Genomic DNA, 72089 nt, shown 5'->3' with positions numbered 1-72089 from the left:
GAACCCAACCCCGATGAGTGATCATCAATAAGTGGCATCTTTTGAATCTTAAAATTAAACTGACCCACCTTACACCCACCCTCATTACTACCTCCACCCACTCCATTTACTACAAGAGGTAAAGTTTAATGCCAGGTATCCCACCAGTCTTCAAGACCCTCCCTGCCATCCTCCCATTCATAGTAAACAACCCCCACTGACATTCCCATTACCATGCATAGTAACTTCTCCCACCCCCTTACTCTGGCTTTCCCTGTTTAGAAACAGGCTGCCTTTCCTTGTATGCTAACTTGCCTACTTGTCCCCTTACTCTGGTGCAATGTCGGATTCCCACAAAGAGCATACCATGCAACTCTAAAAGCAAGTTTCACATTGCATGTCTTTTACAGGAGGCTTCTAGGAAATAGAAGTCCCTCCCTGTAGAGAGGCACTGAACATCTCACAACACTTAGTACGTGCAAGAATATTCCCGCGCACTCAGGCTTCTGTTCAGCAAGTTGAAGCTTTTGCAAAGACCTCCTAGAATCTTAAGAACCCTCTTAAGGTTAGTACAGTTGAAGGAGGCAGTTGGGAACTACAGTTTGATGACCTGAATGAGAGGGACCGTGTTCTTCAAGGAGGTCCCAGGTTTTTCCAATCCAGCTGGTTTATGGTCGAACCACGAGAAGATAGTTCCAACGGAGAGATACACCAAGTATGGCATCAAAATGTCTGACTTCAAATCCATCATATTCTGAGAGCCTACGTCGAGCATTCCATTTGCTAAATGTTTGCCATTGTTGCCAGAGAAGTGCTGCCGCGAAAAGATAAGATCCCCACTGGCAACCAATGCGAAGCTTGTTCATCCAACTCCGTGTGAGATTGGATATCTGAAAATCTCTTTTTACCAACATTTTCCTAAACGACAACGGCAAGCGTGTATGGATTCATTTTTGTTACAAAATCCTCATGAAGATGTGTGCCTATTGTGGCCTTTTAGGGCACGCTTGGAAGAAATGCTAGTGGCTACCGGAGGATCTAAGCCATGAACAACATCGAGAGTTGATAGACAATCGCACCATTTCTCCCAGGTGAATGGATACCTACGGACTTCCGATCTGATAAACAACTCAAATTTCCCATCTACAAGGAAGATGCTCCTCCCAACCCTTGTGCTGCCATCAGATTCAGAGAGGAAGATGAAGATTCGGAGGATGACATCAGACCAGAGAAATGGCGTCAGGTTGAAGGGATGGCATCAGACCACCCCTCTGTTTCAAACACAGCCTAGTCGTCGAGTCAGTAGCCCCCTAATCCTGACCCTGAACCCAAATCCGAACCCGAATCCGAATAACCAACAGACCACATTAACTCCCTCCCCACAGCCATTCAATGAGAGTGCCTCAGTCAAATCCACTTTGGATGGACATCCGATCTAACTATACCCCCCCCCCCCATTGCTCCATGCATTAATGTTCCGGCCACTTTCCTTGGGAAAAAACGTCAAGCACCAACAACTCTCAATGGCAAGAAATCTAAAAAAAGCAAGCCCCCAAATAGAACCAATTGGAACTAGTCCCCCCAAACCCAGCCATCTCAAATAATGGATACCGTGTTGCCCCATTGACTGCCATGACCATAGACTACTCACAAAATTTCAACCTGCCACCCACTTCCCTTGTTTGCACCGATGGTGACTTTAGCTGGGTTGATCTCAGTTCTTCTGACTGGTGGGACCAACGGCTCGAAACAGCTCCACCTCAGCAGCAAATGAAGATCCTCACAAACTTGCTACTTCAGGTAGATTTTATGAAACTCCTCTCCTCCTTTTACATTCAATACCATATATTCATGATCCCTTTGATTACTGTAAATATGAAAATTCTAGCTCGGAATATTTGGGGTTGTAGTTCAAAAGAAAAAATCATAGAGTTAAAACATAAATGTAAAACTCACAGACCGGATATTCTATTCCTTATGGAAACTAAACTTGATGATTTAGTAGCCAAAAAATTGATCAAATGGCAGCCTAGGTTAAGGACCTCCCTATTAAACTACTTAATAGTTATAAAAACTCCATCAACCTCCTCATTGAAGATCAACCCTTGAATCAACTGTGGCTTCTTACCCTCCTCTACGGTCTCCCTAGGAAAGAAGAAAGAGAAATTTTTTGGACCAACCTAGAGGGATCCAACATCTTTGCAAACCAGCCATGGGTCATCATGGGAGACCTAAACACCCTTGATAACCCCCATGACTACAAAGGATTACTCCCTCCTCACAAAAACTTTCCCCTGCTCTCAAACATTTCATGGCCTCTCATAGTATGATTGATATCCCATTCAATGGCCCAGCTTTCACTTGGTCTAATCAGCAACAAGGTCGAGCCAATGTGCAAGAACGCCTAGACCAAACCATCTCAAACCTACAATGGTCCCAAGTCTTCCCAGAATCAAGAATCGATCACCTAACAATAATAAACCCGGACCATAAGACAATTCTATTAGAACCTAATCCTCCACAAATCCATAAAAAAGAAGATTCCACTTCCAACCCTTTTGGGCTGAAAGTGAGGATTGTCACCATATCATAAATAGCTCTTGGAATACTATCTCTAATGACTTTGCATATGTTTATTTGGTATCTAAGTTATGGTCTCTAAGGAGATCTCTGTCCATTTAGAACAAGGAAGTCTTCAGGAATATTTTGGAAACACCCAGGTGTTTAGAGAAAAGACTTGACTCCCTTAGGCTTCAGGAAGAGGACCCGACAAATCATAGGCAAATACAGGAATTTGAGGTTGAATACAACAGATGGTTAGATTGAGAGGAGCAACTCTGGTGGTTGTGTTCCCGAGAAAATTGGTTAACACAAGGAGATAGAAACACAAAATTTTTTCATATGACCACCAAGCTAAGGTGAAGGAAAAACACAATCCATTGGTTGCAATCATCACAAGGTGAAGAACTGACAATAGAGAACCAAATTGCAGAAGAATTACAGAAAGAATTTCTCAAAGCTAGTGGAGTATCTAAATGTTCACCATCTCCACTGGAACACTTACACTTGCCACAATTAACACAAGAGGAGGCAGAAGAACTCATGAGGCTCCCATCCTTAGAAGAAGCCCAAAATGCAACTTTTCAGATGCACCCCCACAAAAGCCCCAGGTAGAGACGGTTTTACCAACTTCTTCTATCAGAAATATTGGAAAATAGTGGGCCCCAACATTCACAGACTAGTCCAAGAACTCTTTAACCTGAACATTGATCTCAAGTCCCTAAATGAGACATCTCTAGTCTTCATACCCAAAACCCCTAGACCTAAAATCGCAGCCCATTATAGGCCCATCAACCTTTGCAATGTGGCTTACAAGATTCTTACTAAAGTGTTGGCCAATCGGGTGCAACCCCTCATGGGAAAACTGATTGCGTCTAATCAGGCAAGCTTAATCAGAGAGCGGAAAATCACGGATAACATCATTTTGGCCAAAGAAATTATAGATTATATGCGTAAGAAAAGAAAGGGTTGGGCAGCAATTAAAGTGGATATGTCCATGGCCTTCGACAGAATGGGATGGAAATTCCTCACTACAGTCATGCAGAAGATGAACTTTCCAGACACCTGGTGCAAGATGATTTATAACTGCCTCTCCTCCACTACATACTCAATAAAACTAAACGGAGGGCATTTTGGTCATTTCCCCCTTGCTGAGGATTAAGACAACGAGATCCAATGTCACGTTACTTGTTCATCATAGGGATGCAAGTGTTATCCCAACTACTCGGTGATGAACTCCAGAGATGAACTCTTCGAGGAATTCGGATAGCAAGGAGGTCTCCCCCAATCTCCCATCTACTATTCGTGGATGATTGCTTCATATTCTGTCAAGAGGGAGCTAAACAACTAAGGAAACTATGGGAGGTATTGCAATCATTTGAGGAATACTCATGCCAAATAATCAACTCCTAGAAATTGAGCATTTCCATCAGCCCAAACATCCTTCACAGACACCAAAGATGTCTCAGACACATTTTAGGTATGAGGCATATGAATCTCCATGAGAATTACCTAGGAACAAGGCTTTGGGCAGGTCGATGCAAGACCACCTCAACCCAAGGGATAGAAGAGCTGATCAAAGTCAGATTGTCAAGTTGGAAAGCACAGGTCCTCTCCCAAGCTGGGAGAATCACCCTAATCCAATCGGTCATTTATGTGATACCCATATATCAAATGAGCACTTAAGTCCAACCAACTAAACAACTAGCAGAAATCGAAAAATCTATAAGGCAGTTCATATGGGCCCATGGAAACCAAGCCCATCAACCGAGCCAGGTTGCATGGACGAGAGTCACGAGGCCCAAAGACAATGGGGGTCTAGGACTATGCAAGTTTAAGGAAATGAATCAAGCTCTATTCGCCAAACAAATTTGGAGGCTTCTCATAGAATGCACTTCTCTATGGACTCGAGTCATACAAGCCAAGTACTTCCACAACAAGAGCATCTGGCGTGCAAGAGAATCAAGAGGAGCATCCTATTTGTGGAAACAGACCCTGAAGCTAAGGGAAAAGATCAAACCTGAGCTCATATGGTTAACGAAAAATGGAAGAGAAATCTTTGTCTTTCATGATCCCTGGCTACCAACACTAAGAGGAGGTACTCACATTGGGCGAGACATACCAACATGCGACAAGGACAATCTCAAAGTGGTTGACCTAATGAACCCGGATGGGTCATGGAACAACAATCTTATAAGCTCTCTATTCCCCGCTAATGAAATTGCATGCATTCTCCAAATAAACCCCAATCAATCTCTATCGACAGGCACCCTCTTTCGGAAACATACCAAATCTGGCACCTACTCAGTGAAATCTGCCTATAAAACATTCACCAACCTCTCTCCCTCTAGCTCCAACATGCACAAACTCTGGAGTGACATTTGGAAGATGTAGCCACCTCAGAGGATTCGATTATTTATGTGGAAACTCTTATGGGAATGCCTCCCAACAAGAGTTGATCTTCACAATAAAGGAATCCTACAAGAAAAAACATGCCCCTTCTGCTCTAGATATGATGAAACACTCCAACACATGTTCTTTGAATGTGATCTTGCTCGCACTATTTGGCTCCATGCGCAAGTCGGCATCAACCCAGATAGGATGAAGGATAATTGCATGGGGTCCGGATGTAGTAGGGACGTTAGGAAAGCACATTAAGTAAGCACCTAATAGCTGTATGACACCTGTCCCAGCTATTAGGTGCCTTACGTTCAAACATTTTTGTTCCGTTAGGTGCTTATCTATTATTTTATTATGTGTAAAAAAATAAAAAAGGAAAACCTATCCTAGTTAATGCGCCTTTCTCTCCATCTCCAACCTTTCGTCGTTTAGGGTTCTCCCACCTCTGGACCTTCAGCCGTTGCAACTGGTTGGTTGGGGCAGCAGTTCTTGAAGCTCTCACTATTTCTACTTAGAAGTGTAAATCGGGTCGTACCGCCCACAGCCCAATGCATGAATTTGGACCGGCCTGGCATGGCCCAATACAACGATCTGCGAGTCGTGCCAGGCCCGGCACGACCATATGAGCAGTGTTGGGCCTATGGTTTTAGGTCCATGGGCCGGCACGACACGGCACGACTAAGTGAGTTGTGCCGCCCATGGCCCGTGGGCTGGTGTTACCCATATATTTTATATATATTTATATATTTTACATATATCTTTATATAGTTATATAATATTATATAAATTATAATTATATAATAATATATAGTATTTAATATATTAATAAAATAAATATTTTTTTTAATTTTATTATACTAATTTATTTGATTATTGGCTTAATGCATATATAAGCAATTTTATACACAAAATTCATATAAAATTAAAATTTTAAGCTTTTTGTCAAATTTTTTTAAAATAAATAGCTTTGGCTCGATGCATGGCTCGACTTGGCCCAAGGCTCAGCCCACGGGTCAGCTTGGCCTGCAGCATGGCACAGCATGGGCCCGCATGAACCCGGACCGTAGGCCGTGCCAACCCCCAAATTTTTCACTAGGGAGGGCGGCACAACCCGTGACAGCCCACGGGCCAACACGGCACGACCCACACTTTGCACGAACTGCCCACGGGCCGTGCCATGCCGGCCCGGCATGACCCACTTTACACCTCTATTTCTACTTACAAATTTATGATAATCGTGTAGTTCTCTTTCCCTTTTGCACCCTAAAAAGCAATGACCATAGGAGAAGTTTAGAACCCGCGAATGAGGAATACGATGGCTAGAGATTGGATGAATGGGTTTCTTGAGATGAAATCACAAGTGAGGGCTTGAAGAATTGTTGTCGCAACCAACCAATTGCAACGGCTGAAGGTCTAGAGGTGGGAGAACCCTAAACGACAAAAGGTTGGAGAAGGAGAGAAAGGTGCATTAACTGGGATAGGTTTTCCTTTTTTATTTGTTTTACACAAATAATAAAATAATAGATAAACACCTAACGGAACAAAAACGTTTGAACGCAAGTCACCTAATAGTTGGGACAGGTGTCAGACAACTATTAGATGCTTACTTAATGCGCTTTCCTAACACTAGGCGTGGACAATTGCATGATCCACCAGCTAAGCAATGCGCTTTCCTAACACTACATCCGGGCCCAATTGCATGATCCACCAGCTGACGGAATGGAAACAACAGCTAGGCGTGGACAAAGCCACCCAAACTCAATTACTTGCAAAACTAGCCACTATTCTCTTCTGCATTTGGGAGGGAAGATGCAAGTTGGTGTTTGGACAAGGATACCCCGGCCTTCAGCAACTCCTCCGAATTAAGTCACTAACTCCATCACCCTCTCAGACTCTATTGGCTCAGCTTCTGAACTTAAACCCTCATTACAATGTTTCACACTCGAATCCTCCTGCATTGCCAAACACAGGTACGCCATAGGTACGCCATGCAAGCTGTGAAAGCCGATACAAGCAGAATGGAGAGCAATGTATGAAGCTTTAACCTACCTCACCTCCCTCAACATCCAAAGGGTTCGAGTTTTTTGTGATGATGTAGCTATAGTAGCTCAACTCAATAGCAAAGAAGCTCCTCGGTCCAGCTGGGAAAACAATGGTTATTTTGCTCTAATTGAAAAGTTGGTAGAAAACCATCTCATCCAATCCGAGTCTCACAACCCTGGTTTTCTAAGCCTACCTTCGCAATGTTTGGTTGGTTGAATGAAGTTATCTATCAAAAAAAAAAAAAGAAAAAATAAATAAAGTTCTTCTCTTGCATGACAAAAAAATAAAAAACAAAATGTTAGCTATGGCTCATAAATGGTTCAGCCTTGGGGCAAACCCTTTTTCCCCAACATGTTTACATGTTACCATCTAATTCCCTATTTTGTTTTTGTTCAAACAGCCAAAGCTTTCCCCATATTAATTAAACTTTTGGCTGTTTGGAATAAACGACGTAGGCTGCTTTGGCGGTACTATTTTGGCTCCTGCCTAGTTGGATGTTTCCCACAATTGCTACGATAGTATTGTAGTCTAACGATTAAATCAAAGCCTTTCATTTATCATCATCATCATTGATTTTTTGGTGGGGCCACGGTAACTTTAATTCTGCGTTGCAATCGACGTTGTCCTCATAAAAATGAAGGGTAAATTATAAACACCCCCCTGTATTTTAATTTGTAACAAAGACCACCCCCCTGTAATTTTACTTTGTGAAAAGGTGTTAAATTACCAAAATACCTTATTAAACTTTTTCTATTTTCTTTTTTTTTTTTTTGCCATTTTTTTCTTAAAACCTAATTACCCAATCATTTGATCGTCACCGGAAAAGGAACAAAAAAATCTAACTTTAAGACCGTTGATAGGAAAACAAAAGAGAATCCATAATGTATCTTCAATCTCTCCATATTCTCTAGCACAGGAAGCAATACTCCCTCTCTGCCTCTCACTCTCTCTCTCTCTCTCTAGTATTGTTGTTTTTGTATCAGAACACATCTCCAAATTCTCATTTTCTTCATTTGGGTGCTTGTCTGTAATGAGAGATAGCTTCTTGTGTCAGCAAATACGCCATACACGTGAACGACTCTTTTTGCAGAGGTAGTTCAACACAGGGTTGTCGTCCTCTAGTATCATTGATCCCTTTGATCCAAAATGCAGATGCAGTCACTTGTATCGACAACAAGTTCAAATCGGGTATCCTGCCAGCTGCCTAGTTCTCTCTAGTATCACGAATAGAACATTTCTCAGGCAACCCACTGTATTCAACCAAAGAGCAATTCTACAACAATGAAATGTCTCACGACATTTTGATCAGATGTAGCGGAGAAGAAAGGTTGAAGCATCCGGTGCTATTGGTTTGTATCGATAAGAAGAAGGTCATTCGAGTGAAGAGGTTACAATGGAATTTCAGGGGAAACCAAACCATTTTCATTGTAATGGAATGTCAGCAAAGAAGGTTCCTCTTCTTGCAACTTTGGACAAATTGATCCAAGATATAAACTCAATGTGCATGTGTGTTTCTTAAGCATAATTCTCAGTTGAGATTATGCATGTGGCTTCTGTGTTACTAGTTTAGATCATGAGTGTGGCTTCTGTGTTTTGGTTGATTTCTAGTCATTTGCATCTCAAATTTAGTTAGTGTTTTTCAAAACTATTGAAGGGCGGAAAGAGCATAGTTGGACATTAATTTATGATAAGTTTAAGCTCAAAAGTCCAATATCAGTAGTAGGGAATACACTCTTCTAACTTTTTTTGTTGTAGAATTTGGAGCGCATGATTATTTTTTATGTCGTCAAAGGCATCAGTGCAGAGTCACTTCTTGGATCCTATGTGTTGTCCTCTTTCTATTCTCAGTACGTTTATGAACCGGGTTACTAATGGTTCTTGCTTTACGTTTTATTTAGTGTGGTGATGGGTATCTATGGCGGTTTGGTCGAAGATATCTTTCTCACCATTCAAATAAATAAGAAAAGGGTAATTTGAGGATTTAAAAAATAAAATAATTAAATAAAAATATTTTTTTAAAGATAACGGAGGGGGGTCTTTCTCTAACGGCTAAAGTTTAGGGGGGCCTTTATCACTAACCCCATAGTACAGGGGGTGTCTTTGTAATTTACCCAAAAATAAATTATATTTATTCAACAATTGTAATTTTAGGGTTTAGGATTAAAGGTTAGGGGTAGGTTTAAAATTTAAGGTTTTGTACGTAAAATTAAGAAGTGGTTGGATACTTGGATGCTTTAGTCCCACCATGGTAGGATCCAAATAAAGTCGGGCTGTTTGATTCCTCGCCTACGCCACTGTTCTTTACTGTAGAAACTCATAAAAATTTGGCAAATCCCAATTAGTATCTTGTACTTTGGGTCTAGTGCCACTTTGGTCTTCGTACTTTAAAATATGACAATTCAGTACTCGAACTTCAAAACATGATAATCCAATACAGCCATTAAGTGGTATTTGAAAAAGACACAAATGGCCTTCAAGTGTCATCTAATTTTCTTTATCAACCATTCAAACATTGACAAAAAATTAATAGTCTCAAATCCTTGTCTCTTTTATTCAAGAAAGTTGGGATCACCGGAACGTCCATTCAAATATGACCTCAACTTTCTTGAATAGAAAAGACAAGGATTTAGGACCGTTAATTTCTTATCAACGTTTAGATGGTTAATAAAGAAATTTAGATAACACTTGAAGAGCATTTATATCTTTTTCAAATGCTATTTAATGGTTGATTATCAACTACTTAATGATAGATACTGGATTATCACAATTTAAAAGTTTGAGTATTGAATTGTGGTATTTTAAAGTTTAAGAACCAAAGTGACATTAAACCCAAAATATAGGATACTAATCAGAAATTTTCCTTACAAATTTTATAAAATGTACCAAACAAAAAAAAAAACTATATATCTTTTTAACCATACATGGAGAAAAGGAAAAAGAAGGGGGAGGCATCCCAGCCAACGTTTCCCCTGGGAGAGGTATCCGTATCCATTTATAACCAGTACTGCTGAGGTAGTTGGCACACTCCGTACTAATGAGTCTTCGTTGCTGTCTTAAATGCCCCAAGGTGTGAATAAATCGATAGACAGGATATAGGTAGGGGGGAAGTCGCACCAAAATATTTGAAAGTACCGATATGGATGCATTATTATGTTTTTTTTTTTCGTACATGCTTTATTGCTTTAATTGGAGCAAGGTGTTGTACTGTAGATCTAGTTGGCAAGTTAATGGGTTAGTGGTGGCAAGATACATGCATGTACCATCACAATGGCATTCACTATATTGAGAGCTTATCCTTCAACTGTTCAAACCCACTTCCTCCTGTTTTTTTTTTTATTATTTTCAAATTTTGGTTTCAATAGCCATTGCAGTCCAGAAGGCTACAATGACTTTTGGCACCATGTGTTGGGCCTAGATAGAGACTCTTCTTTATATTTTATATTATATATGGAGGGATGCCAAATGATATCTCAACAGTTGGATCATCAACAACTCACACCTCCTCATTCCTGTAAGGATGGGATATAAATCATGATTTTCAAAATCGGACTAGACCAGACCATCAGACTGGAAAAACCGAGAATCAATCAGATGACCGGTTCCATTTTCTCCAAAAATCAGATTTCCTCTCAAAATTGTTGATTTTGGTCAGTGAATCGCTGAATCGGGCGGTTAATCATTCGAATCGTTTAAATGGTTTTAATTATTTTTTATTTTTTTTTATTTTTTATTAGAACGGGCTAAGCAATTCGAACACCAAGTCGATTTTAAAAACCATTATATAAACTACCAGCCGAACTACTTGATCATCAACACAACCTCTCTACAAAGCTTATAACCCTTTTAATCTTCTCAACTTGCCCCTTAAATGAACCCAGAAGCTGGATTGTCAACAACCCTAGTAGAAGTAGTGGGCTCTTTCTGGAAAGGAGTCTGCAGGTATATATCTACCATGAATTATAGTTGTGTTGTAGGAGAGCCCCACATATTGGCCTTACAGCCCCTTCATTACATTAATTTGTCATTGAGTGCCCTTTAATGGTTTCTGTCTTTCGTCTTTCTGAGGTAGGTGGACAGCATCTACGTTATGTTTGGTGAAATCAGCCGTATTGTGCTGTCATGAGGTGTTATTATGGGTCTCACTATCTGCAGTATAGCCATTAAATTCAGCTAATCCATTCTACACCTATACCAATGGGCCTCCATACTTAATAGAAACCATGGACCCTAGTTGAATTCATATCTCATACACTTTTTTCCCTGCATTTTTCTTCTGCTTTCATTCACTTTCAATACATGCATTTTAACTTGAACAATGACAATTGAAATATACTGGGAACATAAAAGGAAAGACCCCATTGATTTTTTTTATAGAGTTATTATTATTTGAAACTCACCTTCAGTTTTCTCTCTTATATCTACCTTCAAGGGCCCCCTTACACTTTATTTATATCATATGTACCTTCTATCAAAGGGAAAATCTACAACTCCAGAACTTGGAACAATCAAAATCTCCCTTTAATTTCGATAAATCTCACCTCACTGGTTACCAATTAATTAATTTTATGATATGATTGATGAGTTATAGTCTTTTTCAGTACCATATCTTTCCCTTATCATCATTATTTCTTCATAAATGGTCCACGTGTAACAAGAACCATTAACTGACTAGTCTACCAATATTAACTATTTAGAGGCGCAATATTGTGATCTTAAAAAGAAAAAAAAATATATATATATATTTGCTTTGCAACAGCAAAAGCTATTTGTTTAGCTTTCCACATGGACAGCCCGGGGCTTTCTGTGCATGGCACCTTAGGGCTAGTTTGGGAGGGTTTGAGCATTGATTGAGTTGTATTCATTGAATCAATTATATTATTATTTAAAGATGGTAATTTTTCCATCCTCGACCCGATGGGGCTGGAGATGGTGATTGTTTTGGTAGGGGCGGGGATGGGGATTAATGGAAATCTCTAATCGGGGTCGGAATCGGGGGTGAGGATTGAGATCCTCGCGGAGATTCGAGGATTCGGGGCCCTATGGGAAATCCATCCCCGTTGGGGGTCAGGGATAGAGGACAAATTTTATCCTCAATGGAAACCGAGGACGGGAATGAAGTTAATTTCAAAATCAGGGCAAGGGATGGGGAATATGATCACTGTCCCAAATCCACCCTGTTGCTATTCCCACACGTACTCCTCTCCGTTCTCATATAATGCACATGTGACCTTTAAAAAATAAAAATATTAAATATTAAAGTCATAATTATATATTTAGACTCTTATTAGAACTTATGCTCAATTCAATAGACTTTAATGTTTCCTAAGCAACCAATACTTTTCTCCTTTGTCACCACCTTTTGCACCATATCCGTTACATTCACATCAATTCTATCCATTACATTTTCATTAAAACACTCATTCATCTATTACAAATCCATTAGGCCATTAAGTTTCTCTCCTTAAAAAATGTTAGTTGGTCTTCATGCTTTTCTTTTCCTTTGCAAAATTAGAACATCCATTGCTTTTCTTACGGTTCCATTACAATAGAGAGGGCATTCATCCAAGATTTTCTATTGAGACAGTGGCATGAAGGCAGGAATGATCTTGATATTCACTTGAGGTAGGAACTAGCGGCCTGAGTAATGAGCATCACTCCAAAGGTGATATGTCGTTAGATTGATCTAAAGATAGGAACAGAAGCCGAAATAGACATTGAGAATGATGATAATGTGGGGTGTTGAAGAGAGATGACCTTCATCTGGCGTCTACAGCTGATTTGGCAAATAATAGCCACAAAAAGTAGTGGGACATATGTGCAGGAAGCAACATGGTATGAGAGCTACTTCACTTTGATTTGTGAGCATTATTTTGACCATGGTTTTTGAACCGCCATTGACTCGGATGGTCGGACCATTTGGCTCAGGAACCATTTAAGTAACCGGTTCTGTTTTACCCCAAATCTGGTTTCTGGCAAAAAATCATTAGATCAGTCAATGACCCACTGACTCGAATGGCCGACCTGTCGATCCATTCAACGTTTTTTTGTTTTTTTAATTTTTAATTTTTTTATATTTTATCAGAATAGGCTGTCCATTCAAACTTGACGATTGAACTGTCGACCCAAAAACTAGTGGCCAGAATGATTCCATTTCTAGATCATTTTTTAAAACCATGATTTTAACTACTCTTTTCAATTAGCTTTTGATTCACTTTCCTACACTATCACAATCAAAGGCAAGTCCTCGATTTGTTTGAGCTCCCAAACTCAAGCTGCAAAAATGATTTGCAACACTATTGGAAATCCTTATGTGGTTCACTTTAAGTATGACCCGAAGATTTCAATTTGAAGAATGGAGAAAAAGTCAAATCATGGTTCTATTGATCTCCTTTGTTCTTTTTTTTTTTTTTGCTTTTTGTGATGAAATTTAAGGATATGCGATATACCCTTGAACTAGGACTGCAGTTAGGTCAGGTTGAGGCCAACCCTAGTCCAACCTTAAGTTTTAAGCCCTAACCCTAACCTTAACTAAATTTCTTCAACCCTAACCCAATCCGAAGTCAATTTCAGGTTGGATTGGGCTCGGATTGGGCCCAACCCAACATTCTTTCCATCCCTTAAAACCTCATAGAATTTTTCGATTTTAGATCTTAACTCAACTTTCACTACATATATTAATCCTATATTTCATTAGTATTTGTTTGTTGACGGTTTTTTTTTTTGTTCTTTTGATACAAAATTCAGAAAAACAAGTGTTAGAAATGACTATAGGTTATTATGAGTTATGGCTTGCGATAGATCTTTCTTGGGCGGCAAACAACATAGAGGAGATGAAGAATAAAATAATGTTATTAAGGTTTTAGTCTTTCTGATTAGGATTAAGTGAAGTGATTATCTTAAAAGAAATACATGATACTATGTGGTGGGGGCTATACAAATATCATGAATCTAAACAAATTAATCAATGTATATTATATATTATATATAACATATATTTATATATTACATGTATTATAGAATCGGGTTTGGGTTGGGTCAGGTTGGCTAAGGGGTCAATCCTAACCCAACACGAAGTAAAGTCACCCTAACTCGAACATCAACCCGATCCAACCCAATCCAACTTTTTCAGGTTGGGTTCGGGCCAACCTGGCCCAAATTGCAGCCTTACCTTGAACTTTAGTTTATGAGGTAAAGTCTCAAACCTTTGTTAGAGTTTTACACTTAGGCCCTGTTTGCTTTTCGGTAAGTTACTTATCCGAGTAAATGCAATTACCTGGATAAGTATTTCTAGGGAAACACTTACCTGGGTAAGTGTATTTACCTATGTTCTTTTATTTCCCAAGTAAATAAGGCAACGATCATTTTAGCCATAAAAATTCATTATTAAAAGGGACATTTTTGTCTCATTCAAGTATTGGCAACTTTCCCTCCAAAGTGGGAAAGTTATTTATCCACCTAAGAGATATGTATCACTTACCCGATTAAGTGATACACAAGAAAATAAACTTTTCCTAATCCCCACATAAATATGAAAAAAGAACAAGGGATTCTTGGTCAATGGGAACCAAAATCCCATTGACCAACTTTCCCCCCTCTCAAAATCCCAAAAAAGAATGCCCCCTTAGAGTTAAGTTATTACCTAAGGCTCAGTTTAAAAGGAGTACAAATACAGATATGCACAGTGCAAATACATGTAATATAATACAAAATATAAGGTTTTGCACTCTACATATTTGCATTTGTACTCCTTCCGAACTGAGAGTGGGAGATTCTAGTCTATAAATAAAAAAAGCCTAATCTTTTTAAGGATACCACATTTTTATTGATAAGTAATAGAATTTTTGAGAGTTCAAATTTCACCCCCACAAAATCTGTTTTCACACCATCCTCGTAGCCCTTACAGTCATGTATTGGAATATCTCCCCATTAATAGAAACATAGAAGTACAGAGATGTTTCCAATGAATGCATGGCTGCAAGGCTGTAAGGACCGTCTGAGGGAAAAATCTTAATTCAATTTTTCAATGGTAATAGGAAGAGCTAAAAGAGTTTAAAATGGAGAACGTGATGTGGAAAACATAAGCAGTTTTTGGGAGGTGTTTCAAGAGCCAAGGTTGAAGGCTTTTATAATTGGGGGGAGGTTTGGTCCTTTTTTAGCAAGTAAATTTTACATTTTCAACATTAGAGTAGTCAAATACTTGTGATCTAACTATTCAATTTTAGGATTTTTCTCCTTTTTATACATTGAACATGTGCATGTATACCATAAAGAGAACTCTGGACTAATGAGCGAAAATAGATAGTTAAGGCAACTAATTATTTTGTACTATGCTTTGTATTATATATGATTATGCAGACCTAGGTGGAAAGTAAGAAATTGTTTGATTATTTTGCCAACTTACTGTGCATCATTTTTAGGTTTTTATGATTTATGTAATTAAGGCTCAGTTTGGAAGGAGTATCAATACAAATACATAGAGTGCACAACCTTGTATTTTATATCATTTTCTATGTATTTATTTGTACTATTTCTGAACTGAACCTTAAAATTATTTGCCTTAAGACTCAGGAGTACAAATACAAATATGTACAGTTGAAAATACATATCAAAATAATACAAAGGGTTTGCACTCTACAAATGTGTACAAATATGTATTTGTACTCTTTCTAACTGAGCCTAAATGTATAATAAAATTCAAATGCAACCTCATTTTTTAACATCAAGTCTTTTATCTATTTTTCTGTGCATCGCACCGGTTTGCCACTAATTTCAAAAGAAGCTATCAAAACTGGTTCCATTGGAAATTTCTCATTTTTAATATGCATTGAGAACATCTCACATATTTAATGTTATCATTCATGGGAATATGTTATCAATTCACAGCTGTAATATATTATCAGGTTGGTATCAGGCAAGCTCTATGAGGAGTAAATCCAATTTTGGAGAACACAAGCTGTCCAAAAATGAACAGTCAATTTTTTTTTTTTTTTTACACTGTGATAGTTTAATTGCTAAATCTGTGGTTAAGCTACGTGGCCTCCACCCAACTTGCACACATGATCCAAAGGCCCATGTTCAACAGCCTTTGTTTTCTCTAAAGCTGTGTTTGGTTTGAAAACCTTTCCTTCGAACCAAACACAGCCTAAGTCTCTCTCTATGAGTTTGGATCACTTCCGTTCTTGATTTATTCATGGGAGATATTTTCAATGTACAGCCATATTGTCTTGTGGCCAGCGTTTTATGAGCAGAAAACCAATGTGCCTCTCTCACACATTAGTTTATGTGTGTGAGTTTCATGCTCCTCCACTCTGGATTTGCTACCCACAAAATGTTTCCATATCTATACCCACAGAACACTATCACTGTGTATTGGGAACATCTCCCTATGAATGAAAAGGAAGATATTCCTAATGCGCAATTGTAATATTGCATAGGTAGAGATTTGGGAACAACTTATGGGCAGCAGATCCCAGCCCTTGCTCCTTTGGGAGGCGGGATCTCCTAAAAACAACCAAAAAAAAAAAATCAGGTCTTAAGCCAAGAGCACAACATCCAGCGGTACATGGAAAATAGGGTAAATTTCTGAAACCTCCTCTTAAGTTTGATAATTGCAATCACCTCCTCTGAATTTTTTGTATGCATGACTTCTATAATTAAAACAATACAAATTTTATGAGCAACAACCAAAAATGAGAGTTTTTGTAGTTTTACATTTGAACGATTGATACGAAGGGCAATTTGAAAAATAAATTAATTTTGAAAAAGAGATTGGAAGGACTTGGAACAGGAGTTGATATGAATAGAAATTTTGAAAAATAAACATTTTTTCAAAGTATTTGTGCCTCTTGTTAGAGGATTGTAATCTAACAAGAAATCGTACTTGCAATTATATCAAAAAATTCAGAGAAGGTTACTTCACGGAAATTTCAGCAATGGTCCAAAATTTCAGGAAAAGTTTTAATATTTCCCCATTATACAAATGTGGAAAATGTTTAAGATTTATGTATGTCTGTGCAGTAACCACACAGCCACGAGACCCACAAGGCCACAATCCCAGCATTATTAATTTGTTACAAACAAATTATCAAGGACCGAAAATCCATGTAAAATTTTGGATTGGATCAATTTGTGCTCGAGCTGACCTCGTTCAAGTTGCACACTCATGCCACGAGTCCTTACACCAATTTTACACGTTCGTATAGCACGGGACGAACGTAAGGGAGAGTCGTATCGACAGAACGGGCTGGCCAAACCTGAACGGCCAAAAGTTTGGCACGTCGCCATAGTTTTAACTCGTGGCCACGACCCAACTTGCACGCATGACCCAAAGCCAAAATGTGTGGATATTATCCCTCCACAACTTACTCAATTTTATCTACAAAAATCAGTTTTTTATTATTCTCCCTATAAAATAAGCCCGGGATTCCGGGAATCAACCTCGAAAACCCTAAACGTGATCACAGCCGTTCATCGAGGTTCATCACAATGTCACAACATATTAACAGTCCGATTCATTTGCTTCGTCAAGCATTAAAAAAATGCTTACGCTTTCGGGAGTCCCAACTCTCAACTCTCAACTCTCAACTGCAACTTAATAAGTCTGGAAAGTGGGAACAAGAGAGCGTCGTCAGTCGTCAGTAAGTCGGTCTCTGTGCTTTCAACTCTGAAGCTCTCCTTCTCTCTCTGATTCTGAGTCTTCCAGATCTACTACTTTCACCTCAACTTTCAGGTAATTCAAGCTAGCGTTTCTCTCTCTCTCTAATAAGCCTTTCAAGTTTCGATGCTTATGATTAATGTGAGCGCAGAACCAAGTATAGAAGATTTTCTGAGCAAAATTTAACTCTTGGTATGCGAAAATTGTTAATCTGAAGGATTTTTTCCACTTGTGAAGTAGTTGTAGTAGTTCAGTTTGGAGCTAGTGAAAATTTCTTCGACAAATCTCCAACGAAAGAAATTTCAGCAGTAGCTACTGAATGCAGTCGTTCCTAAATCGTTGAAACTTGAGCTTTTGTACTATACTTCTTAACTGATCTCTAAGATAAATTTGAAGTACTGAAAATCTCCTTCTGATTGGAATGTGTTTGTTAATTTTGCTTGGAGCAGAGATAAACCCTATTATCCTGAACCACGTGTCCGACATGCGGGTGGCAGTGGTCGGCGCAGGGATCAGTGGCCTGGTTTCGGCTTATGTCCTTGCCAACGCCGGAGTTGATGTGGTACTTTACGAGAAGGAGGACTATCTGGGCGGCCATTCCAGAACTGTTACGATCGACGGTCTTGATTTGGACCTTGGCTTCATGGTCTTCAATCGCGTAAGTGAAAGTCTTCCCAATTTCCCATTGCTTGAGCGGCTCAGATTTCATCTGTTCCGTATAATAATTACGTCACTCACGCACTCCCCGTGCTCTTCAAATAAAAAAAGGCTCGCTTCAACCCATAACCGTTCAATCGATCAGCTTAATTATTTCTTCAAAAACAGATAATTCGTTAAGAATTTAAGAATTTTCTCTTTCGCTTATTCTATGGGTTCGACTATGGTACCGGAAATATCCCAAAAGTGTGATAACCAATCACATGCTACTTATCAAAATTCACAAAGTGCGATTTGATTGGTCAAAACCTTTTTTTGGTATCATGTATTTTCGATATCATAGATTTTTTCATTTTCTATTGAATAAAAACTACGGGGTTTTTATTGAATAAACACCACCACCTCAAATCAGAATTCTGAGGTGGAGTGCAGTCTAAAAATCTCTAAACCACCTTAGTCTTTATTAACTAATCACTAGATGGAGATGGTGCCAATTGGTTTACTTGGTAGATCTATTCTGTGGGTGCATGAAATACGATGAGAAAGAGAAAATTGATAGAATTTTTTTATGTTCTATCTTTTGATTGCAAAAAAGGAAAATAGTGAGAAAATCAAATGATCTTTTTATTATTAATTAATAATTAAATAATTATTACTTAATTGTCAATATTCCCGATGTACAAAAATATAAACATGGTCGGTAGATTCAACTATATATATGGCAATGTATTGTGGTCGGTAGATCCAAATTCGTATTGTCATCAAGGTTGGGGTTATTACCTTTACTGGGTTTATTTGAAAAAATATTTTGGTGGGATTGGGATGGGATGAAAAAGGGAAAAAGGGTGGAAATTTTCATGTTCCATCCATTGATTGCAAAAGGGAAATTAGTGGGAAAATCAAACTATATTTTTATTATTATTTATTAGTTAGATCATGGTTTTCAAAACCAGATCGAATCGGATTGGACCGGGCGATCGGATCGGAAAAATTGGGAATGGTGACTGGTTCTGTTTTTCTCTAAAACCGGATTTTCTCCAAAAAAAACTGTTGATTGGTCAACAAACCATTGACCCAGGCAATTAACCGTTTGAACGGTTTTAATTGTTCTTTTTATTTTTTTATTTTTTTTGTCAAAACGATCGAACCGTTCAACTCGAGAATCGAACCCCTGACCAGTTCGTTCTCTGTGTTAGTTTTAAAAACCTTGAGTTAGATATTAATTATTAATTACTAAATAATTAATATTAATAATTATTATTTAGTTAACTAATATTTTAATTTAATAGCTATATTTTTTGTCATTAATATTTTCTTTTATTAAATAATAAATAATTTTAATATTTTATTATTAATAATTAATTAATTATTTATTTATTTATTTTATTTTAATTATTAACTAAGTTAACTAAATTAATTAATTTATATTTTATTAAATGATGAATTTATTAATGGGTATTTTTATGGTAAATAATTAAACTCTTTAAAATAATACAATGAGATGTTTTTTATGTTAAAAAAAGTTTCCTCCTTGTTTCACACCAAAAGGGTGTAAGTACACTTATGATAATTGAAATCCTGCCCCTTTTATTCATGAGACTGGATCTGCTCCTCACACTGACTTTACAGGGACACATCATGCATTGGTAACATCTTCCATATTTATACGTTAATATTCATGGGAAATGTTTTCAATGCATGGTGAGATGTGCTTGTGAGACCGGTGTGAGAAGCAGATCCCAAGTCTTATTCATAACATCCCACAAACTAAGCGTAGTAGAGTTTAGATCTGCTCTTCAGAGAAGAGAGTGAATCAGCTACATTCCCGCCCTATACTGAGAACATCTTTCATGATAATATCAGGAATGATGATGTCATCACTAGGAGATATTCCCAATACACGGCGGGAATATATTGTGAGACGTTGTGGGGGCAGTCTTGTGTGGGGCTGATTTGAACTCTTCAGAGAGCGCTCCTTGCACCAATGTTAGACATCCCAGCCACACATGGGAACATCTATATTATTTTTATGGAGATGTTCCCAAGTTTCCAATACAGTGGATATGTGTCATGACTCATGAGGTCGGTGTGAGATGCAATACGAGAGCAGCAAATCCCGATTCAGCGTAGGAAGGAAAGAAAATTCAAAATATTCAATTTTTCCTTTCTATTCATACGCTGTTATGCAAACCAAACAGAACATTATGGGTAGGGAGACAGCCAGACAAGCTACCTCATATAGTCTCATAAATCTTTAAAAAAAAAAAGACTGTTTGTTTGCTCTGAAATCTGACATTTGAAAGTGCAATAATTACATTAAGAGGTATACCGATATTGGTGAATTTTTCTTTCCTTTGAACTCTGAATGTAGAGAATGTTGTTCTGAACTCTGAACTCTAAATTCTGAATATTATCAAATATCTATTTTGACCTCATTGGAAAACAAAAAGTTGTATGATTGCACTTTAAGAGATAAGAGATAAGAGGAAATGAACAATCATTTTTCTCTTAAAGTTAAAAGATTCCTCTTAAGAGATAAGAGTTAAGAGGAAACGAACAGGCCTGTAGTCTCATAAATGGAAGATAGATGGTAGGCAAACATTGTACCACGCGTCAGCCTGACATGTGGTCTGCGTTTAGGAAGCTGATGTTGCTTAAACATTTATAGTAAGTGGGGAATTCACATGGTTGTAATTTTCCCGCACGGGAACCACACTTTGGTATGATGATTGAAACATTTATTAACTTTTTACCAATAAAACCATTATTAAAAGGGAAAATTCAAGATTAGTACCCACTTTGGGTTTAATGCGATTTTAGTCTCTGAATTTTAAAACACGACAATTTAGTATTTGAACTTTCAAAACGTGCCAATCTAGTATATGTCATTAATCAGTTCGTTAATCAGCCATTAAGTGTCATTTGAAAATATACAAATACCCTTCAAGTGTCATCTAATTCTCTTTATCAACCATCCAAACATTGACAAAAAATGAAGTCTCAAATCCTTGCCTCTTCTATTCAAGAAAGTTGGGGTCACTAGAATGATCACTAAGACGTAATCCTAACTTTCTTGAATAGAAGAGGCAAGGATTTAAGACTGTTCATTTTTTATCATGTGGATAGTTGATAAAGAAAATTAAATGACACTCAAATGGCATTTGTATTTTTTCAAATGCCACTTAATGGTTGGTTAATAAATTGGTTAATGATAGATGCTGGATTGACATATTCTGAAAATTCGGATACTAAATTATTGTGTTTTAAAGTTCAAGACCAAAATAGCATTAAACCCAATGTAAAGGGTACTAATGGGAATTTTCCCTTTTTAAAACAACATTTACATGCTTTGGTGTGAAGTACATTATTTGCCTCCACTCATCTCATTTCATGGCAGTGGGACTTTTGATCACTTGGAATCATAACTGCTACACACGTTGTTCACACCCTACCACTATATATTATACCTATAGATCAGGAATATCTCCTCCCATAACCTACAGTGCAGAATCTGAATCTGGTTCTCAGAGAGCTTTAATCACACCGCCTCAAAACATGTTCCAGCCACTTGTATCTTATTATTCATGAGAGATGTTCTCAGTATAAGGTGGGATATAATTGTGAGGTGAGTTTAGATCACCTGTCAATAAAATACATTCAAATAACTTAGACATGATTTCATACAAACATCTCATATACAGTGGGTCCCATTTTAATGATGGGTATGCAGTGTTAGATCAAATTGGTAGAGCCGTAGAGAGTTTGAACATATTTTGTTGGCAAAAGATCCCAACTCATATGAGGTCGGTGTGAGGAGCAAACCCAATTCAACAATTTAAACTCTAAACTATTAAAGGGAGACGGGATCTGCTCCTCACAAATGGGTGCCTCACATGCACATTCATCGTGCATTGGGAACATCTCCCGTGAATAATAATTAATAAATACGGGAGATGTTCCTAATGCATGGTGGATGTGCATGTGAGGCGCCAGGTGTGAGGAGCAGATCTGGTCTCTATGAAAGGATGTTCTTTATGTGTGCTTTTTGACTTTTAATTTTAAAATGGCCTTTGGCAACCAATTTGAAAGTCCCAATTTGCTCCTCACACCCCAACTTCATAGTATGTCTTGACTGTACATTAGGAACATTTTCCATACTTGTATTTATTTTTCATGGTAGAATGTGACTGTGAGCAAGGATCAAAATATCGATACGGTGTGCCTGATACGAGGTGTATCGTATCGATATCGGGTCATACCGGCACGGGATACGCTACGACTGGAAATGTTCCTTCTAGTCATGCGTATCGGTCCGATACGCCACTGTATCAGTGTATCGTGCAGTATCAGCCAATACAGTCCGATACACATCGATATGGAAGCGTATCGAACCTCCTTTTGACAACTTCAATATAAAAAATAAAAAAACTTGCGGCTGGCGTGACTCAAATCTAAAACCGCATCTCGCCTAACGCCAATTAGCAACCCATCCTTAGCCACTAAGACAACATTTCTTTCATGTCAATAATTGAAATAAATTAATTTTTATCACTTACTATTCACATAAAATCTCAACAACCAACATACACTTATCTTCAACAACTTCAATTACAAATTAAAAAGAATAATATTTAAAATTAATATTTTATAAACCAATAGAATAAATAATCTACCAGATCCACATTTATATCAAAAAGTTGATTTTTAATTTAAAGAAATTTTAAAATATTAATAATAGAATAATTACTTTAATACTTAAAATTTACTAATTTGCACATGATATATATATATATATATATCATTTTTTTAAATTATTAATTAATACCTTAATTTGCATTAAATAACCATGTATTTATTATTTATAAAAAAAATATTATTTATAAAATATTTTAAAATGTAATATAAATTGAACCTATCAAATCCATTAATCTATATTTATATTAAAATTTGTTAATTTTCATATAATATATATCTTTGAAATTTAAATAGACTCGATATATTTTAAGTTAGGATTATATATTTTTATAAATTATCAATTAATTTTGATTTGCATTTTATAATAACATATTTATTGTTTACAAAAATGAAAATATTGCTTACCAAAATTTTGAGAATAAATTTTTAGTTAACATTTTTGTCAATGTTAAAAGTAATAAGTAGTAAAATAGAAAAAATGAGAGAATAATTGAAATATAATAGTTGTGTATGTTTTGTGCCTTGGACTTTAATATAAAATAAGATAATAATGGCTTTGTGCATGTATTAATTTGTAAAAATCTATATAATATGTTTTTTGGAATCTTGATTAATGCATATCAATAAAATTGTATAATATCTAAACATTCTTCTATATTAATTGTAATATATTTCTTTATATATACCATCAAAATGTACAATTCTTATATATTTATACATTATTTGTAGCTATTTTGACATTAAACCTATTGTTAGGAATATATTTGTGGAATTAATATTCATTTTCCTAGCGTATCCATGCATTTCCAAAGCGTATCCGTATCTGTATCCGTATCCGAGTTATCCGTTACGATATCCGATACATATACTTTAATCATTGACTGTGAGGTATAGCCTTTTGCGGCCATTGAATTTGAGAATGCCTCCCAATGGTTTTGAGGATGAAATCAGAACTTGTAGAAACATGACTAATTTTATTTTTCAAATGAGTTAATTATCTAAAGCATCCTAAATTATCTTCAATTATTTAAAATATCTCTAAATTTTCAAACCCTACTTAAAGTATCCATTGACCTTGCTTATAAAAAAAAAAGCATCCATTGATCTTTAAAAAACATGACAGGCATTGCCCTTCCATTGTTCATTTACATGTGACATCATACTTGGGGGTGGATTCGAGTTGAGCCGAATATCTGGCTATTCGAGCTCGGCTTGGTCATAAAATATCAAGTTCAAGTTCGAGCTCAAACTTGATTTGAATTAGAGACTTGAGCTTGAATTTGGCTCGAGTCAAAAGGTTGGAAGTTCGAGCTCAGCTCGGCTTGAACTCAACTGCCTCTAATTGTAGGTCTCCCTAACAGCTAAGGTGTTGAGCCAATGTCTCCCTCAGTTGCCAAAGTGTCAAGCCGAGGTCTACCTCAGCTGATGAGGTACCGAGCTAAGGTCTCCCTATCAACTGAGGTGCCGAGTCGAGATCTCTCTTGTCGATGTGCCAAATCGAAGTCTCCTTCGATAACCAAGGTAACACCCTATGTACCTATATTAGATTAGACTTGCGAGCCTCACGAACTAAGCTGTATTAAACTCGAGTTCAAATCAATTAACAAAGCCCATATATTAGACTCGAATTCGACTCGAAACTCAGTTTAGACTGAGCCGAGCCGAACTCAAACAGCTCGGCTACACTTGTTTAACTTTTTAAAAATTCAATGTTACCCTCACCACTCACCTTATCATTTATCAAAATGGTTTTATGTATAGACATGAGACATTATTTTGTCCACTTTATCACATCATTCCCTTAAACATCATCGGAAGTATGCATGCCTTGCCTAGCGGCTTAGACAGGTGTCATCGATGGAGAATAGCCTAAGAAACAATGTTAGACAAAGAAGAGACACGACACGCTACCAACCCATCACCAACTCATATAGTCATATCCCCTGGCATATATATAAGCTATATATATGTGGGAGTCCTTTGCAACTCAATTCATTTGTATTAAGCCTTCAAAAAAAATATTTGTATTAATATAAATATATGGGAGTACAAATAAAGAGAATACAAATTCTAATTTAATTTTGTTTTGGGTTTTATATTATTCTGTTTTTTTAAGTTTTATTTTACTTCATTTGTTTTTTGAAGTCAAACAAAATAAATTAAATTTTGAATAAAAATAAATCAGATTTTGTGCTCAAATCATTTGCACTATTATAGTTTTGCATAAATGCAAATAAATTTGCATACAATCAAACGCTGACGCAGTCTAAGAGAGCATCCTAAAAGAACAATTAGGTCGTTAGTATGAATTTGACCTAAACCATCTTTGTTAGGGGTGATCATGGCCTCCCTAAAAGAACACTTCAGTATGAATTTGACGTAAACTATCTTTGTTAGGTAAAGATGGCAAATTGACCTGTCCCCGTGGTGCCTTGCCCTGCCCCGCCCCAATGGGGCAGGTTTTTTTTATCACTGATTGGGGTTCGGAGAAAATCTGAAACTCTGGGTCAGGATGGAGCGGGGATAGTATTTGTTTACCTCACCCCGATTATATTATATAACATAATATATACAATTATTAATATATTAATATATATTATATTATATAATATAAAATAATTATAAGTAATTTTAAAAAATAAAATAAATTAATAAATATACAAATGAGAATGACCGAGGCAGAATGGGGTAAAATGAAGGGCGAACGTGTTCAGCTCAAAAACGCTCTCACAGCCAAGTTATTTCAATCAATTTTTGTAATCTGAGTAGATTTGGAATTGAATTTAACTTCACTTAGATCTCGCAAAATTAAAATAACTACCACAAATTGATTATGGCCCCCTCCCTCTAATCTATGTTTTTTTTTTTTTTTCAACTTAAAAGACCAAGTTTTAGAATCATAAGCCCAACTCACCTGCAACTTGAATCTCCCGAGTCCTGACCTTGGAAGAAGTCTTGAGAAAGAATTAGACATGTTTAGCAAGCAAGCTCAGATTTCCTACTCACTTTTTCTACCCGCCCTGAATTGCAGCCACACATCTCTCCAACTATTAGCAAAAGGGGGTCTCATTCACTACTTGGTGACGAGGTTCTTCATAGACATTCAAGGGACTATTTATGGCTTCTCACCGCTTCTTCTTCCTCAAGTAGCGAAATCCCAAACCCCATTTCTTTTGGTGATTTTCTTGGATAAAGTGTATTTTCAGTCAAACCAACTGAACAGTGTGATATTAATGTCATTTTTCATTTTCCATTCATGATATAAAAGGTCCCTTGAGCAACAGGGGAGGCCAAAAACATATTCTAGAAATAACTGATCCTGTGGGCTGTGTAAACTTAAAATTGAGGCAAAAAGGGTTTTGAGCATTTCGTAGAATTGATTTTAAAATATTATAATCTGAGATAAAACACTTCTAAGCCCCAAAATACAAAGCCTAAAATCAGGTTAGAAGGACAAAATCTGAACCAGGTATTTTAATTACTAGTAATTATATGATATATCAGGTTAAAAAGTTGTTTAGTTTATGTACTCTTGTGGATCCTTTATGCATAACTAATAAGTGTGTACGTGCTTTGTACTTGAAAATTTTAGATGATGATAGTGATAGTAATAATATATCAAAATTTTTTTATAAATTTTATCAATTTTTTTTTATTTTTTATTTGTTTTTTAATATTAATCAAATACAAATAAACACCTCATCTAAATATGTGATAATCGAATTGAGTTGTAAAGTTTCAAGTATCATTGGCAAGGCTAATTGCTTGGCTAGACTCTTTTTTGTAATGTTTTATCCTTTTGGTGTATCTTTTTTTTTATTCATTTATTAGAAAAATGTAAGATTTAAATAGAGAGAATTGAATGAGGTGAAAAGTAATAGTTCAATTTCCAATTTAAACCTTACAATTAAATAGAGTCTAAATTCAAAATTGAGTATTTTAGCCAAAAGAAAATTTCGCAATCTTATTCTTATTTTTAATAGTATTGTAAACATTGAATTATAGATGTGTTCATTTTTTTTCTATAACTTTTTTTGTATTTATGTGTAAAGATAATTTTGATATGTCATAGTTACTTTTTGTTTAATATGATAAATATATGATATTATACATGTGCTTGAATACTTTTATGCAAAATTTATGTATTTTTTCATTTTTATATTATTATATTTTATTGACTTTTATTATTTATTTATGACATTAAATTTAACAAATTTAACCCAAGAGTTGAACTATTTATTATTAATTTTTATATTTCATTTTTGGCCAATTCTAAATTATGTATTTCATTTTCATTACCAATAAAAACAATTCTTGCTTATTACACCTATTTTTTTTAATTTGATTAATAAAAATATCATAAATGTGTCTAATTTTTTCTACATTTTAAAATCTTCTATATTTATTTCTATTTAAAAAAAAATATTACCTAACTATGACTTCATAGGTTGATCAATTTGATTCGGATGATTGAATTGCTTAGCCACTATTTGGATAAAGAATAATTTTGTTTTTAAGTCAATTTTAAAATATACAAGTTTATCTTCTTAAAAATATTGACAGATATAATTAATAGCATTTATTAGTGAGAAATAACTTAAATATAAGATTTAATACCTTAAATATAAGACTAAATGAGAAGGGATTAAATGAGGTGAGAAGTAATAATTGAAGTTACATTTTCAACCCATGCAATTAGAGATGAGGGGATTAAATGAGGGTAATTACATAAATATGAGGGGGCTAAATACATAAATATGAGCATTTTAACAGCCATTAAATCTAACATTAAAGCTATAATAAAATGACTTTTATACTTTTCTCAAACAAAGAAATAGAGGGTAATTTTATTCAAAAAAAAAAAATTCACACTGCATCCACACTTTTATATATAGTATAGATACATGCGCAGAAAATACTTTTTGTGATGCATCTAACATGAAGGCTCAGTCGGGAAGGAGTATGAATACAAATATGTAGAGTGCAAAACCTTGTATTTTATATTATTTTGTATGTATTTGCATTGCATATATTTGTATTAGTATTCCTTCCAAACTGAGACGGAGGTTCATGCACTCCGTGCAAATTGAATTTAAAAAGACAACATTTTGGCTACCCAGTTCTAATTCAAAGATTATCAATAAATTTGAACTGTATTTGGATGCAATCTGAACACCCCATGGATTAAGCTGGATTTGAATTTTCAGTGACAGGTCCATTATTTGAGAGAGAGAGAGAGAATTTGATCCACTTAACTAATATTAGATTCGATAATGTATACCAGCACGTACAATAGGCCTTGATAAATAAAAGGGTATACTATAAAGCCTGTAGAAACCATTTTTTCGTATAGTATATGTAACTTGATCGATCAAACATGATGCACCTGATCTTGATGCGACTCAAGTTTATAATCTCTGATTTTCTACTAAAAATATCATATTTATTGAAGGGCATGCTTACTTTGCTTTTCGACGATGATAGATAATATATTATTTTTTAATGGAAACTCTTGGTGAGTACTGAGTACCCATTAGCTGGACAATTAATCCTTTGATCATGTAATTACATGTGGCTAGTGATGGGGTGTGTCCGTTCATAGGTTCCCAAGGTCTGCATATTGATTGCTATGACAAAAGCACTCATCCATCGTTGGAAATCACTTGTGCTGAGTTTTTCTTGGTTTTGCTGAGTGAGAAATTTTGAATAATTGGCAGGTAACGTATCCAAATATGATGGAGTTCTTCGAGAGTCTAGGAGTTGAAATGGAAACATCAGACATGTCATTCTCAGTGAGTCTTGACAAGGGTCATGACTATGAGTGGGGTAGTCGTAATGGGTTGGCAAGTTTGTTTGCACAGAAGACCAACGCCTTAAATCCCTACTTCTGGAAAATGCTCCGGGAAATAATCAAATTCAAGGAAGATGTTTTCAAGTAAGCACTCCTTCCATCTCCCAAGAATTTCATTATGTTAATCATAACTAACAGCTTTATAATGATTCTGGCCTGCTTCGTCCTACAATACTAGAAACAAGCATCATTATAATGTTAATGTTGTTAGAGGTATGAAAACTATGCACCGTTTAGCCTTATGAATGAATATAACAAAAACAAAGTAAATGATGTTGTATCAGCTATCCTTAGCTTATGAGGTTAAAGGGGTGTTTAATAACCAGAACACATCTCACTGGTTTTGTGGTGTTAGGAATTTTACTGCTTGTATGCATTCCTCAATGTGACAATGTGTTTTGGGTGGGGGTGGAGAAAACTCTACAACAATAAAAATAACTCTTCAGTAATAACCTTTCTAATCAGCAATGAATTTTCCATTGCTTGGTGCAATGATAAATTCTCTGGCTGATAATGATAAAAAAAAACACCAGAGGAATTCCCTTTGGAATGATAAGGTGGAAAAGAGAAAGATTCATTTAGTGAATTGGAGTTGGGTGAGTATGCCAAAGAAATTTGGAGATTTGGGGTTGAGAAGAATCAAGTAGATGAATATAGCACTGTTGGGGAAATGGCTTTAAAGGTTTGGGGTTGAGGAGTCCTTATGCAGAAGGGTTATTGCTTCTAGATATGGTGTTGTTAGGTTGGGGTGTGATACAAGAGAAGTCTCAAACACTTACTGATGTTTTGGTATTGGAAGGGATTTACGTGTTTTCAGCAAGATTTCCAAATTTTGGCTTAGTCCAAAGCTGGTGAGGTGTTGATAGATGTAGTTGGATAGAACAAGAAGAGAGAAGAGAGAAGAGAGAAGTCTATTCCCCCAGTCCTGTAGTTGGCAGTGCCTAAGTTAGTATTTATACTTAGGAAGACAACTCATAACAATTACAATGAGAAAAAGGCATTTCTGCCCCTATTAGGCTGCATGCTGCTACACATTACAACACTCCCCCTCAAGTTGGAGCATATATGTCAATCATGCCCAACTTGTCACACAGTTCATTATGTCGCAAATAGTGAAGATCCTTCGTAAGAATATCAGGTAGTTGTTCCTTGGAACTAATGTAAGGAGTACAAACTCCCCCCTTTTCAAGTTTCTCCTTTATGAAGTGCTTGTCAACTTCAATATGCTTGGTCCTATCATGAAGAACTGGATTGGATGCAATATTAATGGCCGCCTTGTTGTCACAGTAGAGAGACATTAGGCCATCAATAGAGAGGCCCAACTCTCCAATCAAATTCTTCACCCATAGTACTTCAGCAACTCCATGTGCCATGGCCCTATACTCGGCCTCAGCACTAGATCTGGCCAATACACTTTGTGTTTTGCTTCTCCAAGTGACCAAGTTTCCACCAACAAAGGTACAATATCCACTAGTTGATTTTCTATCATCAATTCCTCTAGCCCAATCTACATCTGTGTAGACTTCCACTTTCATATAACCATGTTTCTTGAAAAGTAACCCAGTTCCTAGATACTTCTTCAGATATCTGAGTACCCTCTTAGCTGCCTCTAAATGGGAGGATATTAGTGCATCCGTAAACTGACTAAGGACACTAACAACATAAGCTATATCTGGCCGAGTCATTGATAGGTAGAGAAGTCTTCCTACCAACCTCTAAAATTTCTTGACATCTGTCACTGGTTCTCCAATACAATCACCAAGCCAATGGTTTTCCTCAATAGGAGAATCTATCGGCTTTGCTCCTAACTTTCCTGTGTCCTACAAAAGATCTAGGACATACTTCCTTTGGGAAATGAAGATGCCCTTTTTCGAGCAGGCAACCCCAATACAAAAAAATAACGTAGTTGTCCCGGATCTTTCACCTCAAACTGCATAGCAAGGGATTCTTTGACCTTTTTAATCTCAGAGTCCCAATTCCCCGTAATCACAATGTCATCAACGTAGACAATTAATACCACAACATTCTTCTGGTTTCTCTTGACAAATAGAGTATGGTCAGATTGGCACTGCTTGAACCCAATTCGTTGAAGAGTCAAGTGAAATCTACTAAACCAGGCCCTTGGGGATTGTTTGAAACCATATAAAGATTTTTTTAGTTTGCAAACTTTCCCTTCACACCCTTGTGCTACAAACCTAGGAGGTTGAATCATGTAAACTTCTTCTTCCAGATCCCCATTTAAGAAAGCATTTTTGATGTCCAGTTGGTGGAGCTCCCAACCAAAGTTAACAGCCAAGGATAGTATAATCTGAATAGTGTTCATTTTAGCAACCGGGGAAAAATTCTCTGCATAATCAACCCCATACACTTGAGCATACCCTTTTGCAACTAACCTGGCTTTATATCTCTTAACCGACCCATCTTCTCTATGCTTTGCTGTGAATACCCACTGGCTACTTGCCTTTAGGAAGATTCACCAATTCCCAAGTGTTGTTTTTGTGAAGAGCACTAATTCCTTCCTTCATTGCCTCTGTCCATTTAGGTATAGATAAGGTTTCTGCAACACTTTTGGGAATCACAATCAATGGCAGTCAAAAAGGTACGAAATGCAAGAGCAATGTTTTCATAGGACAAGAACTGAGCAATAGGATGCTTAGTAGTACATGATCGAACCTTTTTCTATGAGCAATTGGGACATCAAGATCATTAGTAGGATCATCAATAGCAATAGGTTCAGTAATAACAAAGGGAACAAGGGTACCTGGATTTAAGGAGTTAGAAGGTACTGGATGTATAGTCTCAAGTTGCTCCACAACCTTTGAATTCAGCAGTCCCTTACGGTGCCTCAAGAAGACATAGAATGGAGAGGAGTCAGGAATAAAGGGAAGAGGAATTTGAGGAGCTGGAGCTTGCCCCTCCTCCTTCACACTATTCTCCCCCTGAGGAGATGCTTGAAAGAAGGGTTCAGACTCAAAGAAAGACACATCCATCGAAACAAAGTACTTATGTGTGACCGGATTGAAGCATTTGTAACCCTTCTGGGAAGAGGGATAACCCAAAAAAACACATGGAACAAATTTGGGATCCAATTTCCCCGATTGGGAGATAGATCATGAATAAAACACTTACGCCCAAATACATGTAGAGGAATGGAAAATAAAGGGGATTGAGAGAAAAGAAATTGATGTGCGGCCTTGTATTGCAGGAGGTGTGATGGCATACGATTATTAACATAAGCTGCAGCCATCATAGCATCAACCCAAAAACGTTTTGGAACATGCATGTGAAGCATCATACTATGAGCAACTTCGAGGAGATGGCGGTTCTTCCTTTCAGCAGCACCATTCTGTTGTGGTGTTTTGGGACATGAGCCTCTATGAAGAGATCCATGAGAGGAGAAAAACTCGGCTAAGTCATACACCTTTGCATTACCCAATTGGAAAATTTGGACTTCAACATGAAATTGAGTAAAAACCATGCGATGGAAATCTTGCACAATCTTGGGTACCTCTTCTCTCGAATGCATAGGATATAGCCAAGTGTATCTCGAACAGTCATCAATAAAGTTGAAAAAGTACTTGTACCACCCTCAGTAGGTATGTTTATAGGGCCCCAAACATAAATAAAAAAAAAAACATGGAAAGGCAAAGTAGATATTTTATTATTTGATGAAAAAGTTATTCTACAATGCTTACTCAACTGACACGTTTGACAATGTAAACTAGTAATAGACACTGGCTTGAACAATTCAGGAAACATAACTTTCAAAGATTCAAAGGACAAATGACCAAGGCGATTATGCCACAACCATAGTTGACTATTTGTAGACTGACTCATAAGACTCACAGAGGCGATGCCGCAAGACCAACTTTATTCTCCAAGATGTAGAAGCCATCAACCATACTTCCTTTACCAATCATCCTCCCCAAGTTTAAATCCTGGAAAACACAAGAATGAGGAAAAAAGGTTACACAACAGTTTAAGGACTGAGTAATACTACTTATAGATAGCAAATTAATAGGTAGTTTAGGAGCATGAAGGGTATGGAATAAGACAAGGTCATCAGGAAGGGATACAGATCCCTGACCAACAATGGTGAATAGAGTCCCATCATCAAGTCTCACTTTATCCCTTCCAGAGAGAAGAGAGTAGGTCTGAAAGGGATTTGACTTACTAGTCATATGGTTTGATGCCCCTAAGTCAACGACCCAAGGTGACAAAGGAACAGAGGTACACACATGAAATGCATAAACACCTTTACCTAATGTAGAAGCAAATGAGGTAGAAGGGGTAGGAACTGACCTATCCATTTGCCCGAGTGTCCTACCATATAATTCCAAATGATCTCTGAAGGAGTTGATGATGTCTTCCTTGGGATCAGAACCACTAGGATTCTCTTGAGGAAAAACAGTAGTCTGATTATTTTGCTGATAGCCTTGTATAGCCAGATTTGCAGAAGTAAATTTCTTCTGAGGAGGCTTCTTTGAAGTGTCTTGATTTTTGGTTGCCATTTGGGCTTCCCCACTAACTCCCAACTGGTTTCTCGAGTGTGTCTAGGCTTCTAGCAATGAGTACACCACAGTTTTTCCTTGTCTTCACCTTTCCTTGGTTCATGAGTTTTTTTCTGCTCTCTTCAGATTGGACTAGGGCATATACTTCCTGAACTGAAGGAAGTTCCCTACTTCCCAAAACCTGCACCCGAAGAGGCTCATAAGCCGAATTCATCCCATGCAAGAAAGCAAAAACCCGCTGTTGGGAGACAAGTTTTTTGTAGGCCTGTGCATCTTCATCATTCTTCCAGTCAATAGTCTGATAATAGTCCAATTCCTTCCAAACAGATGTAAGGACTGAATAATATGTAGATAGGCTATGGTCCCATTGCTTACAAGTAGATGATTATGCTTGAAGCTAATAAATCTTGGAAAAGTGCCTCTATTCAGAATAGGTTGCCTTGGCTTGTCCCCAAATTTCACAAGCTGTGTCAGCCCATATGAAATTTTTCTTTACATGAGGCAACATGAAGCCTAACATCCATGACATAACCATGCTGTTTTCTTGATCCCATCGATCATGTTTAGCAGTACCAGACTTTGGTTCTTTTATTTTTTCATTTATATAACCAGCCTTCCCCCTAGCTGTGATATAAAGTTTGATGCCTTTGGACCATTCCAGATAGTTCAGGCCATCAAAGGGGGTAATAGACATAGAGAAATTCATGCTGTCTATTCCCCCATTTAGGTTTCCTTGCTGGGAAGTAATACCAGAGGTTGCTGAATCCTCAGTAGCCATTTCCACAGAAAATTTACTGCTGTTTTTTTCAAAAAACCAATCTGATATAGAGGGTTTTTTTGGCTCCAAAAATAGGTTTAACAGTACTGTAGGTCAATAGCTCTTAGCTGAAACACTTTGGTTTACAAGAGGAGGAGACAATCAGTCCCTACAACCTCAAAACTGTGACATTCACAGTGGTCAAATGTTTACGTATGAACGTAACAGTACATACCTGGCTTCCATGACCCACAGCACATAGAAAACCCTCAGAAAACCAAGTTTTACTGCATTCGGCTGCCACCACAAACCTAGAAAATACCTTACTGCATTCGGTTGCCACAACAGATCTAGAGAGATCTTTTACTGCATTCAGCTGCCACCACACCCTTCTTATTGGTAAAGCGACCAAGAGAGAAGAAAGAAAAAGTCGAGGGCTGAAGGTTGCGCCCAGAAGAAGAACACAATGGAGTCTTCAATCAAAAAAAAAATTCCGGAAAAGGAAAGAGAACACGACCTGAGAAGGTTGTGCCCAGATCAGTGCTCTGATACCATGTAGTTCGATAGAACAAGAAGAGAGAAGAGAGAAGACTATTACCCCAGTCCTGTAGCTGGCAGCGCCTAAGTTAGTATTTATACTTAGGGCGACAGATCATAACAATTACAATGAGAAAAAGGCATTTCTGCCCCTACTAGGCCGCAGGCCGCTACACATTACAACAATAGCTTTCTGATCTTTGCACTAGAATTTACAAGCTAAATGAGAAGGATGCCATTATTATCCAATTTTTAAGTGAGTAATGAAAAAGTTACTTGGCATCCAAAATTAAGAAGACCATTGCTGGAAAGAGCAGTTGATGAATGATCATCTTTTCAGGAAAAGCTCGAAAAGGATGCATTATCTCATAGTAAACCAATTGCAAGATGGTTAAAGGAATATCATAATGGCATGTTCATGATAAATTCTACAATTCTCTGACTTTCAACTCTAAGTACAAGCCTCCAGTTATGGTCTTCAGTAATAGCCAGCTTGAGCTTTACCTCAGTTTAGACTGGGCCTCATCATAGAGTCCAAGTCCAGGGTTGGGAAAGAGGCCCATCCATATTTTACCAATTGGATAAAATGTGAATATATTGTGCAGTGTATGAATTGGTCTTTTTGCAGGTGATTCAATAATGAGTGCAACCTTCTGTGTCTCTGTTCCTATGATCATTCTACATGTCACCCATACATTACATTTCATCACCATTGACTACAAAACCTGACTATTTGCTGCAAGTTGAAAAGGAGTTCTGTGGAGGATGAGAAGAGAATAGATCTCTAACAACTAACAAGATTGATTGCTTACTAGAAATAGAAGAAAGCTTGGTTTTGTCAGTGATGCCAAGCCTTCAGATTAAGAAGAACAAAAAGTAAGAAGTAATTTAGTCATTCAATCTTCAAACATATTTCTCTTGAGCTGCATGGGAGTGTTTTCCAATGTAAACCGATTTTTTAGGTGTAATTCCTATAAAACCAGGCTCACTGAGTGATTTTGAGTATAAAGAGCTATTTTGATTTCAGTAATTTTCAGTAATAAAAAATTTTCATCAGTTGTTCCTCAATCCTCAGTGAGGAATGATTGTCATTTCCTCAAGTGAGTTCTACACATTACATCAGCTAAGGGTTAACAAAAGAGAGTTATAGTGGGATCCACAGAGAGTGAAACCTATTTCTAAAACATCAAAAATGTTAATTTCAAAATTGTCTAGTATTCTGTTTCAGGAACCAGGATGATTTCATATCATTTCCAGAAATCATATGTTGGAGAATGGATTCTCAGAATGAATTGTTCATGTTGGTAGACACCACCTTGGCATGTTCCAACTGAGCTAATCACAAGGGGAAAATATTTTAAGTCATATGGTAGAGCTAAAATGCTAAAATTAGGTAGTTTATTTTGACTGGGATTGAAATGGGGATAGTATCTTATATTACTTTACAAAGTTTGTAATTGCAATAATTTGTCCATCTAATTGGATTTGTGATCCTCTTTATCTTTCTGTTTACTTATACTTATTTCCCCTTCCCAGTATGGTAGAAGATGTTTATGTTATCATACTTTCTTTGATTTATTCTGACATAACTAGTTCTTGAATTATTATTACATTTTTTGCTACTTTGTGCAGATACCTAGAAGAGCTTGAGAACAACCCTGACCTTGACCGCAATGAAACCTTGGGGCATTTCATTGAGTCACATGGTTATTCGGAATTGTTTGAGAAAGCTTATCTTGTAAGAACTGAAATAACTGCACTTTGCCATATCTATTAGCCTCTCTCCATTGGATTATCAAAAATTTATATTTGATAATAAAATTGTGTAGGCTCCAATGTGTGCTTCAATCTGGTCTTGCTCCTCAGAAGGAGCTATGGGCTTTTCAGCTTTCTCAGTTCTTTCATTTTGCCGCAATCATCATCTTCTTCAGGTATACTTAGATTTTTCCCTGTTTTCTTATTCTTCAATTAATTTTGCACCAAATAAACATTAAGAATAAATAAATAATTTCCTTGATGTTCAGATTTTTTCCATGACACTGCAGTACCTTTTTCCCCTATGGTGTTTGAGGTATATGTGTGACTAAATATACTAAGGTTTATATTGCAGCTCTTTGGCCGTCCACAGTGGCTTACTGTAAAATGGCGTTCACATGCTTATGTCAACAAGGTTTTTTATTGTTTTGTCTTTATCCTTTTTTTTTATTTAGCCCATTAGCTTATGCATATTTTAGTGTTTATTTCAACAATCAAAACAAACATTTCAGTATCAGCTAGAGCATGTATTTAATCTATTTTGGAATAAAAACAAAAACTACAGGTTCAAGAAGAGCTCGAAAAAAGAAATTGTGAAATAAAAACAGGATATGCTGTGCAGTCCGTCTCGACATTTGATGGGGGTAAGCAGTTTGATGTCTGAACATTTTTTGTTAGTAACTAAGGAACATACCTTTCATGGAATCATGTTTTACTAGGCTGATGTTTATCCTAGTGATATTATTCTCAAAGATCTACATGCAACACAGTGACCTGTACAATACACTCTATTTTTTGAAGCTATAGAATCAATCAATTCCCTTATTCCCTTTATCAAGGGAATCCTTTTGCATTGTAGTCTCTATATATGCATTTTCCAATCCTACTATGGCCAATCATCATCCAACTATATGGGACCGGCTACATATCCACTGTTAAATTATCAGTGCTTAAATCATTTCTTACTTCTACCCATGTCCTTTTTGGTCTACCCCTATCTCTTATAACCCCTTCCACTTGTAACAAATAACTTCTTCTAACTGGAGCTGTTGACAATATAACTTTGAATTCAAATTTTTACATGGTATCAGAAGTTCAGTCTGATCCTTCTCTTCATTCTTGTTCTGTTAATTTCTATTTATCATGTCTTCCATCTTTTCAACTGTGCCATTGAACTGTAGATCCACTTCCTGCAGTTCAGTTGCTGAGTTCAGCCCGAATTTCCTTCACCACTCAGATAATCTGAGTTCTGACATTGTTTCTCAACTCTTTAATAGAGACAACTATTCTACTTAGTTCAGGTTTATGCTTATGTCTCTAACTGCAAAGAACAATCTTGGCTTTATAAATAACTCTATTCCAAAACACTTGTTCTTTGATCTTTCTTTGTATATACTATGGACGAAGTGCAATGACTTGGTTCTTTCTTGTCTTTTAAACTCTCTTCCCACTAAGATTGCCAACAAAATCATCTATTCAGATACTGCAGCTGAAGTTTGATCTCAAAAATTGATTCTCCCAACAGAATGCATCTTGTATCTTCCAGATTAAGAGATCAATAGGTTCTCTCATCAAGAGAATATCTCTATTGCAGTACTTTACAAAGCTGAAGGTCCTGTAGGATGAAGTCTCCTCATACACCTTATCTCCAGAATGTACATGTGATGCTCTCAAATACACTGTTGATTTTAAACAAGAGGAATGTGTAGTGCAATTTCTCATGGGCCTTCATGATTTTTACTCTATATCCAGATTTTATTGATGGATCCTCTGCCTTCTGTCAACAGAGCTTATCCTTTGATTCTACAAGTGGAGAAGCAGAATTAGATCAACCTTAGACCTACAATAATTGAATCCTTTGAATTTTTTGTCTCTAGCAATCAACACAATTTTGATTATTATGACTACAGTGAATACCATTTTGAATTCAGATATTTACAATTGTTGACTTCAAAGGAGTCGCATCCCTTACTCCTAACAAGATTTTAAAGAGTGTTTCTTAGGCTGAGTTTGGAAGGAGTACAAATGCAAATATGTAGAGTGCAAAACCTTATATTTTGTATTATTTTGTATGTATTTACGCTTTACATATTTGCATTTGTACTGCTTCCAAATTGAGCCTTAATAACTGAATTAATTGCATAAAACAAAGTTAATATTTGAACACCAGAATCTATTCCATTTCATTTGAAAATCCAGAAAGGTAGAAAGCTTAAGTTGCTTGAGGTCTAACTCGAATGTTGGACTTAGAGGATGAATTGCTATTCACAGGATTTTGTCATATCCTGAGACAAGATTGTAAGTGAAGAACTAAAAAAAATGGCATTACCTTCTGGTCCTGGCTACTTGGGATCTTGTGACAGTTGGACTATAGACCTAACTTTCCATCTTTTCATGCCCACAGTAGATGCTCTCAAAATCTAACCCATGTTCTCATGCTTGTCACCCAAAGGTTTTACCAACACAAAGCAACAGCCCCTCTTGTATAAAAACAGAGACATATCTAGGGTCAGTGCGGGATAGGATTCATGTCATGTTTAAATATGTCCTTTTTGCGTGGCCTTAGAAAAACATGAGAGTAAAACAGTGACCTATAATTTATTTTCTTGTGGAACTTTATTCACTTGTTTGACTGTATGTTAGTCAGAACATATAGAAATCAGCAAATATGCATGAGAAAGAAAAAACTTCTGGTTTTTTAAATCTTTAACCATTCTTTTTCAGGTAGAGGCCAAAGTACAAGTACAATCGTTTATCTGAGAGCATTTGATCCATACTGGTTAAATTGAGGGTCTCATCAAGGATACTTATTCTGATTGAAATTTTAGGCATTATATATCTGAAGTTTAAGTTGTTACTTTTATGTATACTATATGATAACAGAATCTTATGTATTGTAATTGTCTATTAAACCTATCACGTGTGCAGTAAAATATGGCTACCTATGTTTATTTTATATGATGCCATAAGCCCCTGAATCAGAATTTTATATTTGTAGCTAATCAAGGAAAATAATTTTGGCAGGTTGCACCGTAATTGGTGAAGATGGTTCACAAGATACATACAATGGGTGCGTAATCGCTGTCCATGCACCAGATGCATTGACTATGTTAGGAACAGAAGCAACATATGAGGAAAGGAGAGTACTTGGTGCTTTTCAGTATGCTTACAGGTACTCTATTTTCATTTTTACCTATTTTGTGTTTTAATAACATCTTCTTAATATAGATGCCATTTCATTCTATGGTATCTCAGTACCTGTACAAGGGTATAGTATAATGTCAGACACTTCAATTTTTAGTGTAAATTTTGTATCCAATACTGTATCCATTTCTGTCCTTCTGTATCTGGGTAACATAGATTTTATGACAAAATTGAGGAGGTAACTTATAGGAAGTAAAGCACATAGGTGATTGGTTTCTGTTGACATGTTTACTTTACATGTATCATCACATGAACATGAATATCTTGACTATTTTTCTGATCCTTTAAACCATTAATTATTTATAGTTAGACTTGGCTACACAGTTACATTTATGTATACAGTCTGATACTGAAAACTCCTAGAAGATGGTCAATAGCCTATCATGTGAAATGCATGATTATTGCCCTGAAAAATTATGGCATCAAAAAAATTAACAGGAAAGTTAACCCCTGATCTAGTTCCTATCTTGCCTCAGAAATTACTGATTATTAACATTTGACCTTCAGCTTCTTCTAAGGATATGTACACTGAACCTTCCTCAAGATTTATTAAGTAGATGCCATAGGTTTCATGTAGGTTTATTCTGATAGGTTGCCAGTTCATATGCCTGTTTATGTTTTGTTAACTTGATAAAATTAAGCTGCAAATGTTGCAAAAATATCTTCTGTCCGTATAGAGTTTAAATGCATACCCTCTGTAATGCTCTATTTGGCAGTGATATTTACCTTCATCGTGACAAAAAATTAATGCCCCAAAATCCAACAGCATGGAGTGCATGGAATTTTCTTGGGACCACTGACAACAAAGTATGTCTCACATATTGGCTCAATGTTCTTCAGGTTTGTAATATATTTTTATTCTAGAGTTATTTCTCATGTGATAGAACAGTTAAAAATTAATATAAATCGACAAATGATATTGTTTCTAAGGATTCTCATGCAAGCAAAAGAGAAACAAAGCATGGTTTGTAGTGAATGCCTTCTGACCTGTTTCCATGATAATTGTTGCTCTACATCAGTAATTGTTTCCTTCAACTAAATTACCCTAATTATTCCATGAAATTGATGAACTTGCAGAATATTGGTGAAACCAGTCTACCTTTCCTTGTGACTTTGAATCCACCTTATATACCTGAGCATAACATACTTAAGTGGTCTACTAGCCATCCTGTGCCATCAGTTGCTGCATCTAATGCTTCACTTGAGCTTGATGAAATCCAAGGAAAGAGAGGAATATGGTTTTGTGGAGCATACCAGGGTGAGCATTAGTTTCTTTTGTCATCACTGCTAAAAATATTAAGATGGTTAAGCTTAAAAAGAAAGGGGCATATTGATTGCATGATATGTGATAGTAGAAGATAAAAGCATCTTGTAGTTTGCTTTCTATGAGGAAAAAAGCTTCAGAATTGACTTCAATACAGCATTTCTTGGACTCTTCTAAATGGCTGAAGTGTCTGCATTGGACATGTATCAGACTGTGACACTCCATGGATTCTTAAATGAACAGATAATGTACAGAATAAACGTGACTTTTCACAAAGATGATCTGTTAGACATTTTTTCTATAGGTTAACAATGTCAAAATTCATTTCTCAAAAAAAAAAAAAAGAAAAAACTATGAACCATTTTAACAATTTATACTTTCTATAGATGCGTCTGCAAATCCTTGTTTCTTCCTCTTGCCAAGTTAGACTCCCTGACATCGGGTTCTGATTCTCAGGTTAATGCAATATTGATTCAACAGGAACACTGGGTGGAAAAGAAAAACACTTATGGTTTGATGTTTTGGGTATGACTAGTACTTTGTCTAGAAAACCATAGTAAGTTAAGTATGCTAGTTAACTGTAGGGACTTGTCTTTTAATTTCTCCTCCTTTTTACTTCAGGGGCATAAAGGGTGGGGGTGGGGGATGGGGGAAGTAGGAGAGGTGAAGTAGATGGGAATTACAGGAACCAGATAATATTTCTTTGATTCTCCTAGGAAACAGGTGAAACTGAAAAACATTCATCCCCCTAATGGCCAGGCATCATCCCTCCTGTTGTGTTTTAGCAAGAGAGAAATCAATCCTGGATTATTCGGTCATATTCTCCTATGTAACTATTGGTTGTATTTAATATAATCTTTTCACTTTTAATTTCCTAGTCTAAAACATAGTCATTTGTCCCCCATTTCTCTTTAGAATTGCTGACTGCTAATAAGAATATTTCTCTTTTTATTCTCTCTTTTTTTGGCAGGCTATGGTTTCCATGAGGATGGATTGAAGGTAATCAAGAATAATTTATATTCTTTGATATGAAAAGTTCTCAAGAACTATTTGTATTATATATACCCTGTTTCATGTTTTGTCTGATTGGTATGAAAATTTCTTTGGCAATAGATGATGTATATAATTTTTTTTGTCGTGTTGAATTTTTTTAGATCTTTACTGGATGGAAACTCATTAAATGCATAATGCACAGCTCATGAGTAACTTGATTTGATTTCAGGCTGGCATGGTTGCTGCACATACTTTTCTTGGAAAGAACTGTGCTGTTCTGAAAAACCCAGAACAGATGGTACCTTCTCTGGCAGAAACAGGAGCACGTCTTATTGTAACTAGGTTCCTTAGACACTATATATCTGCAGGATGCCTAATGTGAGTCCAAGATCTAGTTATGGAGAATATTTTCCTTTCATATGGTTTGTAGTGATAATGGGAATCCTTTTTAGTCTTTGTTTTGTCTTTGAATTGTGAATGTTAGCAAACCAGATCTTTGGCCAATTCACTTCATTAAATTGTTCCAAATTCTTGTCATGAACAGTGAGAAAGAAGGGAGAAGAGATAAGAGAAGAGGAAACAAAGATAGCATAGATCGTTGGGTCTAAGAATACCACATGCCAAATACATACTCCCAATGATAATATTAAATTATCCAAAATTATAAGAAAACCCCCAATGGTGCTGATACTACTTTAAAGTTCCTGACTATATAGAAAGAAATAATGTAATCCTGGAAAATACTCTAGAGCTTCTCTTGAACAAGGAAACTTTTAGATTCTAGTATAGAAACAAATAGCTCTTAAACCACACACACAAGTATCAAATCACCTTGACTGCACTAATGACAACACTTCCAGCTCTTACCCATGGTAATACAAGTCCTAAACTGATAATATGGTACTTATGGTGGTTCACGAACTGTTATGGTCCTAAATAGTTAAAGTGCTTGGCTTAACACATTCTATCAGTCTTTAAGGCTTTTGGCGTATTGGTCAAGCACACAACATTTGGTATCAAAGCCTACCACCACATCTCAAGTTCGAATCCCGGAGAGGGCTACCTAGAGTAGAGTGAAAGTTGTCATGGAAAGGACTACCTGGAGCAGAGTGAAAGCCGCCAAAGGGAAAGGGATACCTGTTGCCAGAGTGTGAGCCGTCATGGAAAAGGCTATTTACCACCAGAGTGATAGCCATCATGAAGAGGGCTACCTACCGCTAGAGTGAGAGCTGCCTATAGTGAAGCCACCAAGATGTTGGATACGGAAGCGTGGTGGTATGTTACAGTCCTAAATAGATAAAGTGCTTGGCTTGACGAGTTCCATCAGTCTCAAGGTTTTTGGCGTATTGATCAAGCATACAACACAGACCTTGATGAAGACATGACCAATCATCTAGTCCACCTCTTGCAATTTCTCAATAATGACAATATACTACTAATTTAACAAAGACCCTACCACATATGACAATATGTGGAACACTTTACGAAATACTTTAACATATCAAATACCTCAATAACATACAAAACAACTAAGATGTATGGAAAGAAATAGCCCTTCAACCCAACAAGCATTCCCCCTTAGTCAAAACCTGTAGCTTTTCAAGAATTTCATCAAATACATGTAAGGCACAATGAATCTTAGCATTGGAAACACTTGACCAATTTAGTTACATTCATCATCATTGATCTTCTACAAAAACAAGTATGTTCATGATCAAAGAATCATTACCCCTATCTTTTAATTCTGTATTGCCCATTTGCATGCACCATTAGCCATCCGTTTTAGAGTCTTGAACCTGCATAAAGGCAGTCCTCACTAGATTTACACTTTATTTCAAGATTCCTTTGCATGTACTTCATTTATGATTGCCTTGCATAGTTTTTCCTATTGTTCATGTCAACCATCTGGTCGTGTCACTTCTATTATATTTGTATCCTCATTTAACTCTGAGATTTGTTCACCTTTTGCTTGGTGGTATTTAATATTATGTTGCTTTGGAATTTCCACAGGTTATTGGAGGAAGGAGGTACAGTTTTTACTTTTGAAGGAAGCAACAAAAAGTGTCCTCTAAAATGTGTCCTGAAGGTTCATAATCCCCAGTTTTACTGGAAGGTACGTCCCCTTGATTTATTTTTGATGTTTCTTCGTAATGAACTCAAGCCACTTAGCTATCAACAAAGAGAAGACTAGATTATAAGGTGCATACTTACTAATCTTATGTGATTACTGATTTAAATCACATTTCACGCTATATAAACTGTATGCTGCTGCTGAACCACAACAAATTCCTTTTAACAGGTTGCCACAGAGGCTGATATAGGTCTTGCTGATGCATACATCAATGGTGATTTTTCTTTTGTTGACAAGGAAGAAGGTCTTTTGAATTTGTTTATGGTAATAAAAACTTAAGCTGCATAAATATGTTTGGGAACTATGATTCAATCATCTAGTTAACGTTTATATCTGTTTATTTCTACAATTTTCCCTTTTTAAATCCCATACTGCAGATTTTTATTGCCAATAGGAATTTGGATTCTTCTGATGCAAGGAATAACAATAGAAGGTATCTTATGATTGGTAGATTAGTAAATTATTTTCCCTTTTTATTTATAACATGTATTTTGCATGAAGATTTTTAACAATTTCTAGTCCAGGGGTTGGTGGACACCGTTGTTTTTGACAGCTGCAATTGCATCTGCAAAGTACTTCTTTTGGCATATTTCAAGGCAAAATACTCTCACGCAAGCTCGCAGAAACATCTCTCGTCATTATGATCTGGTCTGATTCACTATTATAAATATATCATTCTATCTGATCTTTCTTGTTATATTTTTATGGCCATTCTGATGTACCATGCTCCTCAAAAATTTAGGGCACAGAATGATTCATTTTGTCTCTGCATAGACACCCAATAAAATGGAATGATTCATTTTCATCTGATTTTTTAATGTGTCCTTTATTTTAGTGGTATCAACTATCATGCTCTATGTTGCTCCATTTATTAATAACAGCACATAGAATGTCTCCTGTTTGAAATATTAGCAGAGAAAAATATATAATTATAATTTTACATTAATCTGTAGGTATATTCATTTCCCATGGCTAGCACTCTTTTCAATGAATAAAGGAAGTTGTGAACATAGGAGTGTATCTTGAACTTATTGTTGTTATTCAATGTTTATTGGCTTCTTGCATATGTTTAATATGTAGTAACCATAAGAGTTCTTATGTTGGAAAGAATTTTCTTGACTCTAGAAAGTTATCCCTAGTACAATGATCCAACAGAGTTGAAAGTGCTAACTGGCTGTTAAGTCCTCAAGTTTGTTGGACTGGGAGCAGGTTATTAAGATACTCTTAGACACAACTTAAACAAAATAATAATAAAGAAGAAAATGGGCTTTTTAAGCCCAATCAGTCCTATGGATGGGCAAAAACATTTTAATAAAGAAAGGGGCCTATAGTCTAATTTAGTGAACACTAGGCCCCAAGTTAATTGGGCTTGTTTGTAATGCAATAAGCACTTAATGGGCTTGCAGTAGAGCCCATTTAATGGGACTAAAGGCCCTAAAAGAATTAAATCTGTATTAATTAATTTTTTTGTGAGGTGTCCCACTTATTTATAAGGGGATGCCACTTGTCATATTCTAATAAGAGGGCTTTTTGTTCCCTCCTCTAACCACTTTAAGTGGGGGGACACATGTCACCCTAGCGAGAGAGTTATTTTCTCTCCTCCAACCACTTTAAGTGGGGGGACACTTGTCACCTCAGGAAGGAAGAGTTTTCTTCTCCCTCCTTAACCCACTTTAAGTGGGGAGACACATATCACCCTAGGGGAGAGAGTTATTTTCCTTCCTCTAACCACTTTAAGTGGAGGGACACTTGTCACCTTAGGAAGGAAGAGTTTTTTTTTTTCCTCCTTAACCCATTTTAAGTGGGGTGACACTTGGCACCCTAAGAAGAGAGAGGTGGGGAGTTACTTAACCACCTCCCTCCTCTATATAAACCCCTCTCCTACAAGTAGAAGCAAGGTTCGTATCGGCCGATACGTACCATTCCGAGACCTCCCCGAGATACCCCTACAGTGGGTGTATTGGGGTTCTGACTGGTTCACGGGGTGGAGGAGCCTTAAACCGCTCCCTGAACTGGTTTTGAAAAATAGGTAAAAAAACAAGTATCGATATCGCCTGATATGCTGCCCCTACCGGCATATCGGGCATATCAATATTTTGAACCTTGAGGAGAAGGGCTAATGCCATTTTGTTGGCTAATACTAATTTATCTATAGGATTTTTAGCACTAAGAAACAAGTGGGAAGAGAAAAGAGAAGAAGATTGGTGTGGAAAGCATAAAAAAAAAAAGAAGAGGAAGGTAGGGAACCTTGTTTTCTTCCTACATCCCTTTAATATGATGCTCCTTGTGATTCCCACATGAGATGGAAGACCATATTCTTTCTATTCATCTCACTCCTTTCTTTCTTCCTTTTTTTATTCTTTTCTTCCTTGTTTCATATTGGAATACATGTAAGGAGATAACCATCTATAGTATTGTCTATGAAACTTGGCTAATTATGGTTCCTTACTTCATTTTGACCCTGAAAAGCATTATTTTATGTGAGGGAGACAATCATCTACAACCTTGTTCATGAAACTTGGCCGATTATGGTTCCTCACAGCATGATAATGCACATAACCACAATTTAAAGGACATTTGCAGCCTTATTGATGAAATATGACTATTTATGATACATATTTACTTGATATGTATAAAAAGTTTGTTTATTTATTTGCTGGTTTTCTCTCAAACAAAGAGGGAATATATACCAGAATTTTCCTTTGAAAATTCTGTACAAAAATGATACTTAGTTTAGTCTGTTCATTTGTACTTTTGAATCAAAACCAAAAGGTTTTCTCTGCCCCTAGCAGAGATGTAATTAAGGGAATATCTACGTAATTTCCTGAATGGGGCTTACCCCAAATAACAAAAAACCCAGTTATTAGTCTAATTGGGTGAAATATGTTATTTGATAAATTATACTAAAAAAATTTCCACTAACACTAGCTCAACTGGTAAAGTTGGTGGATATTGTTTGCACTAATCTGGGATCAAAATCTCAAAGTTTGCCTATCCAAAAAAAAAAAAAGATCCAATAGAGAAGAGATTGATCCCTAGTGTCTTTGCAAGTAAGTGCTTAAAGAGTTCCGTTTCCAATCAAAAGAAAGTGCACAAAGAGTACCAGTTATCCTTCATGAACATAATGGGGTACAGGTTTCTGCCTCCTCTGATATCATCTGCAGAATCTGTAGATAACTCAGGAGACAGGAAGACATAAATTAACATAATCAGAGTCCAGAAATTACACAGAAGAACATTGAAACAAGCACAACCTCCTTAATATAATAGAAGATGCTTCTGCAGAAGTTGGCTATGGAAGTGGATTTTCTCTAAGAAATGTTTATGGAAGTTATTTGCCACTGCCTAAAAGTGGCTCTTTTAGCTCTTCTAGTGGTTGCCTTAATAGAAAGTGTGATGCAGAAATGTGACAAAACATAAGAAAAAATCTATGAAATTTTCAGAAAATTTAGGGTTTTAAGGCTAGTATTTAATTGGAAAATGTGAGGAAAAATTCTATGGATGGTTTGGGATGGCTTGTGATGGAATTGAATAAGAGGGATTAGAGATCTAAGGGTTAAACTATCCATTCTAGTGTGAGAAAGTGAAGATTTCTGGAAACCAAATATCTATGTATGATATGGCCAACACCTGGAAAAGGATTGTAGAGAAGTTATTGTTTTGAAACTAGACACAAAGAACTATTCATAGCCTTCGATGTATGGGATGGAGCATAGTACACAGTATTTCTGTATTTTTGTAATTTCCCCTGCGTACAGAAAGTGAAACACTACTGACTGACCTAATAACCATCAAAACTTGAAACATGACTAAACAACAACCAGAAAACAATGATTTCATAAATCCAAGACCACTGCCAATGAATGAAAATGACAAAACCTACTTTAGTTAGTACCTAATCAATGAACAGCAGTAATAGAAGGCTAGTAAAAGGAGAAATTAGAAGGGAAGAAGGGGGGGGGGGGAGAGAGAGAGAGAGAGAGTAGAAAACCCTAGAATCACCCTAAGAGATCTCTAAACTCACTATAGGTGTGATCTTGGTGAATCACTGTTCACAGTAATAATGGAATTGCCCATCCTCACTAATGGACTAGGGCTGCAAATGGATTGGATTGAATTGGATATACCAAGATCTAAATTTGATTCATCAAATTCTGTCCTGCTATCCATCAGACTTAGATAACACTATCAATAATTAAACTAAAAATGATCAAAATATTATATACCATTAATAAATTGATCTGAAATGACTTTTGATATTATAGAACATGATACATGAACTGTGGTATAGTCCGTTTCTCCTGAAAGTCAGGATTTTCTGCTGGGAAGCTTCCAACCAAATCATAAACACCCAAGAGAGGCTTCAAAAGAAATGGAAGAACTGGCAACTATCCCCTCGTGTGTGTGTGTGTGTGTGTGTGTTTGTTGTGCTTGAAGAGTGGGGATTCCACCAACCACTTGCTTTTGCTATGTCCCTTGGCAGATCAGTTATGGAAGCATTTTTGTCTTTACTTGGAAAGATTTGAGTTGCACCAAGGGAGGTTCTGGACCTGTTCAAGACAGATTTCATTAGTTTTACTACTCATAGACAAAAAGGTCCTGTGGAGGTGTATGAGAGGAGAAAGAAATGCAAGCCTGTTGAAGAGGTGTTAGAGTTAACAATGATTAGAGAGGCACATTGGACACTAGTAACAGAGGAATTTAAAGGAGTTTCCATGAATGATTTGATGAGGGGATGGAAAACTGTGTCTACTTTTCAGATCAGAAACAACAAAGAGTGCTGGTTTGGAATTCTCCTGAAGCTGGTTTAATTAAGTTCAACTTTGATGGGTGTTGTCTTGGGAACCCAGGGCTGTCTGGGTTGGGGTGTGGTAAGAAATCAGAAGGCACCATTATTCTCAGCTTTACAGGCCCAGCAGGACAGGGTATCTCTCTGAGGGCAGAGTTGTTAGCACTGATACAAGATTTAGAATTGATACAGCGGGAGTGGAAAGATGTGGTAGTATAAGGGGACTGCCAGACTGATTTCTTGGATGACGGCACAAGAACTTTTACCATGGAAGTTTAGACAGCTGGTGAGGAAGGCAGTGGCTATTGGGACTTCATTAAATGCCTCATTCAATTGGGTTCCTTGACGTGCAAATATGTTGGCAGATACTTTAGCAAGAGGAGAGGTGGAAAAAGAGGTATTGGAATGGGGTTTCCCAGGACCGAGCTGTACTAGGTAAAGCTCCTGGGTTGTTGTTTCTTGGGTCTCTTTGTTTGTTGTATAGCTGCTGGATTTTTGTTCCTTTTCTCTTTGTTTCCATCTACTTTCTACATTGAGGCCTGCTGCAGTTAGAGCAGCTAGATTTTTATTTAATGAAAGTTTCCTGTGATTCATCAAAAAAAAAATATTATATAACATGAACAAAATGAATTGAAAATAAATTCTATAAGAAAATTGAAAGTGAAAGTGAAAATGAGAAAATTGCAATTTTCTTACTTCAGATTTTATTTTACTTCGTTTGGACTGCAAAAAAAATCAAAACAAAGTAAAACGTATAATAAAATTAAATGAAAATTTTGATTCAGCTAATTTGCAACCCCATACTTTTGCACTAGTGCAAATGAAATTGCACTACAAACAAACAAGGCCTAGTAAACATACAACATTTAAACCAATTTTACCAATAGATACAATAAATGTTTTGTCTGTGTATATTATCGAATTGAATCATATTGGATCAAATAAGGGTGGGCCCATATTGGATAATCCTAACTTGATCAAATTCTAATTCAGACTTGGACAAACGAATACCATTTGCAGCCCTAGGATAGATTGACCCAATAACCATGAAACTTGAAACTCACCATAGAAACAACTAGATCAACAAATCTTACTGTCTTACAGACAGGACCTATTATGAAAAAAAATGAAAATGACAAAAGTACCCTTGGACCAAAATATCATGTAAACTAACAAAAATTAGCCTAAATCCCAAAGAACCATTCTATGACAAATCAAGGCATGTTGGTTAGCCTTTTTTTCTTCTAGAAAAAAATCGTTTAGAGGCTTCTTAGGATTCCCAACAATGTAACTCTGATTTTTAAGCTTCTTATAAAGAGTAGGATTCAATAAGAATAAGGAAGAAAAGTAAGAAAAGAAGACATGAAAAGGGACATGTGTGTGAGTTTGAGACAGAGAAAACGTGGATCATATGACTGCATTCAATGTTATTTACACTCACTTATAGTTAAAGATAAAATTATAATAATGCCCCCCAGTTTAACAAGTCATTACTTCAAGATGATCCAGTCACTGTTTGTTACCTCAATTTATAAGATCTTAATTCATTAAACCACTTGATGTCAAGAGAAATGTATGGAAAACCTTTTAGTTCTAAAATTTCAAGTAACCAGTCATAGTAATTGCAAGAATTTTATTTTTAGAAAGTATACAAGCATCAAAGTTCACCAGATATTAGTCATGACTGATTTCTAGTCCTAAGCACTTTCAGTTTGTATCTTATGTTTATATGGTTACAAGTTCCAAATTTCTTATTGGTAGCTGTCCACTTGAGATCATGGTAGTCATGTATGGTTTTCACATGCTGATGTGTAGACTACCTCATTTTTTTGATTGGTAAGTAAAACTTTATTGATTATGTTATTTAAAAAAATGCTATATACAGAGTTGATTGCCCACAATTTAGGCTGGTCCTTAATACTCTTTTATAAAACACCACTAGGTAGTTATTTCCAAGAATATATAACCCCTATTAACCCCTTCTTTTGCTAAATAATCGGTCATAATGTTTTCTGACCTATGCACACTACCAAGGGTAATAAGCAATTCCCTTGCTAAAAATTTAACTTTCTATACATGTGAGTTGATGGTACCAGTTTCCTTTTCTGTCATTCTTCAGCCACCCCACCACGACCTTTGAATCTCCTATTATTAAATTCTTCATGTTAAGAATTTTGCCCATTCTTAATCCCTGCAACATTATTAGCAATTCATCCACCGCCCCTAGTAGAGTCACCAATGCCTATGGGACCTAAGTAAAGTGCTAAAATTCACCCGCAACTGTTTTTAAAAGCTCCTATGCTTAAAAGACCTGGAATCCACAAACTGCATCTGTCAAAGTTTAGTTTTACTTGATTCATAGCTGGTGGGTTCCATTCCATGAGGAAGTTGGGCCTTGAACTTGAAGAGTGGACCACGATTTTTGCCATTTATAGATGATATCCTCTTTGGAAAAAGGTTCAGAGATCTCAAGTTTCTAGACCCAATGCACAACTCTTATTGATACATTCTCAATAATTGCCTCTTTGAGTTGCTGCTTATTTTTTAAAGACCCTCACCTCTTCGGAAAAAGGTGCAAAGATCTGCACATAATCATGCCTCTTATCTTTGAGGTTAAAAAAGAAATCTTGAATAGATTTTCCACATTAAAGGAAGGAGACCAATCCAAATTTTTGGAGGTACAAGGGCAAGAGATTAGTAGATAGAATGTAAATTCCTCACTTGCTTCACAAAGAAAGCAAATATGAGGTGAAAGGCACCAGTTAGGTCTCCTTTTTACAAGACTTCACACGAATTGATATCCCCCACTAAAAGGCCCTAACTTTATCTATAACTGGTCTACTAGAAAAGCTTAACAACGAGAAGATAAAGGAGGCACACGAGAATGGTCCTGAAGCTGTGAGAGACCAATAATAAGAATCAAGTACCAAAGTGTCAAGGAAATCCCCATACAAGAGACAGAAATAAGGTACAACATTTAAGCTAGTTCAAAACTCTTAAACCTCTTCTAAGACCCAAATCCCAAGATAAACCTAAGTCAGAGATAGAAATCAGTAAAGAAATAACTTTTCTCTTGTTAGAAGAAATAGAGTAGAAAAGAAGGAGCTGGTCTTTCAAAGGTTAGACTTCCCAAGGAAGATCTTCCAAGTTGACTTTATCATCAGCAGAGACATCATAACAGATGAATTAAGAAAAGTTGGGGAGCAAAGCAGAGATGGCTTTCCAGGGAGAGGCATGATAAATCCTAGAGACTACCCAAGTGTCCATCCATTTGTAGATCAACCATGAATGCTACTACTGTCATTATGCCATAGATTGTCCTGTTTAAGAGGAAAACACCATAGCCATCTGTGTATGGTCTATTGCATGCTTGAATGGTTGAACTTGAGAGCACCCTTTTCATATTGCACAACTTCTTTTTTCTTTTTTATGATATTGTATCATGGCCAGCATAAAATATGTTCTTACGGTTTTCTATTCTTTCCCATTTTCTAGAGTAATGACCTCTTTGCCCTGTTCTTGGACAAAACAATGACATACTCATGTGCAATATTTAAGGTCCATCCCGTCCCCTTGTGGTTATTTGAAAAAGAATGTGATTTCAATTTTCCATATTTTATGTTACATGTTTTTCTTTATGATGCTCACTTCAGTATGTAAATCATCTGATAGGCAGAGAATGAAGATTTAAAGGTCGCACAGCTGAGGAAAATCTCTGTCCTCATTGAAAAAGTTAGTTCATTTTCGAACATGTTTATTTAATTGTTTCCTGGATGTCCCGATGACATGCAATATTTATACTGGATGAACATCTCTAGGCAAGAATTGAAAGAAACCATGAAATTCTTGAGATCGGATGTGGTTGGGGTAGCTTGGCAATAGAGGTTGTGAAGCAAACTGGATGCAAATACACAGGCATCACCCTATCTGAGGAGCAACTGAAATATGCTGAACAGAGAGTAAAAGAAGCAGGACTACAGGTATTTCTCTCAAAAAAACTCCATTGAAGTAATTTTCATTCTTACTGATCCTATATTACATCTTCCCAAAACTATCTATTTTCATATAATAGAAGTTTTCAGGTGATAATGGATAGGATAAAGGTCAGAATATAAAATTCTTCTCAGTTAACTAGTATGCAATTAGGTGTGCAGAGAATGCAGTTTCAGAAAATACTATAAACTCTTTTCTGTTATAATTACAGGACTGAAAAGTACTCAAGTACCAAATTTGATAATCTCAATAGTACTAAACTGGTAACTCTTTGCTGGAATGTATAACACTGGTACTGAAGATGAACTGTTGATGATGCCAATTTCTTAACCAAGTTTTTCAAAATATCCAGTATAACCTCAAAATAAGAGATTGTAGGGTTGAGATGGTCCAAAACCACTGATTTTTAAAATCACTGATAAACAATACAGGTGTGTATGGCAGTCAGAAATAGTTTTTCAAAAATAGTACATTATACCCTTTATATTTGGACTTTAGGTTCAGTTTGGAAGGAGTACAAATGCAAATACGTAGAGTGCAAAACTATGTATTTGTACTATACATATTTGTATTTGTACTCCATCCAAACTGAACCTTAGTAACATTTTTTGTTGCAATTATTGTTTTACCTAATTTATCAAATGAAGCAGCAAGGTATTCTGTTTCTTTAGTAACAAGATGTAAGAAAATCTAAGAGTAACCACCATTTTCTCAGCAGTTATATCCATTTAAAACTGTGAGAAGCAGGTTCATTTCCCACCCTATTTACATAAGAAAAGGCCACTACCAATGCTGGTCCCACTATCTAGGGTCTTGGAAGAGGTTCTTCTCAAACTAGTCAACCCAGTATTTTACCATTATACCAAGCAATATATATTATATTATATTATATTATATATATTAAAAATGCCCCTCAGGTTTTATTAACTGTGCTCTCAGGACCACATCAAATTTCTCCTCTGTGATTATCGCCAATTGCCATACTCTCACAAGTATGACAGGATTATATCATGGTGAGTTTCTGATCACCACTAATTCTCTATCCATTTTTTATATGCTGAGTTGAATACTTGAATTATATTGTCTTACGGTTGTTTTCTTTCTTTTTTTTTTTTCCTTAATACAGTGAGATGCTAGAAGCAGTAGGCCATGAATATATGGAGGAGTTTTTGGGCTGTTGTGAATCAGTGTTGGCAGAAAATGGCCTTCTTGTTCTACAGGTTTACCACTGATTGAATGTTCTTATGTAAATCTTGTTTTCATCAAAGCAATGCTGTCCCATTTAGTTTATATGGTTATGTAATTAAGGGCCTTTGCAGAAAATTTCTATCGATCTACTTGGACTGATTGGTGATTTGTTTTCTCAAAATTGACTTCTAAAAGTCTTGTATCTCTCAAGACTTAAGTTTTCAACTTTTATATCTTGAATGTTATGGCATGTAAATATTCCCCTTATTAGTCAACTTTTACAAATCTTGAACGTTATGGCTTATGTAAATCTTGTTTTCATCATAACACTGCTGTCTCGTTAGTGTAGATGGTTGAATTACAGAACAAAGAGCTTAAAATGAAAGAGACAACTTATTATAATTTTACATGTTTCACTATATATTGGCTCAGAAAATGAATGGATATTGGTGGATTTCTTTACAGTTTATATCAATACCAGATGAACGATATGATGAGTACAGGCGAAGCTCAGATTTTATTAAGGAATACATTTTTCCTGGTGGATGCATTCCTTCATTGTCTAGAGTTACATCAGCCATGGCCTCTGCATCCAGACTCTGGTAAATATTGATAATGCCATCTTAATTATCAGGTTGATATCAACTCTCCTATCTTGATGTCCATTCTGAAAATTTACAATGCTGTGGTATTTAATTGCAGTGTGGAGCACCTGGAGAATATAGGAATACATTACTATCAAACGCTGATATATTGGAGGAATAGTTTCATGGAAAAGCAGAGGTATGAATAATCATGAAATGCTCAACCACTAAAAAAACAAAAATTCATGCAATGCTCCTTTTCCCTTGACAAAGCATGACCGAATTTGAAAGTTGAAACTTAGCAAAACTTAAGGGTGCAATGCTCACAGATAAGGAAAAGTAAACAACCATTAATTTCAGATGGCATCAAATACCGTTGTATGACTTAATTAATTAGATGATCATAATATATATTTTAAAATCATGAAACTACCTTAAAATTACATGATGGGACTCATAAATAGGATTTGATTTTATATGATAATGAGTTGGGATTCTGCTAAGGATTAGTTGTTCCATTTTCATTTTATGTCCAGTGGGGTTGTTTAATAATATACGCTTCCAAATATTATTTCTTTTTCTTTCTTTTCTTTCCTGAGAACTGAAACTTTTCAGAAATCACTGGATTAGTAATAATGATCTTGAAAAATGATTTCTCCATATTCAATGCCTTACAAAGATGCTTCCATGCTAAGTTTTAGATATACCTCATCTTTTAGAATAGAACTCAGAATTGTTTTTTCTTCTCAAGTAGTGGCATTTAGATTTGCATTTTATTACCAGAAACCAGTAAATAAACTTTGTTCTATGCTAAATCACTGTTATGTTTTTTGATCTTGATTTTTTAGGGACCAATGTTCTTGTATTATGGTACTGAAATGTTAAATTTTTTATTCCAGTGAGATTCTTGCATTAGGATTTGACGAGAAGTTCATCCGGACATGGGAGTATTATTTTATATACTGTGCAGCTGGTTTTAGGTCACGTACACTGGGAAACTACCAGGTAAGCACATAATATAGCCTGTGGTTGCTTCTTCACCTTACCTCATAGGTGGGGCCAAATGGGGTGGACTGCAAGTTACTGACAAATTTAAATTTAATCTAGGATGGTAGAAATCAACTTGTGCAGTGAAGTTTTTTTTTTTTTAAGTCAGATACTCTTAACAGAAAAAGGAAAGGAATAAAAACACACTTAGATGCACACTCATTCCCAGGAGTAGGGGTGAGCAAATAGTTTATGCGTACAGAACCGAATAAATCAAAATTTTAAATGACAAAACAGACCAAAATTGAAATAACTGAAACTGAAACTTTCGATTCGGCTTTTCATTATTTCAGTTAAAACCGAATTTCATCATTAACATTATATATGTTGATGTAACGGTTTCTGGTCACGTATCATTTTTTGGCTAAGTATCTCGTCACCTCGTCTACTCTCAAGTGGCCGAAGTGGAGCTCCCTAGCGTAGCGCAACCCAGCTGCTCCCTGCAGGAGTTGATCTGGCTACCAGCAATGACAGGAACTGAACCGGCTACTTCCTGCTGGAGATGATTTGCTCATCTTTGTAGGCGGCGGGAACTGAGGGACCTGCATGAGCTGAATCAGAGAACCCGGGGGTGTTTACCTGGCGAGGTCACTCTGATGGCTAAGTCAGCACTTAGTCATGAGCTAAGAATGATATTAGAGAATGAGAGAGCTAGAGAGCAGGGGTTACCATCTCTCCTCGCCCCTGGGGGGTGAGGCCTTTATATACTGGAGTCCTCGTGGGTTTGGTGGAGCAGTTCCTGGATTCCCACTGTGATGGGACCTGCTTTCATGTTAGGTGGGCATAAAGCCACCAACTGGTAAGGTTGCCCATTTCCGCCTTAATTGGGGAGTGGGTGAGCTAATATAGCCGTTACAAGTCACAATCCCATGAAATGCAGGGAACGGTGGTGAGCTCCTCGGGGTTGTCACATGGTGGTCAGTTTGACTAGGAGGCGAGCTGCCCGAAAGTGGCGAGCTGCCTGTGGTGAGCTGCCTGTGGCGAGTTGCCTAGTGGCGAGCTGCTTGGTGGCGAAGTGCCTAGTGGCGAGCTGCCTAGTAGCAAGCTGCCTGTGCAGTGCCGCATGGTGGCGAGCTGCCTGTAAGTGCTGCAAGGTGGCAAGCTGCCTATAAGTGCTGCAAGGTGGTGAGCTGCCTGTAAGGGCTGCAAGGTGGCGAGCTGCCTATGGTGAGCTGCCTAGTTGTCAAGAGGTTGCATCTAGTTTCCATAAGGTGCTAGGTGTCATAGTGTCATTGGAGGACCAAATCCGCCCTCATCATTTGCCCCCCACTCCTGAGCTGAAAGTAACTCGGCGAAGGGGGTAGATTTCTCCTTTTGGCCTGTAATTCGATGAGCTCGTAAGCATTGATTCAATTCCTTAGGTTCTGGGAGCGACTCGCAATCCACTCCTGAACTTTGCCCATGCCGAAGAGGCAACTGGGTCTTAAGCAGTATCATGGCCCTTAGGCTTTGGGAGTGACTCATAGTCCACTCCTGAACTTTGCCCATGCCGAAGAGGCAACTGGGTCTTAAGCAGCATCATGGCCCTTAGGCTTTGGGAGCGACTCATAGTCCACTCCTGAACTTTGCCCATGCCGAAGAGGCAACTGGGTCTTAAGCAGTATCATGGCCCTTAGGCTTTGGGAGCGACTCATAGCCCACTCCTGAACTTTGCCCATGCCGAAGAGGCAACTGGGTCTTAAGTAGTATCATGGCCCTTAGGCTTTGGGAGCGACTCATAGCCCACTCCTGAACTTTGCCCATGCCGAAGAGGCAACTGGGTCTTAAGCGATGAGGAAGTCTTTTACCAGTTCGTCAGATCGCGCCTGGGCCAGGCCGCCAGGATGGCGCCCGTGCCAGGTCGTGCCAAGTCGGTGCATGTGCCAGGCTACCAGGCCGCCAGGCCGTCGGGTGGGCACCTTAGAGCTATGACTGCACTGCATCCACCTCGTAATGCGAGAGCTTCAGTAATTAAAAAGTGAGGGCTTAGCTTTCTAGGAGAAGAGGACTTAGCCTTTTGTAGGATGAGAACTTAGCTTTTTGTAGGATGAGAACTTAGCTTTTTGTAGCGTGATCCCACAGACGGCGCCAAATGATGTAACGATTTCTGGTCACATATCATTTTTTGGCTAAGTACCTCGTCACCTCGTCTGCTCCCAAGTGGTCGATGACTCAGAGGCCGAAGTGGAGCTCCCTAGCGTAGCGCAACCCAGATGCTCCCTACAGGAGGTGATCTGGCTACCAGCAACGACGGGAACTAAATCGGCTACTTCTTGCTGGAGATGATCTGCTCATCTTTGTAGGCGGCGAGAACTGAGGGACCTGCATGAGCTGAATCAGAGAACCCGGGGGTGTTTACTCGGCGAGGTCACTCCGATGGTTAAGTCAGCACTTAGTCGTGAGCTGAGAATGATATTAGAGAATGAGAGAGCTAGAGAGCAGGGGTTACCATCTCTCCTCGTCCCTGGGGGGTGAGGCCTTTATATACTGGAGTCCTCGTGGGTTTGGTGGAGCAATTCCTGGATTCCCGCTGTGATGGGACCTGCTTTCGTGTTAGGTGGGCATAAATCCACCAACTGGTAAGGTTGCCCATTTCCGCCTTAATCGGGGAGTGGATGAGCTAATATAGCCGTTACAAGTCACAATCCCATGAAATGCGGGGTACAGTGGTGAGCTCCTCGGGGTTGTCACATGGTGGTCGGTCTGACTAGGAGGCGATCCACCTGTAAGTGGCGAGCTGCCTGTGGCTAGCTGCTTGGTGGCGAACTGCCTAGTGGTGAGCTGCCTGTGCAGTGCCGCATGGTGGCGAGCTGCCTATAAGTGCTGCAAGGTGGCGAGCTGCCTGTAAGGTGTTGGGCTGACTAGGTTCCGAGCTGCCTGTAAGTGTTGCAAGGTGGCGAGCTGCCTAGTGGCAAGCTGCCTGTGGCGAGCTGCTTGTAAGTGCTGCAAGGTGGCGAGCTGCCTAGTGGCAAGCTGCCTGTAAGGGCTACAAGGTGGCGAGCTGCCTGTAAGTGGCGAGCTGCCTAGTTGTCAAGAGGCTGCATCTAGTTGCCATAAGGTGCTAGGTGTCATAGTGTCATTGGAGGGCCAAATCCGCCCTCATCATATGTTATACATATTATATATGTGTTATATATTAAAAATATATATTGTACATGTTATATATGTATTATATGTTAATATATATAGGGTAAAAGAATTAAAGCTCCCTTCATTTTTATCCTCAACACTAAAACATCCCCTCCTTTTTCAAATTGGACTAAGACCCCCCAGGACGTCATAAGACAAAAGCCTCCCCTATGTTAACATTCCATCCAATCCGTTGGCATTTGACATCTTGTGGGAGTTATTTTTTCCTAAAACCCAATTATGTCCATTATCGCCCATTGCTCTGTTCTCAGTGTGTCAGTCTCATACCTAAAAACGTGATAGAAGTCTGCACTCCCTGTACCACCCAACACACATTTTATTTTGGTATTTCCACATTGCTCATTTGGGTTGAGCGTTGTCTGGGTTAGTAGGTACGACTGCATGGGTGATTGTTAGTTGTTAGATGAAGTTTTTGGAGGCTGGGGGTGCATTCTGTTCCTATTGCTGATGTAGAAGTAACTGAGGCGTATACAGTGTATCAAACTCTTCAAAATGTGTAGAAGTTTATGGACAAGGACATTCTAATGACTAGCAAAAATTAGATTGTTATCGGGTTCATAGAGAACAAAGCTGAATACTCATGTTCATGGTTGAACTGTCCCTTTTTTTTGTGATTCTAAATCTCTTATTACTCAGTTCTATAGCGTTTCATCATATTAGTCATGATACAAATAAACTGGCCCATATCTTGGTGTCTTAGAGAGTCAAGGTTTTGCCTTTAATGGGTTTTAGTCCTTCATGTAATTTTATCCTTCCATGAAAAAAAAAACAGTGATAATTTTTATTTCCCAGTTTAGGTGGTTTCTTAAATTTAAAGAATAATTAAGGATAAAAGAGTCTTTTTATTGTTTCTGTCAAATTTAATGTAATCTTATTCTAACAGGGCAGGTATAAGTCCTATTAGAAATTAGAAGTGAGGTATTAGTATTTATCTTAAACTTTAGGGGAGGTTTAAGGCTGCATTTGGCATTCCTTATTTTAAGGACTTATCTCCTTTTTGCAATTAAAAACTTAGTATTAATAGGGGCATTTTAACTGCAAAAAGGAGATAAGTCCTTAAAATAAGGAATGCCAAATGCAGCCCAAGTCTTTTACCCTAACATATAGATAATAAAGTTCAGTTAATTTGGTTTTTTCGGTTAACCGAATTTTTAAACCTGAAAACCGAAATCAAAACCAAAATTTTATGAAACTGAAATAACCAAAAAAAAAAAAAAACGGAACCGAAATTTTCAGTTTTAACCGAACAATGGTCACCCCTACCCTGGTCGCTGGGCTAAAGAGAACACCTTGGTTTTCTTTGTGACACATCAATGTGACTATTCATAGATATTATCTATGAAAAATCTTTATTTGTTTGTTCTATGGGAATGGATTTGCTGATTGAATTGTTTAGAGAAGAATTCTAAAAGATACAGAAACTTTTACAATATAAGGTTGTTTGGGGCGCATGTCCAGAGAAAACCCTTTTTATTTGTGCAGTTTTAGTCATCATGCATGGAAAAAGTCATACAAGGTGAGTCATAGGGTTGATGTGGATTTGGGGATTGAAGATGTAGACATCCAGAGAGTCCTCCATTCAGTGGATGGTTCAGATTGGCCACATAAGGGGTGCATCTAAAAATTAATGCAAAAAAAAAAAATTATGAATAAAGGTCAGCAGATCTTGCTTATTTGGAGTCAGGTCCTAATCCTCCTTTCACAGGAGACAAGGAAATTCAACCAACTTAATAGCTCATATGGTGATGGCACCTTCATTATATCTGTCAACTATTATACTATTACATGCATGCATTCAGGTTTGATGCTTGACACCCATGTAATTTCATATACCATACCACCAATAGATAGAGCTCCTGTGAAACAGCTGTAAGAAACATTAACTGGTATCAAAAATGAATCAATCAAAAAGCTCTATCTTGAGCTTGTACTAGAAGTCCAAGAAAAAAAAAAAAAAAAAACTGATCCTCCATATTAGTTTTGAGTGTTTTCTCATTCTCTACAAGCCATAAATATTTAAATATTGATACCTCGGCACAATGCAGATTGTATTTTCAAGACCAGGCAACCTCACTGCATTCAGCGATCCATACAAAGGTCTGCCATCAGCATTTTAAGCCTCCCCTCGGAGTTGTACTGACAGGTAAAGCCCAGTTGCTGTATCTCCAATATTTATTATTTCTCTCAAAAGCAGAGCAGACCGACCTGTTAAGGCCAGTAGAACTATGTCCACTAATTTTCTTACATTATTAATCACCAATAACTCCAAGAATGTATTCAAGGATTGTTTTCTCGAATCATTTGTTGCAGGAAGAATTGGATTTCATTTTGTGATGCCCCAGCAAGGGGTCAATGAATACGTTGCCTTAGATACTTCAATTCGTTTGAGTATATTTTCCTATAAAAGAATTATAATAGGGTAGCTTGATTTTCTACAGTGGTCCTTCGGTCCCACTGACAAACAGTAGCAAACCTTGCCCAATACAAACAGCTACATTGTTAGGTTTATATGGTCTAAGGTTACTAATCAATAAGGGTATGTTTGGTTTGAAGGAAAATATAGGAAAACCTTCACAAATCTTGTATTGGTTTCCCTTCCTTTCCCTTCAAACCAAACATAGCCTAAGAGAAGTGTTTCTTCTCCAATTCTCCAATTATTGTGGCTTTCTAAATCTGCCATCTAATTCATTAAAATCTACCATTTACATCTCATTAACTGTGGCTTTCTCAAATTTTCAAGTCTGCCATAGTTTAAATTCCACCATTTCTCCCCCATTAATTGTGGCTTTACCATTTAATCCATTTGATCTATTTTACATTAGATACCGTTCCCACAATTTAAGCAATTTAATCTATCAAGTGTTACGACATCAAATACAGATGTATATTTCAAATCCCTCTCTGTTCTTATATAATTAAACCATTTAAAAGTTTTACTCTATTCATAACATTTGAGCCTGGATGTCGGGACAAAAGATTTCCTGAAACCGTGATTGCATGCGACCCCAATGAAATGAGAACAGACCAGTGTTTTAAACCAAACACCAATTGATGTAATGCTTTGGCTTTTCTTATTGAAGGGTGTCGGATTACTCGCCCATCACCAATAAACCATATTGCAGTGATGTCTTAATAGTTGAAATACCATGGATTTTATTCAACTTTTAAGTTGCATCTAGTTCAAATGAATAGTGTTATTATATTACTTTAAAACATTTTCCAACTCGTATATACAATTAAACTGAATTTCTTATGTGATTATAATTTGTCTGTAGTTAGTTATTTAAGCCTTAAATGCAGTGGTATTCATACAGTTGTAGGATTCACAGGGGTGGACTTCCCCTAGCGTATCCTTATCACTACACCGTATTCATGCACATCCAAAGGTAGCATTGCAATACTTACTGTAAAATGGCCTTAATGCATATTTTTCTCGCTACAAGGCATATCCATCCATTCAACTATACTATAGTATTTGATGATCTAACTAATTTTTCAATCAAGTCTTTCCCTTAAATACTTGGCTTCCAAGCATATATCCAAAATCCAAATAGCCCATAATTCACATAGATTTAATTCAAGGATTGCCGCATCAGTATAATCTGATACATAGTGGTCTTTGGTTATAATAACAATATTTCAATGACATTCCCATATGTAAATTGTAATGCCACTTCAAATTCTAATCTGCTATCATCAATACATTACCTATATAGGCTATATTTACTTTTATCAAGTATCAACCATTTCACTAACTCGTATATTATATTTAAAGCTCCACGCCTCCACCCCATTTTCAAAGCCGACTCCTACTTTTCCTACCAATGAGCATCTATCTAAACACAATTTCATACTAGGCTTTAGTTTTAGACATTATTCCAAGATCTTATTCATGGCGGGTTGAGCTCTAAAATTTGTGCTGTCAAAGTACTTTTAGTTTTAGACCATGTTTGGTTTGACACAATAGAGAATAACAAGGTCTGAGGGAAAACTGCCAACAAATTATGTTAACTTCTTAATGAATTTTCCGTCAGCTCTGTTTCTGCCCTATTTATCTCTATCAAACTAAGAACATCCTCAATATTTACGTGGATTTTCACACCATATCCACGCATACACCTTTAATCTTTTCTAATCGATCTCCTGGTTTTTTCCACGCACACTTTGCTTATTCGAAATAAGAAACTGTTCGCAATGGCTAGCTTACGAAACTTACTAATCGAGAACGGAATTTAAAGCCATCATCATAGAACAAGCAAAGGAAAACCTCACAAACCTACCACCTTTCCTTTGGACTTTCCCCCTTTTCATGGGTGGATTTTCTCCACTCCAGATCTGCTACCCCACAAGATCGCTACCCACACATGCCCACTAGACACTACAGCTGTGCTTCAGGAACATCTATCTTCCCATGAATGACGACACTAAATACAAGAACACTGGTGATGTTCCCGATGTGCGACTGCAATGTCTTGTCACTTGTGGACAGATGTGGGTTCTAGTGAATAGCAGATTAGAAGGCAGTTCAGTGGGGGCAGATATTTTTAATAACAAAAGCAGAGACATTTCATTTGGGGCCAAAAAGCTAGGTCCAATCCAAAATCCAACTAGATTTTAAATAAACTCCAGGAAGGTCTAAAAGATGTAAGACCATATTACCCCCCAAAAGACACCTTTGAACTGCACTGAAAATTGTTCAGCCATGACTTTGAGGTGTTTGTAAAAAGAAACATTTCAGAGACAAGAAAATCAAGGCCTTGTCCAAATGACAAAAGGAAACATATGGCAAACTACCTAGTGAATCAACATACCACCAGTTGCTTAAATTCAAGAGTCAGCACTGGCTGGGATCACAACCTGCATTGAAGATTGATTAGGATTTCATGGTATGAATTGCGAAGGCTTCCGAAGATCAACATTGTTTGCCTGAATGGGCCCCTCCCCTGTCTTGCTTGTTGAATGCATCAGGTCAATCGAGCAAACCCACGTTACCTGCCTTTCCACGCCACACATGACACACCCCCATTAAAAAACTTTGAGAGCGCCCACCAGGAAAGAATTCTGATTCCAATTTAGAACACGGGCATCTCTCTCCTCCTGTACAACAAGGGCAAATACAGGAGGAAAATGATTATGCCATGTCAAATATCTTAACTACCACTATCATTATCGCTAGCCATAACTTAGTGATTCAACCGAAGTTGCCTAGAGTTCCACCTTCTATTACCAAGAAGCTTCTCTACATCTTTAAGTCATTATCTACCATACGAAAAAATTGCTACAGCAAGCTACTATTGTCAAGATTCTAGCACCATCAAATTCCTATACAACTGCCTGAGATTACTGCTAATGTCACATCATAAACGAAATACTTGGCTAAGCATTCAACCAACGCCATAAAGGTAAATCTAGTTTAAGATACTCTAGTTTAATACTAGAGGAAAGATAAAGAGCTCCATATCGGCTACCAGAGACAACACTAAGCACACTGAATATAACACTACAACTTGCAAGCAAATACTATGAGGTATCTACTACTCCTCAGGAAGTACTACTCAATATATACTAGCAAAATAGAGACTACTGCAAGCTACTGGGATTCGAGCAATCCAACCAGTCACAAAATCCGCTGTCGTCCTGCAAGAAACATCACTCCTGGGCAATGAGAAAGCAACAAGACTGCAGAAGTCGATAGACAGTTCACATAGAGATTAATGATACACAGTTGGCACCATCTGGATTACTGCTGTTGGGCCTGCCTGGACTGAGCACTGCCATACCCACCACCATAACCCACTTGTCCACTTGGAGGTCCATTTGCTTGGGCAGCCCCATAACTTCCTGCCTGAGAGGCATCAGACCTCCAGGCTGCATTTGGATACCCTGGATTCCCATTAGCATCACCATAGCCACTTCCCATGTAGCCACCACCTGTTCCCTGTTGTTCCCCACCAGCACCAGCAATGCTATTTGGGGCACCACTTGAACGTCCTCCAACCACACCATAGCCACCTGGATTAGCATAAGATCCATCAGCCCCAGTATAACCACCATACCCATAACCCTGATTCCCATAGCTGGGAGCCCCACTTGGAGACTGACCTGTTGGTGCAGAAACAGAATTACCAGTACCTGTAGCACCACCAACACCTGGAGCATTCCAAGGAGCCGCAGCCCCATAACCTGCATTTGCACCATAGCCTGCAGAACCATATCCTGAAGGAGCTTGATTGCTCCATGGGCTTCTAGGGGCACCAGGTGGGCCACTTACATAACCAGCATTTGGGGCATTCGGGTTCCCATAGGCCCCAGCAGCGCCAGCATACCCGGCACTGGCACCACCATAGCCAACACCATAGCCACCATAGCCAACACCATTACCTGCTGCACCATAACCATAACCAGGTGCTCCATAGCCAGAAGAACCATATGCTGGAAAACCACCTCCAGCAGTTTGAGGCTGCATATACCTAGTGGCTTCCATTCGGCCATCATATGTATTTGTATTGGGACCAGAACCACCGTAACCCTGAAAACTCCCACCTCCCATTTGCCGGTTGCCACCACCAGGGTTTGCATCTTTTGGAAGGGCACGCTTAACCTCAACAAGTTTACCATTCAACTCATGGAAAGTCTTATGTAGGACTCTATCAACTGCCTCCTCAGTATCAAAGGAAATAAATCCAAACCCACGAGGTCGCTGTGTAGTCTGGTCGTACATAACTACTACATCAGTTACATGACCATAGGTCTCAAAATACTGACGGAAACCTTCTTCCGTCAATGTGGGAGGCAACCCTCCTACAAATATCTTCTTGGTCCTAACATTCCCAGCACCTCCAACGCTTCTGCCTGCATTAGGATTTCCAGATCTAGAAGAGGTCTGCTGTTCCTCTCTTGATAAAGCCCGTTTAGCTTCCACCTGAATTATCAAAGCAAGGGTTATACTGCAGAAGGAAGAGTATATTTAGGGAGAAAAGAGTGTATATGCAACCGTGCAAAGATGCTGACAAGATTTCATACATCATATTGTTCCAAATAATTTGCAGACATCCAATGGGGCAACCATTTCATACTTCATATTCTTCAAAACATTACACCAGTCACAAAGCAATTAATTTTAACATTATGCAAGTATACAGTCAAATGAAAAAAAAAAAGTCAGAACTAATTAAAAAAGCAATCACACCATACGAGCAAATCATTAAAGGAACAAATCTCACTCTAAAGGAGAATTAGGGTAGGAAAAAAATTAAGAGATCTACAGACCAATTTTGAGTAAAAGAACATTAACTGTGTCCACCAGTGATAAGAATAGTCAATAGCCCTCTTTTGCTTCAACAAGTTTTGGGATGGGATATCAAAGAGAAGCACAAAACCTACAAACAAAAGCATAACAGAATTTCCATGCTCAGACCAAAAACAATTCCCATTCCCTAAAATTATCAACAAACCATTCACATACCTGTTAGTAACAACTTTCCAACTAACCTAGCATGATATCTTATTGGAGAGAAGTCAGGAAATAAAGATTCATCTGGCTCTGTGATAAAAAAAGGCCATTATGCAATGTTGGTCCCAGCTATCTGGGGTCTTGGGAGGGGTGGGGTGCATACGTCCTAATTAGTTGGCTCCATTCCAATTAAATAAAAAATGTGGATTTTCCCGCTTTCTTAAGAAATTGGGAATGTAGGTGTTATATTAAGTTTTTGTCATTCAATAAATTTCTGTTTATGTTAGCATGTTACCAATCAAAGTAAAATTAGATCTATAATACCCAGATGCCTGTACAATGGTGCCTTGTCGTGACAGATACTTCAATTTTTAGTGTAAATTTTGTATCGGATGCTGTATCCAGAAATGTCCTTGCCTCATCCAAGTAACATACAATAAGAGTAACCCTCTAAAAATTTCCCAAGCCAGTGTTTAAAACATGTAAAAGCCAACAATTAGACGATTCCAGAAAGACAAATATGATATATGTTATATGAAAACAATTACAGAAAGGCAGATATGATATATGTTATATGAACATTTAACATCGCAAACTTGACGAAAATTACAAAAGACAACATAGAGAATCCAATAAGCAAGCCAAGCTACTTAGTGTACCAACAAAGCCTTAGCACTAAAATATAAAAAACAGAAATATAACAACCAAGTCCATGAAGCCTAGATATCTAAAACATCGTTTACTTTTAACTGTGCTGAGACAGGAAAATCTGGAATCACTTTCTGCTTATAGTCGGCTACACTTGGGTTGCTCCTGAACATGTCTTGGATTTCTTAAGAAATGGCAGGGTAGGGGTTTGGGAGAAAAAGGGAAAGCCTATTGGTGCACACTGACTCATGCAGTGCTATGGCCTATAGGGAGTGTAGGAAGAAAGAAACAGAAGAATTTTTGAAAACAAGAAAAGAACCACTGAAGATCCCATTTCCTACATAACCTTTTTTATGCAATCTCTGCATGACAGGCTCTGAAATCTTTAAAGGGGTTACCCATTCAGACCTACAAAAGAATCTGGCACATTTTGCATTCCACTCCATGGAACCCAGCTGCTGTTCAGGCTTTCCTTGGGAGAGAGGAGGTGGGAATAAGATTAAACTTCCATGGAAGTTCTGTAGACAACCCAGAGGAAGCTGAGATTGGAGGTGTGATCAGGGAGGAAGATGGAAATATTCAGTGGGCTTACAGTGGCCCGTTATGGATTGGCGAGTTGCGGAATCCACAAATGCTGAGATTGTGGCTGCCTTAACAGGTCTCAGAATTGCCAAGAATCTGAGATTGTGACTCCTTGTAACTCTTTTGGCGAATCTTTGTCGCAGTTGTACATCTCCTCATGTACCCTATCCTTTGCTTTTAATAAAATTGTTGCTTTTCTTCAAAAAAAAATGAATAAATAAATTTAACCAAAACACACTGATTTATCGCATTTCTCATTCCGTAAATAATCCAAAAAAAAAACAGAAAAAGGAAATACAAATTTCAAAGAACTACAAATTATCTTGTCGAAGTCGAACGATCAGAAAGTAAAAGGGGAAATGAACAAAACCCATCAAATATAACATAAATTAACAAAACCTAGAAACAAAAACAATGAGAAGAACTACCTATCAAGCATAAATCAAAGAAATTTATAGAACAACAAATCCACGTGGGTACCCAAGAATCAAAACATATCAAACAACAAAAACCCATAGAGCAAAAACAAGAAAAAATCCGTCCAAAGCATCGATCTAGTCTTACCGTTCTTCCATCGATGGTGTGCTTATCCTGAAGAACCCTATCGAGAATGGAAGGATCTGCGAACACAACAAACCCAAAACCTCTAGGCCTCCCTGTGACCTTATCACGCATGATGACGGTCTGCACAACCTCTCCATACTTGCTAAAATACTCCTTCAGCTTATCTTCTGATGTATCCCATGATATCCCGCCAATAAACAGCTTCCCTTGATCCGAGTCCATCACTCACTATCTACGATTCTCTTATACTCTCTCTCTTCTTGATCTTCTCTATTTTCTCTTCAGAGAAGGTCCGGAGAGGGCAAGGGTTTGTGCCAAAGACGGCGTCTCTGGCTTTGAGATAAAATATCTAAACAGAAAACATTGCAAATAGAGAGCTTAATAGGTAGGTTGTAATTTTAACAGATGAGATGGTCAAGATTTCTTTTAGGTGGTAAGTGAAATCGACGCCCCTGATTTAATCTAGGGTTTCATTGTACTTGTATTTATGTCTATACCCATGGAATTAAACTTATATTTCAGAAAAAAAAAAAAAAATCCCTCAACAATGTTTATTAAGAATTTACCACCACCGTCATGGAAATCAATAAACAAAATGTTCAAACAACATACTTTCAGAAGTAGTATGTGTGTTCGAGTTTTTTTAAGTGATGATGATAATATATAATGTTTCTAAAAGTTTTTATAATTTTTTATACTTTTATATATACAAATTATTATTATCTGTCATATTTATTATAATTCATTGATATATATAGATATGCCTAAATATTTCTTATATGATTTATATATTTTTGTATATTTTTATGTTTTTATGTTTTTATGTTTTTAAGATTTTATTATTTAATTCTAACTTGAAAAATTGACACATTTAACTCAGAATGTTGAATTGATCTACCACCAAACATTAAAACAATTTCACTTTTGAGTTAGTTTTAAATTTTGTATTTTATTTATATCATCAATAAAAAGTTAAAAATGATTTTTACTTATTGTATCTAATTTTTAATATAATTAATATAAAATATTAGAGATTGTACAAATGTTTTCTATGGATTTCTATCTTTTTCATGATTCTTTATATTTTTATCTTTTTATTTTTATTATTTAATTATAAAATTAATAATTGATACATATGATCCGAAAGCAATTTCATTTTTGGATTGGTTTTAAATTTTATATTTAATTTCCAACATCAATAAAGTAATTATTGTTTATCACACTTATTTTTTTAATATGATTAATATAAAATATTAGATAGGTGCCAAATGTTATTTACAAAATTTGTATTAATATAATGTTTTTGTGTTTTTATATTTTTTTCATTTTTTTATTTAATTATGATATCAAGAGTTTACACATTTGACTTAAAATGTTGAATTGTTGACCCGCCACCGCAAAAATAAGTATACCCCTATTGTTTGATTATTGTCTAACAGTAGGGGTAGCGTTAGGCAATAGTCAAACAATAAAGGTATACTTAGTCAATTAGCTAAACCCTAAGGGTAGTTTAAGAAATTTACCATATATATATATATAAGTATTTATTTAATTATGACATCATGGATTAGCCCACTTGACCCAAATGGTTGAATTGCTTATTCACCACCATGATAGAAAAATAGTTCCATTTTTTGGTAAATTTTAAAAACATGTATTTATATCATTAAAAATATGGGTGCTCACGGTTTAGTTAATCGAACCGTGGGCCTTTTTTTTTTGTAACCGAATCGTTACTATCGATTTTTGGAAAACAAGTAAACGAAATCGAACCGAAGCCAATTAGTTAACTGGTTGACCGGTTCGATTAACCATCAACTCAGTTCATCGATTTTTTGGTTTTTTATTTTTTACAATGTATATTATAAAAATATATAATAAAATATTATATATATAATATTATATTTTAAATAATAAATATTATATCATATATTATAAATATATATTTATATATAACGCATACTTATTAATTTATAATATATAATATATAATATATAATATACATAAATATATATAAAATATATAGAAATATATGTATACCGGTCGGTTTGGTTAACAGCTAGTTTTCTATATTGGTTAACTGAAACCGAACCGGTACCTTTGGTTTTTTAAAAACACCGAACCGACTGATTCAGTTAACCAATTTTTTGGTTCAATTTCGATCGATTCAGTTTTTTGTTTTTTTTTTTTTTGGCTCTCCCCTAATTAAAAGTATTGGATGTAGATCTATTTGATGGAATTTATTTGTTTTTATTTTGTGAAAATATTATCTTAAATATAGAGTTCAATAAAAGAATAAGAGTTAATACCCTAACATAAGACTTGATGAGAGGGAATTGAATGAAGAGAAATGTAGTAATTCAAATTACATTTGGGCCTTCACAATTAGAGAGGGACCAAATACAAAAATAGAGATATTGTAGTTAAGAAAATGATTCAATGAATGTTAATTGGAGCTAATATTTTAAATATGAGACTTAGAGAAAAGTATATTTCAAAAAGTTGGGATAATTTAATCAAACAAAAATTTCACACCATTATTCATACTTTTAATAATAGTGTAGGTATATATTTCAATTTATACCATGAGTCTATCTATAAATTCATTGTCTCAATTTAATTTCATGAACTACCTTTGGGAATTACAATATTAAATTTTTCTAAAAAAATATTTTACCTTTTTAAACTTTAATATTAAAATCGTTAAATGGGACTTGACAAAATATGTTTCATGTAGGATCATTCTGTTGAAATATATTGATATTAGGGATTTATAATAAATCAATATTTGTATTGAGAAAAACAAAATCTCTATATCTTGATGCATAGTCTTAATAAAATGTGCATAGTCTCTTTCAACTCTCACTCTGTCTCTCCCTGCCGTTGTTCCCTCCGATGTTGCCGTCGTAATGAAACCCTGTTGTTTTGCCCTCCGACGCTGTTGTCCGAAGGAGACCCTACCGTTTTCCCCTCCAGCGAAGGAAAACGAAGGAGATCCTGCCGTCTTACCCTCCAACGCTGCTGTCCGAAGGAGGGAGACCTTGGCATTGCCATTTTCTCCTATGGATTTCTGCTCCTCCAATGTTCTTTTCTCTAGCCCAATCTTCGTATCCCTCTTTTGCCGCTCCCTCTTCTTTTCCAAAACGCGAGGGCCAGAAAAAACTTTAGGTAAAAAACACTATCCCAAAACCTTATTCAAGTCATAGGAAGGTTTCGTTTCCTTTTTATCTCAGTCACCACCCCACGACGATGGAGGTTTTTGTAAACTTTTTAAGTGTTGTGGCATTCGTTGGATTACCATCTTCCGTTGCACTATGATGGAGGCAAGTGAACGTTGTTGTCTCCTCGTTAGATTTCCGGCGACATTATTTTGGTTTTTCAGTTAGCTACATAGGGAGGCAAATATCGCTTTATATTTATCTATATTTGAGTAATTGTTCTTTACTGTTTTTTGAAATTATTTAATTTTAATTGTAAGTAGTATTGCTTACCATGGTTTTAACTATGCCTTGTGATCTTGGTATTTCATGGTAGGTCGATATTTGATTTTGAGATAAAACTTTAGAGTAGGTTGAACTAAAATGTGCAATAGGTTTCTTATTGCATAGGTTTAACTGTTAATTTCTTTCTTATATGCCAATATGCCAATATGGAATATCAAGATTTAACAATTGTATTTGATATGAGTTACAGGTAGTATTAATGAAAACCATAGTATATATTTTGGTGGTGGAGCATGTAATTGTTGTGTTTTGAGTTTTACTATTATTAGGGGATTGTTGTTTTCAAGGATTAAAGTATTAGTATCAAATACCGCATGCACTGGACAACTTGAATACGCTTGGGAAACACATAGGTACAAACGAAAAAATATGTAAATGTTTGGATATGCTAAGAAAATGCACACAAATTCCATAAATATATTAATAGCATTGAGTTTAATGTCAAAACAACTATAAATAATATATAAAATACATATGAATTATATATTTAAATGATATATATACATATGAAGAAATATATTGTAATTAACTTAATAGGACATGTAGATATTATAAAATTTTATAAATAATGCATCAATCAAGAGTCCAAGGAAAATATTATATAGATTTTTATAAATTA

At 36.8% G+C, this 72089-nt stretch overlaps 2 protein-coding genes across 11 annotated transcripts; one reads left to right on the top strand and one right to left on the bottom strand.

The window, feature by feature from the left end:
• Positions 1 to 17429: 17429 nt before the first annotated feature.
• LOC104602804 (uncharacterized) lies at positions 17430 to 61099 on the top strand. 9 transcript variants are annotated; one of them, XM_010266624.3, is made up of 26 exons: positions 17430 to 17710; positions 18085 to 18293; positions 28705 to 28922; positions 36276 to 36381; positions 36473 to 36574; positions 36754 to 36813; positions 36964 to 37042; positions 39423 to 39570; positions 40319 to 40442; positions 40680 to 40860; positions 41837 to 41865; positions 42089 to 42237; positions 43870 to 43972; positions 44159 to 44254; positions 44368 to 44423; positions 44515 to 44638; positions 52275 to 52337; positions 52452 to 52511; positions 52598 to 52759; positions 53712 to 53785; positions 53899 to 53992; positions 54426 to 54562; positions 54663 to 54743; positions 55444 to 55549; positions 60766 to 60863; positions 61031 to 61099. In XM_010266624.3, exons 2-25 carry the CDS (start codon positions 18120 to 18122, stop codon positions 60835 to 60837), a joined length of 2598 nt encoding a protein of 865 aa, XP_010264926.1. In that variant the 5' UTR covers positions 17430 to 17710; positions 18085 to 18119; the 3' UTR covers positions 60838 to 60863; positions 61031 to 61099. The 9 variants fall into 9 exon arrangements, with proteins under 9 accessions (XP_010264926.1, XP_088751018.1, XP_088751017.1 ...); XM_088894892.1 differs by adding an exon at positions 17876 to 17991 and having other exon boundaries at positions 60766 to 61099; XM_088894891.1 differs by adding an exon at positions 17873 to 17991 and having other exon boundaries at positions 60766 to 61099.
• Positions 61100 to 63375: 2276 nt separating this feature from the next.
• LOC104602803 (heterogeneous nuclear ribonucleoprotein 1-like) lies at positions 63376 to 68334 on the bottom strand. Of its 2 annotated transcripts, XR_736122.3 has the most exons (3): positions 67968 to 68333; positions 64335 to 65642; positions 63376 to 63817 (listed from the first exon to the last, which is right to left on the bottom strand). XR_736122.3 is itself a non-coding variant. In XM_010266622.3 (2 exons), the coding sequence occupies exons 1-2, from the start codon at positions 68187 to 68189 to the stop codon at positions 64461 to 64463; spliced, it is 1404 nt and encodes a 467-aa protein (XP_010264924.1). In that variant the 5' UTR covers positions 68190 to 68334; the 3' UTR covers positions 64081 to 64460. The 2 variants fall into 2 exon arrangements, 1 of the variants encoding a protein (XP_010264924.1); XM_010266622.3 differs by lacking the exon at positions 63376 to 63817 and having other exon boundaries at positions 64081 to 65642; positions 67968 to 68334.
• Between the last annotated feature and the right edge of the window lie 3755 nt (positions 68335 to 72089).

This window comes from Nelumbo nucifera, chromosome 1, assembly GCF_055504915.1.
Source record: "Nelumbo nucifera cultivar China Antique chromosome 1, China Antique-T2T, whole genome shotgun sequence".
NCBI classification, from domain to species: Eukaryota; Viridiplantae; Streptophyta; class Magnoliopsida; order Proteales; family Nelumbonaceae; genus Nelumbo; species Nelumbo nucifera.
This window is presented reverse-complemented; position numbering and strand designations above follow the sequence as displayed.

Excerpts from the sequence above, each read along its gene's own strand:
- LOC104602803 (XM_010266622.3), bottom strand. The coding sequence starts at position 68,189 with ATGGACTCGGATCAAGGGAAGCTGTTTATTGGCGGGATATCATGGGAT. Across the intron at positions 65,643-67,967 it reads ACACCATCGATGGAAGAACG|GTGGAAGCTAAACGGGCTTT; the intron begins GTAAGACTAGAT and ends TTGATAATTCAG.
- LOC104602804 (XM_010266624.3), top strand. The coding sequence starts at position 18,120 with ATGCGGGTGGCAGTGGTCGGCGCAGGGATCAGTGGCCTGGTTTCGGCT. Across the intron at positions 40,443-40,679 it reads ATTGGCTCAATGTTCTTCAG|AATATTGGTGAAACCAGTCT; the intron begins GTTTGTAATATA and ends ATGAACTTGCAG. Across the intron at positions 54,744-55,443 it reads AGTTTCATGGAAAAGCAGAG|TGAGATTCTTGCATTAGGAT; the intron begins GTATGAATAATC and ends TTTTTATTCCAG.